General features: G+C 43.2%; 2 protein-coding genes across 2 annotated transcripts; one reads left to right on the top strand and one right to left on the bottom strand.

The window, feature by feature from the left end:
- Positions 1-1,326: 1,326 nt before the first annotated feature.
- Positions 1,327-28,315, top strand: LOC104570733 (alpha-2-macroglobulin-like protein 1). The gene is made up of 36 exons (XM_088531347.1): positions 1,327-1,443; positions 3,486-3,672; positions 4,016-4,178; positions 4,995-5,047; positions 5,360-5,380; positions 6,699-6,852; positions 7,270-7,354; positions 7,903-8,023; positions 8,823-8,937; positions 10,026-10,135; positions 10,475-10,645; positions 11,597-11,821; positions 11,944-12,007; positions 12,534-12,679; positions 12,830-12,979; positions 13,854-14,039; positions 14,661-14,748; positions 15,397-15,553; positions 17,824-18,052; positions 18,404-18,527; positions 18,721-18,842; positions 19,235-19,286; positions 19,701-19,784; positions 20,218-20,394; positions 20,707-20,788; positions 21,424-21,580; positions 22,244-22,318; positions 22,524-22,695; positions 23,121-23,335; positions 23,662-23,877; positions 24,269-24,384; positions 25,025-25,115; positions 25,445-25,513; positions 26,532-26,634; positions 27,259-27,300; positions 28,272-28,315. Exons 1-35 carry the CDS (start codon positions 1,373-1,375, stop codon positions 27,297-27,299), a joined length of 4,392 nt encoding a protein of 1,463 aa, XP_088387473.1. The 5' UTR covers positions 1,327-1,372; the 3' UTR covers position 27,300; positions 28,272-28,315.
- A 1,771-nt stretch (positions 28,316-30,086) lies between these two features.
- Positions 30,087-55,792, bottom strand: LOC104580210 (alpha-2-macroglobulin-like protein 1). The gene is made up of 35 exons (XM_088531333.1): positions 55,734-55,792; positions 54,321-54,504; positions 53,183-53,345; positions 52,293-52,345; positions 50,105-50,125; positions 49,521-49,680; positions 49,020-49,104; positions 47,038-47,149; positions 45,750-45,864; positions 45,275-45,384; positions 44,573-44,740; positions 44,150-44,380; positions 43,415-43,478; positions 42,891-43,036; positions 42,442-42,591; positions 42,012-42,164; positions 40,849-40,933; positions 39,907-40,021; positions 38,960-39,185; positions 38,703-38,829; positions 38,029-38,150; positions 37,009-37,063; positions 36,334-36,417; positions 35,155-35,331; positions 34,944-35,025; positions 34,025-34,181; positions 33,607-33,681; positions 33,067-33,229; positions 32,381-32,595; positions 32,026-32,241; positions 31,814-31,938; positions 31,422-31,512; positions 30,655-30,723; positions 30,266-30,368; positions 30,087-30,127 (listed from the first exon to the last, which is right to left on the bottom strand). The coding sequence occupies exons 1-35, from the start codon at positions 55,790-55,792 to the stop codon at positions 30,087-30,089; spliced, it is 4,302 nt and encodes a 1,433-aa protein (XP_088387459.1).
- Positions 55,793-59,171: the final 3,379 nt, after the last annotated feature.

Here is a 59,171-nt window from a genome sequence, read left to right as displayed (position 1 = left end):
CTGCTTCCATCTATTCAGCATCAGATTTCCCTCACTGCTCTGCTGCAAGGCATTTCCACATAAAGTAAGACATTTTAAAGTCCAAGATATCCACACATTTCAGGCAATCTTTACAATACTCACCCCACACACTCTAGGTGTCCCATCTTCTGCCAGCTTCATCCAGCCATAAGTTATTTCTATCTCACCACAACCACCAATCTTTTCCAGAATTCTTCTAGTCACTGCAACCTTGTATTTCATTTTCCTGGGTGGCAGCAACTGCAGCTCATGTCAATATGGTTTGGACATATTTGCCTTCCATTTATGACCTTGTTTGAAGGTGGGTGTCCTCACCTTGCCCTGGCTTCAGCTGTGTTTTTACAGAGCATAACCAAAGGTACACAACATAGAAGAGATTTTTTGTCTGTCCCCTTTGCTCCTAGTTGAAGCAATACTCTGAATTTACTTTGGCACAGCCTCTACATGTGCTTGACATCCACTCTTTTAATGCAGAGTGTGATGAAACAAGAATGCACTAGCCTTTCACCTGGCACTGACAAGCTGATAATATCTAAGTTTAAAGCACTACATGTCACTGATCTGTGAACATATTTGATTCTCTGAAATCATAAAGTTTTTGAGTTAAAGCCTAAGCTAGTGGGAGAAAAAGTCAACCAGACTTCTGTCTGATTTCAGAAACATTACCTAGACTTCGCATCTTTGAATGGTCAAGCAGACTGAATTTAAATGTGATCAAAAGGACAAAAAAGAAATATACTAATGCGCTCAACCTCTTTCCAAGCTGGAGTGAGAGCATGGGCAGAACTGTGTTGGGAGCCCCAGGATTATCCGGAAGGAGGCTGCAAGGCAGGAATGAAGTTTTAGTAAGAAGTAAATAATACATAAAAGAAAAATTCAACCCACTGACATCACAAAGAGTGAATTTGGCCAAGGATGTTTCTAATGAAATGCCAGTAAAGAAGCTGATGATGATGATTGAAATTTTTTTTACCATACAAAATATAATAACTCAGCACTCCTGCTGCCACCAACTATTCTGCATAAGAGAAGGCAGAGCAAATATCTCTCAGGGAAGAAGCAACAAACTTCACTAGCCCTTGAAGCAAGTGGGTCTCGTGTCTGGGCAAATAAAAATTGTCTCCACCTCTTCCCCCCGCCCACTTCCCAGCTCCAGGCATGCACAGTTTGACTTCCATGTTCTTGGTTTTGAAGCCAAAAGAGAGACAGTTCCCCTATCAAGGCAGAAACTGCATAGTCCTTCAACTCTGGAAGAGGGCGAGAGGGAAGAAAGAAAACAGCAGAAGCAAGGGTGAAGGGGGACAAAAAAGAGGCTCATCTTTCTGTGGAGGGATTTGACCTACAGTCAGCTATGTGGAGCCACACTCTCCTGTGGGGCAGCATCCTTCTCCTGCCTAGAGTGGCTGGAACACCTGCAATGCTGTAAGAACCTTGGTTGCTTCACATCCGCGTGCTGGTTTGTGGGGAATCCTCAGGGTAGAGGGTGACAGGAACAGGTCAAAAGTCCTAAGTCAAGGGAGATTTTTCTAGAGGGGCATCACTGCTTGTATGCCATAGGTTTCACTTCTTTCTCATAAGCCTCTGCCTGCCTAGCCTGCAAGGTTCCTCGGCTCTTTTTCTAATATCTTTAGCTTAGACCATGTATTTCGGCAAGGATTCAGGTCAGATAAGCCCTGCTAGATTTTGGCATGTGTTTAATTCTGACCTGCCAACACCTGCAAGAATGTCTAGTTTTAAGTCTATTTTTTTAAAAAAAAAACTTGTCTAGTCTAATCTACTCTAGTTCTGGGAGAGTACAGTCTTTTCCCCTTGGATATGCTGCATAGGCTGATACAGCTCACTCTCAGATAAGATTTTACTGCTGGCTGTTTCCTATAATTTCCTTTAACACAGCTAAAAGAAGCTTTGCTTTGTGGTAATACTGACTGCTTTGATATGGTCTGTGTGATAATGCTTTCTCTAACTTCCTCAAAAAATAACCTAGCATGGATCTTGGGAACCCTGAAAGACAGACTTGGAGAGGATGTCTCATACATCTATAGCTCATAAGACAAAAGCAAGGCTGAATTGGAAGTGGAGTGTGTAAGAGTTTTCCAGAGTAGAGAGGGCAGCAAGAGATCATTAGGAGCAAGGGAGGTCTGGGAAGTTCAAGTAGTGAGTCTTTAGTACACCTGCAATCCTTATGGCCCCATGGCAGGGAGAACGTTCTATGAGATATCCTAAGAAGAAAATTCAAAACACCATTGACATCTCTTGTTGGCTCCCTTCGTATTAGCAGCAGACAAGATGCTCAAAGCAGCTTGACAGACTCCAAATGTGACCACCCTCAAGACTCTTGCCCAAGTGGCTTTGACTCGTGCCTGCCAAGGTGTTGAGTCCCAGCAAAGAACTGCCAATAATTCATGTCCCTGTCTCCAAGTTTTCTGATCATTCTTGGTCCTGCCCTAGCCACAAAAGTTGACACTGTCTGACTCTGTCTAGCATCAGTAAGCAGGAGGAATCAGCACTAAAACTTTTTGGGGTAATCAAACCTCTGTTTTCACCCCCAAAGGCTTTCATCTGCTACTAATACTTTTTACATTGTCAAGCCTGCTGTATTGCGTGTTTTCTCCTGATGGGGGAAGAAGTGGGAACTGCCATGGACAGACCTCTGTGTGGGAAGGGTCAGTAATTCCATCAGTCTGAAGAACACAGAATCCAGTCCAAAGGACTGGATCAAGGAGAGGATCCTAAAATCTGATCTGGAAACACATTTTGATGATCTGCAGAAGCCAGCTGCTTCTTGAATGTTGGCTTCTCTTTGATCCTAGCTGTTGCAGTACTTCATAACATGATATGACAGAATACAAACAGTATCTTGGTGTTATCTGTGTTCACAGCTATGCTAGCAGGCACAGATGTGTGAGATGTGAATTGAGAGAAAAAGGAAAAGTATATCAGGAGCTGAAGAGCAGGTATTCATGAGACTTTGTGTCTAGGATGTGAAGCTATGACAGTGGGACTCATAGAATGTGTGGCATTGGCTGTGAGCTCAAGAATAGCTCGTAAGACAGAACGCAGATAACCAAGCAATAATAAGCTGCTGCTGAGACATACTGTAGTCCAGTGAAATGGCCCAAGTTTCAGGAAACTTGTAGTGTAATCCAAGCCCTGCTGCTGACCCCTTTTGTGACATGTGGAAGTCTTATCTTAGGCCAAGCTTATTTCATTTCCTCAACTTTATCTTAATTTTCAGTCTTGAGATCAGCGGCTGTGTTTTACTGTATGTGAATGCAGAACGTAGCACAGACTTAGCGGTCATGATGTAGTACTGACAGATGGGAAGAGCAGTGTAATCTGGTCTCACTGGCATGATAACACTGCAATGGAAGGACTAGAAGTCTTATTATCAAGTATCCAAATCTCATGGTCAAAATCAATCCTCCTAAAAATCAGCTTCACCTGGGATCTTTTACTTTTTGTAGGAATTATGCTGTGGCAATACCATCTCAGCTCTACTATCCCTTCTCAGAGAAAGTGTGCCTCCAGCTCAGCAGAAAAGAAGCAGTCCCAATCAGTGTGAGAGTAACCTTGCAAAGCAAAGCTGAGAATAAGACTTTGATCCTTCAGTCTATCTCTCAGCTCACCTTCTTTCATTGCACAAGCTTCCAGGTGAGCAGGAGATTCTCAAGAGCTGTCAGTAAGGTGGATACCATATGAGTTCTAACGTTGCTGGACAGGAAAAACAAGGATTGTGCCTTCCTTTGGGCAACTGAATCTTCTGCTTCAGCATGTGTAGGGCTGACAATGCCCTTCCTGATCCGGAGTTTCACTAATATTTTACTCTTCCGGATTTTTTTTAATTTTATTTTTCCTTAGAAAATGTTTGGAAAATTGTTCTCAGATCTTTCAGAGCAAGTAAGAGAGCAATGTAGAGTCTGTATCAAAATCATTATTTCAAAGACCTGTGGATCCAGGATCCTGAACGATGGCTAATTTACAACTATGCCTACAGGTCCCTGCTCCTGTTGGAAACCCACATGAAGTGGCTTTTATTGTCATCACGTTCCTAGAAGCCAACTCAGAGTTTCAGAAGAAACAGAAAGTCTTAATCAAGCATGCAGACAAGAAGACTTTTATTCAGACAGACAAACCTGTGTACAAACCTGGACAGATTGGTATGGATAGAATTCCATGTCTTATTAGAGAAAGAAAGATGGTCAGAACACAACAGATCAGGTAGACACTATCTCTTGGAGCAGACAGCTGAGTGGTGTCTGCTCTGCAAGAAAGACAGGACACAGCCTTCATGTTCCTCTATCATTCCAAGTTGTACATGTTTTGAAAGATCTAGGGACATTTCTCACACATGCCAGTATGTCACATGTTTTCTGCAGTATTACAGTATGTCACATGTTTTCTGCAGTACTATTCATGCTCAGACTGCATGCCAGTGTGAACAGAGCTTGTATGTTTTGGCTGATCTATGAGAAAAGACTCACAAAATAATATGTTGCATTCCTGAGTGCTCTTGCAGATAAAGAGTGTGCCGCTGCCCTAAATCCTTCTGTCTCGCAGACTGTCTGCCTCAGAGGATCATAGACTTCATCACCACTCTAATGCAGTTCAGAATGCCACAGGGCACAAATATTTTCCCTATGTCTCGCCATCATCTCTGCTGGCATGACTTTCACTGCAGGCAAGCCTGACCGCCCTATTTCAAGGAACAAAGTCTGAAAAATGTGCTGTTTCTCACCAGCACGGTCAGCCTTCCCAGAAACCCCACATTACCACTCCATCCCCTCTTTTCTAGAAGGGCTGAGATCTCATAGCAGGTCTTTGAATATATGGCCAAGAATGTCTGGCTCTGAATTCTGTCCACACCTTCTGAATGAAGCACACTGGCACATGTTTCTTAGGAATCCATCCATCCCTATTATTATTAATGGGCTTGATTTAATTTCAACCAGTCCTGTTTTTCTTTTGCTCTGTAGTTAAGTTGCGAACTGTAAAATTGGATCAGAACTTTATTGCCAGCAGTGAACCGGTAAGTCAAGAAAATAAAAATCTTGGTAAGTCTGAAAATGGTATGGTCTGGCTCCAGGATTTCTGAATTAATTCTTGACGCAGTCAGGAGGCCTTCTGTGGACACCTAAACTCAGTTTTATTTGGGGTGCTTGCAGATAGCATTGGGCATGACCTGCTGCAGAGATACTGCTCACAATCCTGGGACAGCACCTGTGAATTTTTTAGGGAAGGTTCATGGGTGTCTGGGAGACAAAAAAAAAGTGTGTGGGGGGGGAGGTGAATGGTAATATGAAATCATCCTACCAACAATTCTGTTATTTCCTTCCCACAGCACCTCCTGGTGGAATTGAAGGTAAAACACCTACTTTTTAAGAAAGTGGTGATCTCCTTTTGCTTTGGGGAAATCAAACGGTTGGGGATAATGGTGGGGAGAAACAGATGCAGAAAGGCATTTATCTCAGAATGAATGAGAAAAGCCCTTGCCCTCTTGCCCTTCTTTCCATTAGTTTTGCAGTGCAGTGTTATGATATCTTTAAAACAGGCATTCCTATAATAAATGTTACCTCTCCACCAAGTTTTCTGAAGGGGCACAGCATTAGATCCTCCAGGCTGCAAACTAGAGGTTTGTGAATACCTTAGGTAGTTCTTTAAAAACATTCTTATATTGAATATACAGAAAATAAAAGTTTGAGCATTTATGTTGTGGCCATAAAGCTAGGGAAACTTCCCCAAACAGCTCTGGTTAATTCTTCCCCTCATAATCTCTTGGTTTACTTTTAATACTATAGGTAAAATATAGATTTCAATCATCTGAGATGAGGAAAGATGCCCAAAAGCAGTGAAGGGTTTGTAATCTCCCACACAGGAGAGTCTCAGTTCAGACTAGTTAATGCACATTTGCACACCATACCCACCAAGCAGTCAATAGAGAAATATGTTTCTCAGACACCTACTGAAATGCTTTATGCCAGTTTACACAAATGTATGTATCCATCTTCACTATTTCAGGCAATAGCTCTCATTTATTTCAGAAGTTTATAAAGTGCTTGTTTGTTTGCAGTAAGCAGCAATAGGAGAACACTGTCCACCGAAGACTGACCATCATAATCAATAACGTCTCCAAATGCCCCTGCAGTCCCACAATCCCTGCTCAGCATCCTCAAAGCTTTATATCCTGCGTTACACAGATAGGCCTCCTGCACAAACTCCTAAACCCATTTCCACAGACCTCCTATGGATTTAAGATACCAGATAACACTGCAATCTCCTCTTAATTTCTTATGCCTTAGGAAGTATGTGCTGTCAGGATTGACCCTCTCCACATTGATTCAGGAGCTATGACTGCTCAAATGACCACAGGACATCTTTCAGAGGGACCACCTGGACTATAAGCAGTGGGTGCATCTTAGCAAGGCAGGCAAGCAGCAAACCAGAGCTTTGTAGCAATCAATGAGATGATGGTATCAGACGGAAAACAGTAACACAATAGACTGACTTTGAGGAGCACAAAGAAAGGAGAAAGCTAGAACCCACCCTGGATTATAACTGTACCGTAGACCTGGGCTTTCAGGACAAGAGGATATGGACTTAGATCATGCTGCCATAGTTGAGATATGCTACAAAAAAAATAACCACTTGGAAATAACCACTCTCCACCACTGCCCATGTAGGACCCCAAAGGAAATCAAATTGCACAATGGCTGAATGCTACCCCTGTGGGAGGCATTGTGGATCTGTCCTTCCCTTTGTCTGCAGAAGCACCAGTTGGAGAATACATCATCAAAACACCTGACCACACTCATGCCTTTAGGGTAGAGGAATATGGTAAGTATCTTAGTAAGCTACAGCAGCAAAGACACATTCCTTCCAGACTCTTCCCCATGCATACACATAGCGGTAAAGGGCCTTGCCACTGTGAACAGCTGTGCTAACTGTGCTACTGTCTGAGATGTCCAGCTACCTGCCAGTAGGTTTAATCATTAACTTCCACTCTGACCCTGGCTATCTCCTGTCATTTGTCCTGAGGAAGGATTGGAGCACTTTCTCACAGCTGTGACCTGTGAAGGAAACCCTCCTGGCTGGGCTAGCAGTGCATTTCTACTAGACTTTGTTTTGGTCATGTCAAAATGAGGGAATGAAGGAAGAGTTTTGTTTTCTGTGAATCCCCATCTGGAGAAGATGGGACAAATTAGTTCTCTCTCTCTCTCTCCACTGTGTTATATTTCTCTTACTTTCTCACAGTTCTACCGAAGTTCAGTGTCTCTATCCAGATGCCTCAAGTGGTCACCATCTTGGAGGATAAATTCCGTCTCCAAGTTTGTGGAATGTGAGTGGACTTATCTAGGCAGAAACTAGGCATTCTTACTGGTTTGGAAACTGCATAGTTATTAATAATAGAGTTCAAAATGATCTGTGCTAAGCCTCCCCCTCCTTAAAATCTGGTACCTGGTACAGTACTAAGGAGTTCTCCTGGATTCCCACCTTTCTCTCTCTTCTGTTTCTTACTTCTTTGTCCGTGAGCCTGAAAGTGTGACTGTGGACCCCCCTCAGTGAGGAACATGTCCTGCAGCACTGTACCTTCGCTGCACTAAGATCACTGGCACTGTGGAGGAAATAGGCACTCCAGCTTATGGCCAGCGCGGTGTTCCCTAGAAGCACATGGTGGAACAGGGATTGAGTTGGAAAGGACCCACTACTGCCCAGTACCTCACCTGATTAAGTTACTGTAATTTCTTGGCCTCTGCTGAGCTCATAATCCGTGAGGATACTGTAGGCTGCTGGGTGGCATGACTGCAAACCATGATCTAAGGCTGATATTGTTTACCTTTGAGTTGCTCTTTATGTGTGTTTAAGTCTCTCTACCATGTTTGACAGGTACACGTATAAGAAACCAGTCCAAGGTAGTGTGAAGGTTGTGGTGTGCCGTAAAGATATTTGGTATAATTGGAAATTTTCCAAAGCCAAGCACAATATTTGTAAGGATTACATAGGCCAGGTGAGTACATGGGACATCCACTCCTGCAAAAGAAAGGAAAAGGGCCAAAGAGAGAGAAAAACAGTGATGGAAGAAGTGGGATAGGTATAGAATCAGGATTCTCTCAACTCAGAGACAAATTACCAATATGTCCTTAGCACTCCCATGTAGCAGCCTTAGCTCAGGAATTTTGCTAAGTTTTTGCGCTCAATTACTCAAAGGTAGGAACATTAGTAGGCAAGGTAACCTCCTGAGATTTGCCAACAAAACACATATTGTGACAGTGCAATACAAATACAAACACTGTTCATGTAACTGGCTTCCACTGAATTTTTTTTTTTGCAGCAGCAGCAGCAACTTTTCATCTCATATAAACACCTGTCTGTTGATTCCCAGAAATTCTGGAGAGAAAGAAATTACTTCTTGCTCCTAAGCATACAATTTCAGCTCAACACAAACTTTAGTCATTCATCTTTGGGATTGAATAAATGCATCTATATTTGTTTGCATTTTTTTAAATAATCAACCACACAGCCTAAAGATAAATTCTGCCCTATCAGAAGGAATCACAGTCTCAGGGAGAAATAATGACTCATTTCTACTACTGGGTCATGAATAACTGTTGTAAGATGAGATACATACTTACGAAATAGCATCTTCTATCAGTGATGGCTACACAGAGAATATCTATACCGTACTGGCGTTGCTTCTTTAACTTAGGTGTCTTAGTCCTCTACTTGTAGATTTTGGGCTTGATATGCATCACAGAAGGGATTAGTGCATCCATAATTGGTTAACAGATACAATTTTACATCCCCAGACAAACAAGGATGGCTGTTTTGCCACTGAGGTGAATAATAACATCTACCACCAGCAGCATGACAGTTATGATTTCAATCTGGAGGCTGTGGCATTTATAAAAGAAAGTGGAACAGGTAATAACTTTTCTCACACTTAGTGGAAGGGTTATTTTTCTTCTTTATAGTCATACATCATATATTCCCTTGGATTTTCTACTGTAAGTCTCCCTGGGGAGCCTAGTGACCAAATTAGCAGAAAATTCTGCCCTGGCTTCCAGCGGAACAAGTGTTCAGTGTATTCCCTGGGTGACCTGTGACAGTCCAAACACTCTGATCCACCCTGCCATCAAGGTCTAACTCATATAGGCAACATGAGTTCTTCCAGTTACAGAATGGGCTTTATCGATATGCTTGCTCTTCAGCAATGCGTTCTGACTCGTCCTGCTCTGCCGGCTACCTTGCTTTGGCAGAGATGGACTAGAGCTGCTGTTTCTCACAGTAGAAACAGTGAGTGCACAGTGCACAGAGATGGGCAAGTATGAATCTTTTGTTTTTAAACCATACTTTGGGAATGTCCTTCGGAATGAAGAGATAGTGAGAGCAACCACAGAAAACCCAGACCATGGTTGTGCACCATTTAATAAATAGCACCTTGTCAGATTTATCTGCACATCCCAGACATGGAACAAGGACACTTGTCCACAGCTACTGTTAAATATCCCATCTTGTGAGGTTTCCCTTTCTCCAAGAAATTATAAGCCCTTCCTTGCAAGAAAATATTTTCCAGCTCTTTGCTGAAAGCAGTGACATACATTTACTTGGCAAACAGCCACAGTTGTTTCAGATGGGTACCACATGCAAAAATATCAGACCATAAGCTGATATGGGTAAGTGAGGAAAAGTATTGCCTTTTACTGACTTTGCAGTGAGAATGGGAGACGAATGGAAGGGGGCAATTTTGAGTGTGAACCTTTTCAATCAGCTCAGAGCATTGGGAATTGCCCGGCAGAGATCTGCTGGTAGATTTCTGTCATCCTGGCAGCTCTGAAGATAGAAAGTACTATTGCCAAATGTATAAGCTAAGTGACTCTGGAAGTTACACTGAGAAGACACATCCCGCATGAGTGATAGACCATTCTTTATCTCAGTCCATTCGATCCTGCTGCCTTTGATCAGAATATGATTCTCATTTGTGTATTGTGTCTATTCCCTTTTTTATCCAGGTGTGGAGTATAACACCACTGAAAACTGCAAGGTGACCTTTGATATCACAACTCTCCGGTTTTGGGGGGCAAGCTATTACTATCAGCAAGGAGCTCCCTACTATGGAAATGTAAGTAAACAGAAAGAAACATGAGAAGTCCAGGAACTGGGCTAAAGTAGATGGCAGGAATAGAAATACTAAGGAGTTCATTCTTTCTGCGCCACCCAAAGCTGATAGCACAGACCTCTGCCCCAACCTCTCCTTTGAGATCTCTACTACAAAAAAAAATCCAAAGAGGAAATACATGACTTGGCCAGCTGGTATGGCTGCTGCATAAATGAGGAGAGGCTGGTGGACTTAGGGGCCACCTAGAGAATCCTTTTGGAGAGAAAGGAATTGGAACTGCTATGGAGGGTAAATTTTCAATTCTGAGGCCTCCAATTCTGTTTTCTACCTTTCTACCTAAAGTTGGAACTGAAAAGTGCCAGTGGGACCCCCCTGAAGAACAAGAAGGTGATTCTCACAGTGTCCTATGGTAACAGGAAGCAGACCAAGATCTACGTTACAGATGACAGTGGGATGTCCTCTTTCACCCTGGAGACTTCTGCATGGGACAACAGCAGCAATGTTATTCTACAGGTTAAAATCAGTAAACAGTTTACATTATACCATCACCATGGCATAAGATGTAGAAGTTGCCAGGGATATAAGAAACAGAAAACTTAGGAGAGAAAGAGGAAGTCTAATAAGAAAACAGTTGTTGTAAGCCAGTGTGGAGCAAAGCAGGAACAGAATGAAACTCACTATGGATTTCACCTACAGGAAGCTGACCAAGATAAACTCTACCTCTGCTTTCGCATGTAACTATGAAAAAGGCTCACTTTCCTGCTTTTAGGAGTAGGTTTCTAATAACTACCTATCTGTCCTATTTAAAGTCCTCAAGTGCACTTGAAGTGTGCACTTCAAGACAAGCCTTTCTTTATCAAGATATATACAGTGTTTTTTGTATGATGGATTTTGATCTTGTTGTAATTCCCCAAGATGCATTATCAGACTGCTGATAATGCAGTCTCTGTGCAGATAGGTTATAAGTTAAAAATGGACAGTTACTGATCATCAGTTGACTCCTCCTACCTCTACCATGGATCAGAGAAACTGTTGAGGGAAATATAGTGTCTGAGTGGAATAGCAGTGAACAGTGAGATAAATTATCATGGTAGATCTCTGCTCAGGCTTTCATTATCTGAACCAGACAGAAGTAAAAGATCCAGGGATGAAGAACCTTATGCATACTCATGATCTGTCCTGCTTTTGTGGTAGCAGCAGCCTTGCAGAAGTGCAGAATTTAAGCCCAGGTCATAGTGGCACACAGCTCTGTCCCACTTAGGTGCTAGTTATTCTAAGGCCTGCCAGGTCTGGGTGGACAATATTAGGCTCCAAGAAAGTGTCTGAGTTTTTTCTATACTGAAATAGACACTTTATCCTGAAAGAGTTCAGAGTATGCTGTGCAGCTGTTTTCAGCTCATGGTTTCAGCCTGGGGAGAATGGCAAGACACTTTCAGATACTAAGTAACCTTTTCTGTATTACAGGCAAAGATCCATCCTGAGAATTTAAGTGGTCAAAATGTGAGGGTGTCTTATGGTACTGCATCCCTCACACTGAAGGCTTTCTACTCCTCCAGCCACAGCTCTGTGAAGATACAGTCAGTGCAGGCAATGCTGCCCTGTGGAGATGTGCAGCAGGTCACTGTGCATTATCGCATTCTGGCCACAGAGCTGGGGGATGGGGCTGTCAAAGCAGAATTCTATCACCTGGTGAGTGCAGATTGGCATGAGCAACCAGATCAGCTCTCCATCAGGTCTGTGTCAGCACAGTGCTTTTTGCTAGCAGAGACATACAGCAGTATGTATCAACCCATCACTCTGTTCCCCTTCAGGTTTTGGCCAGAGGATCTCTTGTACATCATGGCCAAACAACAGTACTTCTTGATCCGCCATTGGGTAAGAACAGCTAAATGCTAAGGAACAGATTAAAGACCTGATAGGAAAGTCCTTCAGGCATAAACACGGAAGGGGTGAACAGAGATCTCAGAATGACAGAAAACAAAGGGTTGACTCAAAAATTCAAGACAAAATGACAAACATGTCACCTTTCCTCTGTCTTTCATTTTCTCTATAACTTTTCTGATCAAATGATGGAATTGTCAGTTTATCTGACTAGTATAGATTATAAGAGACCTCCAAGGAAACACCCTGTGTCTGTTTGGAAAACTCAGAAGGGAAGTCACTTTCTCCTCCAAGGGCACACTATTATCAAAACCCCTTGTAATATAAGGTCTCTATTATCAAATGGCACTAATTCACCCTCTGGTCTAGCTGTGGCCTCCCCAGGAGCAAGGCAAAAGAGTTTTTATCCAAGTAACTGTGTAGAAGTATTGTAGAGAATGGGCATGTTCAAGGTAAAATCCTTGGAGACAGACTTCCTTGCATCTTTCTATACATTCTCTATTTTTCTTTCTCTTCCCAGCTCAATATAGTGGGACTTTCAGTGTCTCTCTGCCCATTGACACCATTTCACCGATGGCTGCCCTTTTTGTTTATATCTCCTTCCCTGAGGGCCAAGTGGCAGCCGACAGCTTCAGATTGAAAGTCTCCAAGTGCTTCGGGAACCATGTAAGTAGTGCACAAAATGTAAGGGGTAGATGGAGTGGAGCATAGCTCATTAACTGTAATTGCCAATGAGTGTCCAGCGAATCTAATAGCCATAGTTCCCCATCTCCTTCATTTCTCAATGTCTTGAGACCCTCCTTTTTGTGCTTTCAGGTCAAGCTTGGTTTCTCAGACAAAGTGGCTCTCCCAGGAACACCTGTCCATCTCCATGTACAAGCTGCACCAGGCTCCCTGTGTAGCATCCGTGCTGTAGACCAGAGTGTCCTTCTCCTGAGGCCAGCAGCTGAGTTATCCAGGGACAGTGTGAGTCACTCCAGTGCTGAGCCCTGCTAGCATTACATTTAAGTTTTTTGAGTATCTAATTGCAGGCTCTGGATAAGCAGGCACAGTGGACATATTAATAAATAAAATTGCATGGGAGCAGAATATGGCTTAATAAGAAAGAAATGAAGGACATCAACCCTCAGCCCAAATTCTCAAGCTATACTGAGACACCTAATAAAATAACTCTCTATTACCCCAAATACAGCCCAAAGACCTTCCTTGTTAAACTTAGAGCACTTTGCCACAATGGCAACCAAATGGCAAGAAACTTCCATCTCCTGAATCAATCCATTACAGTATTCTGAAATTAAAATTATGTTACAAGAAATACCCAGTGTGTGACTGATAGGTTTCATTTCTCATCTCAACTCACATGAATCAGCCAGTTCTTCCAATCGCAGGCTGAACAAGAAAAGCAGCCTTGGCAGTTCAAGGCCACCTATGCTCTCAATCTGTGATTGATTTGGTGTGAGGACTCTTGAAACATCTCTTGGTAGTCACTTGGTGGATCTGGGATATGCTTTCAGTCAGACAAGATGCTCCCATAAGGACTCTTACAGGGAGGGTCTCCTCTCAGTTTGTGTTAAATGTTTAGGTTAAGCCTGTGAACTTAATATGGCCACAGCTGGGTACCTGTTTCTTAAAGGGATTTGTGTTCATCTCTAGTTCATCTAGTGCTGTGCAGCTGAAGACTGTGGAGGCTCTCCATGAAGCTCAAAAAAATTCAGAACTGTGTTTTCATTGCAGGCAGGATCTGAGCTATACTTCTGCAATCATAGAAAATCTCTGGATAGAAATTTAAAACTTTCTCCCTTACACACTAATATGTATTGTGTTGATTCTCTGCCTACAGGTGCACAGTATGTTTAGCTATCCTCAAGAATACCCCAGTGTCATCACAGACTCTTACAGTGACTACTGTACTATCCACAAGATTTCAGAAACCAACACTTCCCCTCAAACTACTCTTCCATCAGGAGCAGTGTACAACAGCTATTCTTACGCAGTTTCCCAACCAGATGTTTATGAACTCCTGAAGGTAAACCTAATTTCTATAAACCTTGAAATATCAGAGCTAAGTGCTTTACTACCCCAGAGCAACTTCACAAATCCTTTTTTTTTTTTTTTTTTTTTTTTTTACATCATGCTAAATTCCCATTGATCAGGCAGATCCCGAAATTACGGCTTCCCACTTTTGCCAATCTCCACAGGTCTAGACTTTCTAGGAGTTGGAAGGAAAGTGTCAGTATGAGTTAGAAAAGATTGGAAGCTGAAAAAGCACCGGAGAAAGGGAGAGGGATGAGAGAAAGGAGGGGGGGAACAGGGATGAGTAAAGAGGTCAAAGAGGATGGAAATAAGAACAAATCTATACTGGAGCTGGGAGCAAACTATGATAACAGAGTAATGACCTTGTGTTTGTTCATGCACACGTGCTTGCACCTGTGTCCCCACAACCCTGGCAGTTGAGATTCACCTTTGATCTGAGGGACCAAAGCCTGGGCTCTGGGAGTGATTCTTCATAATCTCCCTATGAAGCTATTAACTGAGTCAGAGGTGCAAAAACATGCTGATATGCTGGAAGGCTGGGGCAGATACACCCTGAGGGATGCTGCACCTTTCACTGAGCTCTGCCTTCTTTTCTTCCTTTTCCTTCCACCAGAATTCAGGTCTAACATTCTTAACCAACCTCAAAATCAAGTCTCCGATTGAGTGCCATACCCAGTCCACCTTCTACAACGACTACATGTGTACATCTTGATTTATCCTGTTTCCTTGAAAATCGTGGGTAACATACAGACTGCACAAGGGCAGCTACACATGCAGCATACTGAGGAACTGGGGATGACTTTCAGAGATGCAGGAAGGTTGCACCTGAGTTGTGCACAGGAAGAGGGGAAAGGCCCTGGCAGCGTGAATGCATGGTTCAGTGGAGGGGTGGAGGGATGACTGCATAGAAAGAACATACTTGGAACCTTCTGCTGGCAAATAGGAAGATAATTTGGTCCAGGCAGGGTGGTAGAAATAAGACAGCCGTCACAAAAAAAGAGGATCTGTTTGCAAGACTGAGAAAGGTTTTGCTGAAAACAAAAGAATCAGACAATATTGACACGTATGGTTATCTTGGTGTTTCTGTAGGGTCTGAAAGAACAAGAAATGTCTGTGAATAGGTTGAGTTCCTCCTGGAGGAGCACATGCATGTGATTGGGATCCACTTGCTCACCTGGGGTATCTTACTGTGGGAGACTAATGTTGGAGGCTTCTTGAAGAGGACAACAACAATTGTGCATAGGATCAAAGCAGCAGTGGGAGAGATGGGCAGTTGAGCTTTTCTGTCTGATATCTATCCTGATCTCAGAGATACTCTGTATTTGAATGAATGCCTATATTCCCAATAGCTTATGAAGAACTGGCAAACTCAGACAACCTGGATACAGAGACAGATGTTGCTGTTGAAGCTGCTGTTGAGTCAGAGCATGTTGAGCTGGGCAGCAAGGCAGGGCGAGTACGTACCTGGTTTCCAGAGACATTCATCTGGAGTCTGGTCTCCATCAAGTGAGTAATAAGAGGTTATGACCCCACATGGATCCCAACCTTCTGCCATCCGGATCTGAGTGGGAATAGGCAGGAGCAGAGCCAGGGCATTTTGTTTCTGTGCCAAAGGAGAGAAGAAAGTTGTGAAGAAATGGTTAAGGACAATGGAGGTTTAGTTCAGTTCCTGGCTCTATCTGAGATTTTTCAAATGGTCTTGGACAGCTCAAAATCACAAAATGCTGTAAGATGGAAGCAACCTCCAGAGGTCTCTAGCTTAACATCCTGCATTAAGATGGTTAGATCACACTGCAGTCAAATTCTGAATATCCCCCACAATGGATATTTTACAGACTCTCTGGTCACCTATTCCAGTGTTCTTATCCTGAGTAAGAATTTCTCATGTTTAAAAATGTGTCTGTTACCTCTCACCCTATCACTATGCACCTCTGACTTTATTATCTATACACCCTCCTGTAAGGTAGCTTTAGAGAACTATAAGGTCTACCCTTAGCTTTCACTCTTACAGCTGGGGAAAAAAGAGAAAATAGAAAAGAAAGGAAAAGAAAAAGTTATTTCTGCTACCATCTCAGTAGCCCTCCACTCAGTAGCCCTCCATGAATCATTCCAGCATGCCAGTGTCTTTCTTGTACCGAGGGGCACAGTCATCCAGATGTAGTCCCACAAGTGAGAAAGAGAAGGGAAAGTCACTTCCCTTTAACCTGCTGGCTGCAAAGGGCACACAGCTGATTCATACTTAGCTTGTCATCCACCAGGACCCTTTTCCTGCGAAGTTGCTTTCTAGGCATTTGGCACCTAGCCTGTATTGTTGTTTGTTGTATCAGCCACTTCTGTCCCCGTCAGTTAGGTATAATCTGATAACTTGGTGAGGATGCCCTCGAACACTTCTTCCAAATAACCAATAAAGCTGTTAAAATGTATCAGATCGATTATCAGTCCCTGAGAGATGCCACAGTTAAGCAGCTACCAATTGGACTTTGTTTCACTGAGCACCACCCTCTGAGCTTGATGGTCTCACCAGTTTACCATTCTCCTTATCATCCACTTATCCAGCCCATATTTCACTACCTTGTGTGAAGTATGGGGATACTTCAGACACTGTCAAAGATGTTGTTACAGTCAAGTTATGTAACATCCATAGCTTTCCCCTTATTTACACAGCAAATCATCTCAGCTTTCTTTGTTCTCCTATATATCAATTTTCTTCATCTGTAAAGTGGGATATCTATCACTTCCTCTTATCTGGCTAGATTGTACATATTTCAGGGCATGAGACATCTCCATTCCTCCTCCTTCTGTTGAATGCATACAGATCAATAACTAAGTCCGAGGTGTGGTTCAGGGTTTTGTAGAAATGTGTCACAGTAGTCAATGGCTTAGACTGGGTGTATAACATGGTTTCCTGGGGGCACAGTATGACCACACAAAACAGGAATTTGATAACATGATGACATGATTTGATAACATGTGTAACATCATCCAGAAATAAATTTTGATTTGCAAGGGTTTCTCAGATATTCCTTGCTATCACTCACTTGCTAACTTTTCCATTCATCTGTCCCACTGCCTAAGATTCCTTCATACACATTCCCAACTCACACTCCTTCATTTTTTCCATTTCCATTCCTCTGCTTGTAACTTCACCTCTGGCTTATCCCAGACAAAGCAGTAGCACTATCATAAAACTTTGCACAGTTCAGAGTTTCTGAACACAGTGTTTCTGAACAAGACCAAGAAAAATCGCTTTTGAAGTAATACAGTTAGGTCCAGTCACGCAGTTCAGGCCTGGCAGTCCTAGGAAAACAGGGATGGCACTCTCCCAACCAGGGAGTCCATTCTTCCTGGGTCATTTCTCTATATCCCTGCTCAGATTAATGTCTCTAACTCTAGAATATATCTGAAATGTATTTGTAATTCTGACTTTTCTCTCAACCACCTTCATCTGACACCAACTATAAGTATTTTTTATTTCTATAATTTCCTCTCCAAATTACCTGACAGTCCAACCAATATTAAAATGTACCTGCTTTTAATATGGTATGAGGTGGGGGCAACTGTAGGCTTGCTTTTTTTTTTTTTAATGGAGAGAACACTAAAAGTTAAGTAATTCAAAATCAGCAACAATAATCCTTTTTTTGGAGTAATACTGTCACTTTAAAATGCAATTCTCCAGCATTTCTCTTCCAATGAATTACCAAGACATCCTCCCCAAAAACTCAAGAGAAATCTTCACAGGATTGGGGATTACCCCTTCCTCTCTGTTTTCTCCTCAGTGATTCAGGATCTGCTAAGATAGCTGTCACAGTACCTGACACTATCACAGACTGGAAGGCCATGACTTTCTGCACCTCAGACAGCAGTGGTTTGGGAATCTCAGAGACCGTCAGCTTGCAGAGCTTCAAGCCCTTCTTTGTGGAACTCACCTTGCCATACTCCGTCTTCCGGGGAGAGTCATTCCCCCTCAAAACCAAACTCTTCAGTTACATGGAGCAGTGCATGGTGGTAAGTAGCTCCCTCCAGGGTGGGTGTTGGGCAAAGAGGTATACGATAACATTACTTACTTCACTGACGGAGACCCAGACAAGTGCCTGTCCTCTCAGAAACTGGGTAAAAGACACCAAGGAAGCTCTTTACAAAAGCTCCATGCAGAGCCATCTCTCTCCAGATTATCTTTTCTTATAGGCTCAACCATGCTGTGGCAGAACCTCACAGGATTGTGAGGACCATGGTATATTGGTGGCCCACTGCTATAGCATCAGTGCCATTGTCTTGCTTACCATAGGACTCTGAGCTTGAATGACCTCAATTTCCTTTTTTTTTTTTTTTTTTTTTTTTTTTTTTTCTCATCTCTAGCTCCAGCTTAGCCTAATGGACTCTGGAGATTTTGAATTTGTGCACACAAATAACAGTTTCACTACCTGTCTCTGCCCTGATTCAGCAAAAACATTTTTCTGGGATGTGAAGGCAACAAAACTAGGTAAGAGGGACAAAGGGGGAATAGGGTCTAAAACGGGAGTAGGAAACAGTGGCAGAACTGTTTGAGGTGTCCAGATTTGAGATGAAAGGGAAGGTGCCCTAATATGCAAAGTATGAACGAGTGGCCTTAAGATGAGCAAACTGAAATGTTGGCAGAAGTGTGCAATCTGGTCTTTCTATGTTTTGTTCTTTAGGGGAGATGAATTTCACTGTCACTGCTGAGGTGATTCAGCGGGAAGATATTTGCACTGAGAATGCAGCTTTTGTACCAGAGACCGGAGGGAAGGATACAGTGGTTAAACATCTGCTGGTGAAGGTCAGAGTCTGTTCCAGGTTTCTAGAGGGATCTGTACTTTCTCAGTCTCAAAGAAACCAAATGAAGTATCTCTTACAGGGTGCACCAGTAGGGTAAACATTTCTCAAGGAAGCTAGAGAAGTGATTCTACAAGTGAGGTTGAACTGGGGCATGTGCTGAGGACAGCAGCTCAGGCCATGCTCTGTGAGTCAGAGCTATCAGAATTGCTTGCTATCAGGGCCTTGGAGATGGTGTCAGTGTAGAAATTTAGAAGCTTGTTTCCCAGCAATAATTTACCTGTAACACATATCCATGCTGTCTGTGTGAGGTCCTTTGCAGGATGTCCTATGTCAGAGGTGGTGGGGTACCAGCTGACTTCTCCATTCTGAGCTGACTAGACTTCTTCCCACCAGGCAGAGGGGCTGTTGGAAGAAAAGACTCACACATCCTTTCTGTGCCCAAAAGGTAAGTGTGGGTCCCTGAGTCTGTACATGTGTATGGATCAAGACGACCAAAAAGAAGCAGTGTCATCTTTGACCGTCTCCAGTTTGGAGGGGCATGGAAACATGTCATGTGTGGAGGGGCATGGAAAAGGGAAAACTGGGGACTTAGGATCATTCTTAGGAAGTTTATTAGGAGGCAAAGCCATTCAACTCCCTCCAGTATCACAGCCTCCCGGCAGCACAAAGCCACTGTGTAACCACATCACAAAGTCACACATTTGTGGATGGCCTGATCACTGCCTCATCCTGTCATAGGAATTCTGACTTCAGTTCCATGACCAGGTGATCCCAACCCTGTTTATGTTTCACCATAGAATGTCTCTGTGCCTTCCATCTCCCTCGCCTGTTTTTGCACTGATGCTTTTGCCATTTGCAGGAACTTCTGTTTCACAGACAATCACCTTCGCTGTGCCAGAGAACATTGTCCCTGGATCAGAAAGAGCTCACATCCTTTTCTTAGGTGAGCTCTAGGGGGTATTGGAAATTAAGATTTTTCCCTGCAGGAGGCTTTTCTTCTATTGCCACCGGTTGCTTCTGTAGTAAAGTGAGTAACAAAAAGAATTGTATATAGCAAGATGTAATGCAGGGCCCCTAGGTCTTCCAGGAAAGCATACCATTCTAGTCTCTTTTATGCAAGTGATGCTGGGACATATGGATTTGTAACTTCATCCAGCCAAGGGCAAGATAGGAGGAGTACCATGTCAGTGTTTCTACCAGCCTGTTCATTTAGCCATTTAGTTCTACAGTGCCACAAGGCTGTTGATATTAACGTCTCTCCAGTGTGAGGTGAACTGAACCCCATGTTAGTGTGTTATTTAGAGGATCAGTGGGCACAGAAGTATTTTGCATGATAGAATATGTAAAGCTCTCTAAGCTGTGATTCTGTCACACAGGAGACATTTTGGGAACAGCACTTAACAACATAGACAAACTCCTCCAAATGTCCAGTGGCTGTGGAGAACAGAACATGGTTCATTTTGCTCCTAATGTCTTCATTACAAGATACCTGGAAGAGACAGGACAACTGACTCCAGAAATCAAACAGAAAGCAGTTGGCTACCTGGAAAGTGGTAAGCTGATTTCTGTTCATACTGGGTTATTAAATGGTGATGTTCACTAAGCTGGGTTGTTATATGGACATCTCAACAGAGAACTTGGTGCTGAGCAGTATTTATCCAGTAAAATTGCCTGATATTTTGAGAATTACAATGGTGTAATCAGGCTCTTGTGTCTCCACTAAACAATGGCAAAATAAATCCCTCTGAAAAGCCCTTGTTGAGTTTCCCAGAGACAATGCTCTTTATAACCATCACATACTTATTGGAGGGAAGGGTTGTCACTTCAAGAATGTAGCCAATACAGAACATCACTTCTTTCCACAGGATATCAGCAGCAACTCTTGTATAAGCACACAGATGGTTCATACAGTGCCTTTGGGGAAGGAAGTGAGCCAGGGAACACATGGTAAGCAGAGATCTCCAGAAACAGTTGCAGGAAACATCTGGATCTGGTTGTGCTCCAGCAGACCTAGATTTTGGCAACTGGGGAACGTGAGTGAGTCTGGAGATATGAAATTATTTCAAATAGAAACCATTCCTAAGCATTTCAGAAGAGATCCACATCAGTGAACTGATTTGGGGTACCCCTGTTTGAATATTTGTGCTTGGAAACCTCAACTGAGCATTTACCTCTGAAGACTTAGCTTCAAATCTTTATTCTTCCCAAGATTTGCAGCACGCATTGTTTACAGAGAGGCGTATGAGAAGGGTTGAGAGAGCAAACTGATCATCAAATATCAGGCCCTTCTGGCTTTACATCATACATGGGCATCATGTTGGGACCAACATAGATCTGGGAGGAGTTTTCTCTCTCTCTTAAATATTCTCTTGTTGCAAATGGAAAAATCTGAGCTTCAGCTACAGACTTCAAGACCATCTATGTCGTGGCTATTGCTTCCAGTTCACCCCATTTCTAAAGGTCCTGGCCTGCTGGTATTTCTGCAGGGATGAGATAGCAGAAGATTTAGACTTCTGTCCCCCTTTAGAGATGACTATCAGTGCTCATTCAGTCTGGTTTTCTTCTTTCCTCCTCGGCTCTAGGCTGACTGCCCTGGTTCTCAAGACATTCAGCCAAGCCCAGGACTTCATCCACATAGATAAGCAAAATATAAAGGATGCTGCCTTTGCCCTGATAAAAAGTCAGACAACTTCTGGCTGCTTCAAGAGTGTGGGGAAGCTCTTCAACAATGGCCTAATGGTATGATATGTTTTGGCTGCTTCTTAGGCACAAAGTCTCCCTTGGATGATGCTCAGAGTTGGGCTTAGTGATGGTGGTTTTTCTTCAGGTTGTGGATGATAGAGATTTGCATTTGATGATACCTACATGCAAACTACACCAATGCTCTCAAATCCAAACACACTCCCTAAAACCAAAAATGTTTTCAAGCTCTCCATTATTCTTTGATTAGTAGCTTTCGTTTCATTTCCTATTAATGAGTTGCCTCTTTTTCCTTCACTCTGAGCCCACATTGCATACAGAATGAATGAGATGACTGATGGCAGCCACGTACAAGATTCACCTTTCCAGGGTATGACATATACACTCAGAAACAGAACACGTGTACATGTGCAGACCAACAAAGCAGAACCACTAACAGTTCACCACACAGACACGTCCTGACTCTTCAAGTGTAAACAATAATATTTTTTACTTTACCCCACAAAAGCTATATATTTTTTTGCTCCTCCACACCTTGCCACTATCCCAGCTGTCAAGTGAGAGGGCTTTCTTCTTCCTTAGAAGAAGAAAAGGATAAGCACTGTTGTCTACGCAGACTTGGAATGGACTTAGAAAGCAGAGGCACTGGAAAACTCTCTCCTCATGGCAGCTCTCCTCTTCTCTGTTTTCTGATGACTACAGGGTGCAGTGGAGGAAGGACTCGGGCTGAGCTCAGTGATCATCACAGCTCTCATACATTCAGGGATGCCACGCTCTGTGAGTAACAACAGCAGGGACATGCTGTATGCATAACCTCTTGACAAACAAGTACATTCAAGATCTGCTTATGTTCATATATCTAGTTGTCATTTTTTTCCATGTGTGTCTTGTCTCTGTCCCCACCTTTTCAGTACATATTAAAGCTACAATTCTTCCCTCAGACCCCTTACCAGCAATTGGTGTGCTTTCATTTGTATCCTAGGACCCAGTTTTGCGGAAAGCTCTGAAATGTATAAAAGACTTGGTCAATGCGGATACTGGCAGTTCAAACCTCTACAGCCTAGCACTAGCTGCAAATGCTTTTGCAGTAGCAGGTGATAAGGCACTGATGCAGAAAATCCTCAAAAGACTGGATAAGGCAGCCATAAAATCAGGTACCAGAGTCTGTGAGGTGGGAGCGAGGGACATCATTGGCAGAATTGTGTGGAGACCACATAACTGCAGGGCAGGAATGGGGAACACTATCAATCAGAGCTGTGTGGGGAGCCCAGTGCTACAATACTCTGTTTGCCAAGCTGACACAGGCTGTATCCATAACATGAGACAGACTTGCTCTATGGATGACCTCTCAATTCTAGTCTCGCAGTCATCCAAACCTGGGGCACTTCATATATGTTCCTTCCCAGCCTGCAGTTGTTTTGCTCTTAGCAAAAGCAGGGTGTGGAGCATAAGGAGGAAGACCAGCATCTTATTTTGTCCCAATGCCCTTGTTCACTCAATATCTAAGCACCGGGGCTGAGGATTCCAGGGACTTAAGATAAAGCTACATACTCCATAAGTTTTCCCACTCTACCCCTAGATGACCAAATGTTCTGGAGTCAACAGCCTAAAAAGGAAGGGGAGTCTTTATACTGGTATCAGGCACCATCTGTTGATGTGGAATTGACATCTAGTATCCTCATGGCTCACCTTTCGAAGTCAAGTTTGTCTTCAGATGACATCAGAAAAGCATCCCAGATTGTGTCTTGGCTCACCAAGCAGCAAAATCCCTATGGAGGCTTTGCTTCGACTCAGGTAATCCACTGGAGCCATCAGCAGCAGAGAACCTGCTGTTAGCTGGAACTTGTAAGAACAGGTTCTAGCACAATCTGTAGGAAAAAAAAAAGAAAAGAAAACAATACAAAAAAAAAAGAAAAAAAAAAAAAGAAGAGAGGGTGTGTTTTTGCAGGGGTTAAAAGGGTAAATCCCAGTACTTGCGTTCTTCTGAGCTAGTTCCATGCTAGAGAACCCATGGGGAATGTTCACCCCTGGCTTTGGGCTATAACTGTAATACAAGGGAGGGAAAGGCTAAGGAGTAGACAATCAGAAACAATGTTGTTTGTTTTTGTCTTTTCCCTCAGGACACAGTGGTGGCCTTAGAAGCCCTAGCCCTGTATGCAACCAAGACTTTTAGCAAAGAGGGCCCTAATCTTCACGCTTCTCTCTCCTCTGAAGGCTTCAGCCAAAACATCCGAATAGACAACACCAATCGGCTCCTTCTACAGACAGTGGAGCTGGCAGCCATTCACAGAGAGTACCATGTGCATGTGCAGGGCCATGGGTGTCTTTTCCTACAGGTAAGCCCAGCCAGGTAAGTAAGATCTGTCTGGGATAAAGCCTTGCAAAGTCAGGGAAGCTCTCACTTTGTTGTTTAGTCAGGACTGAAAACAGACTGCAGTGACTTGCAGAAATGTAGGGCCTCAGGGCTGGTAGGAGTAGCTGGGATTCAATGGAAAAGGAATATAAAGTTTGGATTGTCTTTACCTAGTCAGAGCTGTACTTCTCTTCTAAGAACCCAGATAACAACTATCAGGAACAGTTCACTAGCACAACCTCTGCTTACAAAACATCATTTTATTTTATGACATTTCAAGGCAGCAAACAACAGCTGAATTCTAGGTAAGGATATTTGTCAGCAAAAAAGCTGCTATTTTTTGCCAACTAGCTTCTTTCTGTCTCTCCTAACAGGCCATTCTGAGGTACCACATTCCTCCTCAGAGAAGCAACCTCACTTTTGCTGTGTCTGTGCAGACAGAATGCACTTTGCCCGATGCCACCCAGTTTCCTGTCACTGTCCATGCACGGTAGGAGATAGGAAACTGTCTTTTTCTTCCCTTGTACTGAGAGGTTTCTGGCCTGAAGCAGCTTCTAGGTGGCCAAGATTCCCCTTTCCTCATGAAGTCCAAGTGCTAAGACTTCCTTGTTCTTTTAATTAGGCTCTCCTCAGCTGGGCGAAAGGAACTAGGCCCTACGGGGATAGTTTAGGCCTATTTATTGCACAAGTTCTCCCAGGGTCTAGGGGTCTCCCTTACATAATGAGGCCTCAAAACACTAACATTGTGAGGGTCTGGTAGAACTGGTTGCTGACCTTATGTCAAAGTCTTCCCTTATCTGCTCCTGTCTGATTGTCCCATCCTCTGCTTTACCTCTGCCTCATTTGGGCCAGAACTGCCAAGATAACAAGAGGGGAATATGATATTTCCAGCCCTGTCTAGAGAAAGAAACTTCAGAAACCTTCTAAGGGATTTGTTCTTCTTGGCTTAGAACAGCTGAGAGAGATCAGGGAAGCACAAGAAGTTATTACAGTGCAGAAACAGGTATGCTTACAGGAGGAGCACTGAAAGGCAGATGCCTTCACCTTAGTGGCAAAGATGAGCTTAAGTATCTGTGGAGATCATGACTTAGAAAGTAATATTAGTGCTGTTCCTTGCATTCCTGCTGCAGCTATACAGGAAATCGTGTGTCCACCAACATGGTCCTGATTCAAATGGAACTGCTTTCTGGATACAGTCCCATGGCAAGTTCACTGGAAGAGGTGAGATGATTGTGAATTTGCAACCAGCTGAGGTGGAAATGGTGACAGATGTCCATGATGCAGCATTGTAAGCAATCATGCAGGATTGTAGGGATGATTGTGAACATTCCTGTTGGTAGGTAAACACAGTTTTCTTCCCAAGAGGTCTTTATGTTTGACTCTTCAGGGCCACAAAGAGATCTTCACTTTGCCTTGCTCAACCTTAAGCACTTGTTCGGTCCCATGAAAATTTTGGCCATGCTCTCGCAAGGGCAAGTTCCCCTGAATATTTCTGCTTCCTGACAGACTGTTTCTGACAGGGTGTTTCTTTTTGTTTTATCTATTTTCAGCTAAAGAAAATGCCTTTAGTGAAGAAAGTTGAAAGTGAAGCTGACCGAGTTATTCTCTATCTGGATGAAGTGAGTGAATTTAGTTTAATAATGATCATTATGAGGACTGAGAGTTTGCAGATATTTTTAGGGTACTCATTTATATCTTGTTCCATGTGTATTTTAAGTACCGAGTGCTATTGTTGTCTGCTTGTAAGCTGTCTAAATGTAGTAGGAAGCATCCAAGATTGCTCATGGAGTTTGCTAGGATTACTCAGCATTAAACCAGATGGTTTTATGAGCAGGAATACTCACACAGCCTCATTAGTCAATAGATTAGCAACTGCTTTGTCTTTCACTGTCCACACTTAGAGCTCAACAGTACTAGAAAGAAGAGCTTTCATGAATTTGAAAAATCTCTGAATTTTCAAGGAGAACTTCACATTTTTCTGGGATGTGGCTCTTCATCCCCACTTGCGTATAAACTGAGCTAAATTAACTTCATAGTGAACTAGTTATTTTAGTGTGACTGTGTTACACTTGCAGAAAAGCTCTTTTTTCTATCTACCATATCTACAGCACATAGCAGAAGGCAGTGTGCAGAACTATTTCAGACTAGGCTGCCCAATAGCACAAAATGGACCCCACTGATAGCTGCTCATGTAATTACCATCCAGCCGATGTTCATCCACCTTGTATTTGTCAGGTTGTGTGAAATTACAGAATAAGAGCTAAATCTAATGTGACTTTACAGGAACAAATAGCAACAGAGACCTGATGTGGGAAAAGAAGCCCTGCATGAAGGAGTTCAGAGCAGAAATGAATGGGAATGTGGGATGTGTTTGGAATGCTAGTACTACATTTAGATATTTAATGCACATTGATTCTATGGCTTTGATATCTCTTATGAACTAAATTCAATTTGTTGCCCCCAAGTGAGATATGACCACAGAGTTTGAAGTAAAAGGTATCTCTGAGATGGAACGAAAGGCAGAACAGATTTGCCACAGTGACGAAGCCTTCACAGAAGTCCGTGTGAAAGCAAGTTGAAGGGATTGTCTTAAAAGATTTTGGTTCTGGCATTAATCTTTACATCTCTTTGCCTTAGCTGACTCGCCAGCCTCAGATCTACACCTTGTTGGTGCAGCAGAACACAAAGGTGAAGGATCTTAAGCCCGCTAATATCAAGGTCTATGATTACTACATGCCAGGTGAGCTCAGAAATCCCAAATATGTAACACAGGAAGGAATTTTCTGAAATTGTCAGGTCCATCTCTCACATATTCATCTAACCTCCCTTTAAAAACTGTCTAGTGATACACTTACATTCTTGCCTTTAAAATGGCGAATCCTCTTTCCCCCAAAACTTGCAAGCTTGAAGCTGGTGTGTAGCTCCACTTAGTGTCTAACTCTTCCGATGGGAGGGGAGCCAGAAGTTCCAAGCTGTGATTTTGGATATTCATTTTGTGAGGGGCTAGCTTAGAATAATGACAGTGACAATAATTTGGCCTGTGTTCTCTGTGGTCCCTAATGGGAGGAAAAGCTAAAAATGTGTCAGAGATTTTTATTTTTTCAGAAAGTGAGGAATACCATAACAGTGCTTGTTAGGGCATATGGCTTCCAAAGTTTGCAGACTGTATGACTTTTGTGAATCCAGGCTAACTGCACAGCAGAAACTTTGACACGTACAAGTGATTTCAGTTGTCACATTGGCAGTAGTCTTGGCATGGAAACAGAAGGCACACCTCTCCTAGAAGCACAGGCACAATGTTGGGTTGCTTTAGTGATTTTTTGGTGAGTGTATTTCAATGGCACTTTTTTCTCTCCTCTTACAGAAGAAACTACAGTGATGAGCTACAATGCCCCTTGCAACTAAGGTGAGGGTTCAGCATGACTTTTGCCATCATGGGCATGGTCCTAAAGTTTATGGAGAGGAAGGGAGATGTGGGCTAGGGTCCTTGGTCAAGAAACTTGTCACATGGCATGTTGAGAGTGATTGAGAGTGAATGAAGTGATTAGTGGAACTAAGAGTGATTTCCTGTATCCCAGTGGTTAAAACAAGGGAAAGAGAGAACTGCACTTGAAGGTCTGAGGTGCCCAGCTCATGATAGAGTTGAAGGTATGCTACAGAAAACAAAGGCTGCCTCTCCTAAGTTGTGCCAGCAGTCCTACCGTTGTGGATTGAATATACTTTCCTTGAGTCAATACAGTTCTTATGCCTGCCATTTCCCCTGCTGTTCCAGAGCCTTCCAGCCCTGTGCATGTAATAATTCATGTACACCTTCATTGCAAGGTCCTGACTCCTTTTCATTCCTAGGCCTCTTGGAGTCCCAGCCTGTTTTGTGGTCCTCGCCAGGAAATTAGCACGTCTCATTCTGTTTCCAAGCTAGGCAAAGTCACAGCTTGATTTCTGCATGTCTTGTCTTGTCCTAAGGCCTGATATATCCACATTCTTCATTGTTTGCAGTCCATGAGCTGCAGAAAAGCACCTGGTTCATGAGTTATCTAGTATATGGAACAATCTCTCAATTTCTTAGATGAAAGACATTGTTGGGGATACCTAGTGGTTGTGGGCAGTAAGCATATATGCAACACTTAAGCATGTAAGTAACACTGATGCCTTCAATGGGATATGCACAATCCTGCTCTAAGAAGGATGCCTGCCATCTATATTAGTGGAGATTCTGCTTTAGACTTTGCACATGGGGCAGAAACATATGCTAAGGGGGCAGTTAGAAAGAACCCTATCCTTGATGACTTGACAGTTCTGACTGATCATGAGGCACACAAAGGTCCTAGTGATTAGTTGTAATTCTTCAAGACTTCTTGTCCATTGTTGTCTCCACAGGAACAGGGACAGACCCATCCTCTGGAAGCTTTATACTGCAGTCCTTTGCCATCTATGTTCCAGCCACCTTGTGGAGATGAGAAGCGAAGAGAGGAAATGCTTGAAATTGCCTCCTTATCAGTTAGTTTCCCAAAGGCTCAGATGGTGCCTGGCATCTTATTAAAAGTCAGGAGACTCAGATTATCTGGTTGAATCTAGACATAATGATTTTCTCCAAAATCAGGAAAATCATGTTTAAGAGTACTCAGGAAAAATAACTCCATCAGCTCAGTTCTGTCTGCATATACAAGAGTAAAACTCTGCCCTTCCAACAGACTTGCACAGGAGGAGATGGAGCATCAAAGAAGATTTGGTACTGGGAGAAGGTGGTCATCAAACAGCCTGAGCTGAGGCAAGGGAATCCTGTCAACAGCTCCTTTGGCCAACTGCATTTTAGAGATATCTACTAAGTGCAATTGGCAAGTAGCTATTGCTGAGGTGTGAAGACTTACAGTCTCAATGGGGTTGTATTACTGTTTGCAGACAGTCTCAAAGCAGGGTTAAAGGCAAGGGAGTTGCACAAAGAGTGTGGGAGATGCATTTATCACAGCATATTCAATTGCATCTTGTTCCCAAAGCTGCAGAGGTCCTACTGCAGGGAATGCTAGGAAAAAAACATATGAAGTCTGTGGAAAAGCAGTAGAGTAGCTTCACAGTTTGTACATTAGTAATTGTAGAAATGTTATCCCCATAGACTGACTCCGTAGCTCATCAACAACCGACACAATGATAGCAGGGTCGGGGTGATGCTTATTTTAATTCTTCTTCTCAGGCATATCTCACATATATAACCTTTCCCCTCTTCTATCCACCCACCCCAAGGCTTCCACAGTGCAGACACAGCACTGATCCCAAAGTCCCTCCACTGAGGCACAAGATAACATACGTTCAAGTTTAATGTGGGCAGCATCCCAGCTGGGGCATCCCCTTCCATTCAGTGCCCAACCTGAAAAGTAAGGCAAAGGCAAGAGTCATTGGGTTGCAGTTTCTCTCCTGTTCTTGATCACAACTGTGGGACCTTGGGCTCTCCTTTCTGATTCATGTGGGACTGTGGAGGACACAAAAAAGGACAAACAAGAAGGGAAAGACTCATTTCCGCCCACGGCTATCACTGTGAAGCAAACTTAGTGTTTGCTGATAGCGGGGCTGGCTATCTAGGCAGATCCCCAGACAGTACTCTCTGAAGGATGTGACAGGATGCAGCACTTGCTGTGTCAAGATTCTGTTTTATCCTTTCAGAAAGGACTTGCCCAGATTTGTCCTGGCTTCAGGCTAGTAATAACAGATCACCCCCTTTCTGACAGCTGGGCATGTCACCCAACAAGACAAAACCTTACATCTTCTCAGATGCAGCTTTCTCCTTTGGCTTCCTGAAACACCAGTCTCCTATCTTGCAATGAATGTACAGGTGGAAAGAAGTGGGGTACCATCTAGGTCTGAGGCATAGGCTCTGCATTCTCATTCCATATAAGATGATTACTAGGTTCAGCCATTCCTTCTTCTCTCTCATTTAGACACTATCTCTTTTACCCACTAGAGCCTTTCAGCTTCCTCCCTGACTATAAAAGAGATCCAAGATTAGCTCCACACATACAGCCACAGGTAACTGACAGTTACTCATTCTTGCAGGATATATGCTTCCTAATAATAATAATTCTTTTTCTTGCCCTTGACTGCCTACATGGCTGAAAGGCATTCCTTCTCTCCCACTCAAGACCCATAATTTCCCAATACCACTGTTTTACCACAGTTTGTCACAGGTACCTGCTGCTTATTTCAACTGCAGACAGCAGTGTAATCAGCCAAGGCTCGCTCCTCTGTAAAATGAAATAAGGAAGACAGTTACACACATATATATATGTGCACAGAGAAGAATGCACAACGTAATTTCTCAGCCAAAGGTTTAAGAACCCAGTTCTTAGCTTCAGAGCTCTTCAGAGAAATCTGCAACCAACCTGGCTGGTAGTAATCGTAGACTTTGATGCTGGCTGGTTTCAGGTTCTTCATCTCAATTATTTGTTCCAGTTGCAGAACGAAAGTCTGAGATTCATCACTGAGCTTGTGCAGGGGGATATAAATTAGCAAGGTAAATTACATGTGCATCTTCATCTTTCCTGCGCTAAATCTTTCTAATCCATTATAAATTCTAAATTTTAGAAATTGATATATGTTAGCAATAGAAAATGCTAATCAAATAACAATTAATTTAGGCAAGGGCCCTCTACATACATTTTTAACAGTGTTCTTGCCCATTGCTATCCCAGCCTCAGGCTTCCCACACAGCTCTGGTCCTCTGGCCTCTTCTTCTCACCATGCCCAACCTAATGCTCTTATTCCCATTTACCTTTTCCAGATAAATGTAGACCACATCAGCTTTTACTTCTATTTTCTTAATGATGGTTTTGCGCTGCAGCTGGAACAGAAAACAATAACATAAAGAAATTTGTAAGCTCTTTCCTTAGGGCTTCCTGTTGGATTGAAGGGGAAGTGCGCCTTTCTTGTGCACAAAGGCTTTAGTGGTCATAACTTTGGTAGTTCCTCCTCAAATATCCCTCATGAACCTCATCTCAAGGATGAAATATGCTGTCCCTGCTCTGTTTTAGAAGAGTGCCTCAGTCTGGGAACAGAAGGCCGTATGGATAAAATACCGAGTGATATACTGGTCAGCAGACAGGTATAGGCACCAGTAAAAACTGTCATTATCATATAGCATTGTCTGACAGACTGCTATTAAAGACCTGGCTGGAGGTTGTGCAAATAATTCAATTTTCATTTTCAGCACTGAATTGAAAAAAAAAATCTTGGCTTGAATTAAAATTATTCATCTCTTAGAATTGCTAAAAACAAATCCTGGAGTTTAGCACACCAAAATGCACATCTTAACTGTCCCAAGGCATAACAGTGATGGTGGGAAAACCCAAACCAACCCTCAACCCGCATACTCTACCCTGGTGGGCCCTGCAGAGAAATGAGACTTTGGTTCAATGTCAGCAATAAAAGGGTTCATGTTAATAGCCCTGCCTCACACCCTGAAATGGGCAGTTCCCAACAGCAGTAAGCGGTGTGACCCATCTATTACAGTTCCTCCTTTTCTGATTCAAGGTTTCTTACCAGCATCCTTGATCCTGATGTCAGGATGAAGCCAGACAGCAGGGAGACTTCCACAATCACCATGTTAGAAGTGACTCTGCTCCCAACATAGCTGAAGAAGATCAAAATGTCAGAGGGTCCTTTCCAGTTTCCACTTCCCACCACCATCATATGTCGTGTGCAGAACCCTGAGCCATGTAGCCCAACCAGGACCAGGGCTAAGACAGGACTGTTCACTCTCACAGGAGGCAGCCAGAATCTTTCTTCACCACCCCTTCCACCTGCCAAATTTATCCTCCAGCCTGTCTACTCCAAGCGCATGGTCCCTTCACTGCAGCCTTTAGGTTTTCCCAAGTGTCTTGCCCTGTTAGAGCTGTGTGCTTGCTGGAGAAGTGTATGATCCTTGGAGTCACCTGACAAGGATACGGACGGTGAGGACACGCATATTGGCCTGGCTACAGTTGGTCAGCTGTGTGTTGATACGCAGAGTGAAGGTTGTGGTTGTCCTTGGGGGAGGCTCATGGTACCTCAGCACTGTCTGCAGGGTGAGCATCAAAAGTGGAAACAACAGGCTGTATATGAGATATGAGAAGAGGAGTAATCCTCTCTCATCCCATCACCTTACCTGAGCAAAGACACAACTGCTGCCATGGGCCTGCACGAAGAAATCCCCCGGTATTTCCGTCAGTTCTGCCTGCTGCAACAGTAGCCGTTTCTGGCGGGTGACTTGGAATGTCTTCCCAAGGCCCCTTTTGGACTTCACCCTCACAAGTGCTTGGCCTGATGTGCTGAATGTTCTTGCTGCATACTTGGCCAAGGCTTGCAAGGCAACAACTGTGTCCTAGAGATTAGAGAGACAGTCACCTCTCTGTGAGGATCAGCTATGTGAAGCCAAATCTAAAAGGGAATTCTCTTAAGAGAATTCATTCTGCCAACTTCAGGTGCAAGAGGATATAAATACAGCTGGAGTTATTTGTTACCTGTGTGGAAGCAAAGCCCCCGTAGGCATTTTGCTGCTGAATCAGCCATGCCACAATACTGCTTGCAATTGTCATGTCACCTGCATGCACTCGTGGTTTTGAGAGGTAGGCCAGGAGCACATAGGCTGTTAATTCTATGTCCACTGACTGAGTCCTAGGCCAGAAGTCTGTGGAAGATGGGGAGCTTGGTTTGGGACTCCAATGAATTTGTCCTCCTGGGGGAAAAAAAAAAAAAAAGAGCATGCAGACCATGTGGAGAAAATGAAAATTTGAATTCTAGAAATAAGAAAGAAGAAATACAAGGTTTTCATGGTTCCTTCAAGTTATATCCTTGACTCAGGCCAGGACTGCTTTCTTCAGTTTGTTCTCCAGGGCTTCACCCAGTCCTAGCTCACAGGTTTCTAAATCCTCCCTCAGGAGGATCCTGAAATCTTCCAAGATGAGGAAAATTACTTGTAAGTCACTTTTACATCATGCTCAATAATATACTGTATCTGCAATCACACAATGCAGTTACTCCACAAATAAAAGGCATCAAATGCAATATTTTCCTCTCAAGCATTTTGCATAGGTTAACATATTCCAGGTTTGGTCATCTTAGGTGCAGTTGGGATATCTTGCTTGGATACATTACTCCAGATCCCAGCTGGTGAAGGAGAGGCCCTACTCAAACAAGCAGTCAGGACCTGATTTGATGGCCTGCTCCTCCAACTTGTACAGCAACTCCTGGGTTGTCTCATAGTCTCCAGACAAGGCAAAGGCATAGGCCAGGACAGCTTCTGTGTAGATGTTGGTGATGTTGTGAACTGCTTTCTGGAGACAGCTGAAGGTATTCTGCATCAGTTTGCCCTGCATCGGAAGACACATATTCCAAGCTCATGCAGCAGCAAAGTGTGGTGCAGGCTCTCTAATTTCATGAGGCTTAATCCAGGGAACCAGACTACATCTTGTTGATGTAGCTCCCACTAAACCCACTAAACTAAACTCTTTCCCTTGATAAAACAAGGAGTGCAGCATGGTGAAAAAAACCCACAACTGTTCCTTAACCAGTCTCCATCATAACACTGTTGTATCATTTTGAGGAGTTAAGTCACAGTTTGGCTAAACATTTACTCTCTCACAGAAATGACCTACCTAGACCTGAGGAATGCCACCACTACGAGCTTCTTCCCTGTAAAGTGTCCAAGTGCAGAAAAGGAGAACAGGAGATAAGGAAGTGTGCTCACCTTAAGTGGCTGATCCAATTCCAGCAGTGCTGCAGCAACATATGCTGCTAAGGAAATTTCATCATTCTCACCACTCTGTGAAGAGAATCAGTCACCTGTGGAATTCCAGCCTAATACAGACAAACCAGAGCATCTGGAGACTCTTAGAAGGAGGTCTGTAAGGCTGTTAGGTGCACTCTTCCAGACCAATCTGGGATCTAAAGCACATTTTACTATCTAAGTGGTGTTTCAAGCACTCTTAAGTGGCTCCTTGTAACAACTGCTCCCCCAGCCTCCCCACCCTGCCCTGTTTTCTGTAGGTTTGGTTACATGGATTGCAGGACTTTCCAGGATCCTTTGTTTTCCCCATAATCCTTTTTTGCCATAACATCCAGCCTGCCAATTCCCAGGTCTGCTACCTGGCTTGACTCTCATTTACCTTCAGAGAGGAATGAAAAAACCTCCCTTTGGTGGCAAAGCAGCCACTGGGAAGCTGGTTTTGCTCTAGCCAATGCAAGGCATCCTGGACATTCTTGTCATCTATGTAGACGTATTTCCTGGCTTGGCCAAAACTCTTGACCACAAAAGCTGTCAGCCTAGGAAGAAGATGAGTTGTGAGAGAAAGAGAAACATGCAAGGACAAAGTCAAATGCTTCTCCCACGCTTGTTCCTGAAGTTAACATTGGCCTAGGGATGCTAAGTGGGGTGCTCAGAAAGAGTAAATTTCAGACAGAAAGGCAATCTAAATGTGGAAATAGACCCTGGGAGCCATGTGGCTCTTCTCTGTCAGCCATGCTCCACTAGTACTTCATGCACTAGTACTTCATCCAATCATTTCATCATCTTTCTCAAATACGTACAGACAATTTTAAATTAATTCAGGATTTCCAATTGTCTTCCTTCCTTTCTTTTCTTTATTACTCCCAGCACAGATATCACAGGGCCAAGCCAGCTAATACAAATATTTCAGACTCTCCCAAACAACTCCCTCCCTTAGTAAATGAATTCTATTGTTCTTCCCTGATCTTTCCCCTGTCAATACAAACATCTCTTGGCTAACAGAATACCAATAGCTGAATCCAGTGTTCTGCGTGGGGCAGCAACATGGCCAGAGAGAGAAATAAAAAGACCTCTCATCTCAATGAAATCACATCTATATATTCCACTTTCCCAGATTCTGTGCTAACCTGCCTCACTCATAGTCTAAGTGGCTCTTCCTTAATCTCTCCCCATGACAGAGTTCCTGAGGGGCTCCGTTCAAAAGAAAGAACACATATCCTACGAGCTATTCCCAGACACTTCAGCAGGTCTGGCCCAGACAGAATGAATCAGAAGTAAAGGATGTCCCCAGTGCTTACCAAGTGTTCCCTTCCCTATCCTGATGCCCAAAAACGCTGTAAGATCCATCTCTGTGCCTATAAAGAAGCTGTGTCTGGTACCCTGGGGAGATGGAAACAGTGATTAATGTAGCACAGTAAAATGAAGGGGGCCAATACTGTGAGAGAGACTGTAAGGGTAGACATTATTAGTAGGAAAGGCAGAGGAGCAAGGTAGGTCTGTTGTACTTGCCATTGTGCAGGAAACCCACTGCCCTCTCCCTGATCTCTGGGGTCAGCTGCCTTGTCTTCTCCAGGTACTGCAGCACATAGACAATGGGGGAAAACAGCACCATGTTCTGCTCTCCACAGCCATAGGGCATTTGCACCAGGTGGTCCAGGTTCTGCAATGCTATCCCCATCAGGTCACCTATGCAAGGGTGTAAGAAACATAGCAAGTCTTAGCATGATTTAAATTGCTCCTCAGCTACACACTGGACATTAGTGCTTTATTTCTGCATACAAAGAATATAATGGAAAGCAGAAGAAAGGAGAAAACAACAAAGAACAGACTGTTCTCCCTCTTTCCGGCTTAGGGGAAGTGACACAGGATGGTCATAGTATGGAGTTCCTGGGGAAATTTCCTTTATTAGCATTTGTCTTCCAAATGGTTCCTACCATAACAAGTAATATTTGTAAATGACTCTGAGTCGAGGCTGCAGTTCAGCTGAACGTAGAAGCACTTAGGAGAAGTTTGAGCATGAAATGCTGTGAAGCTTGTTCAGCATGGCCATTTGTCAAGCATCGAAATGTCTGTAAGACAATGGTGGTGCTAATCATGTGGTGTGAAGCTGGCCTCACCCAGCCAGAAAAGCCTTGTCATCTCATCCCTCCTTTGGGCCCTGTTACACAACATCCATGGATATTTATGCCAGGCCTAGCTTCATATCATTTCTGGCCTGGGGACAAATGGACACAGTACAAACAAGTGGATTGCATGGTAAGTATGTGTGTTCCCAGCAGCTTCTCCAAAGAATCCCTTTGCAACTTAGTAATGCTGAGGAGGATTTATTCTCTCCAAGAGTTTCTATTATAGCAGTGAATTTTACAGACAGAGAGATAGTTATGATCTTTGTTGATTGCATGCACACAGAACTAGCCAACTCCTGAAGTCCCAGTTAAACCTTGGCTTAGAATCTCTATTCCAAAGTCCTAGGCAGAAATCGAGGATTCATCTTCCCTTGCAGATTTCTTTCCCTTTAAAGCCTAATTTCTAATCCAAAATTCCGCTGTTGGCAAAACTTGCCTGAGACAGAAACTGGTATCTTCTTTTTTGACCAGCAGCATGGCAAATAGTTCCTGACATCATCACCAAGTCAAGACATCTTCATCTTTAACAGAAGTTAGTGAGTCCACAACAGAAATTACTTACCTAAGATGGAAATGGAAGCCTTTGCAGATCCCTTTACTACATTAGCAGGGAGATGAAGGGACACAGGGTCTTCAGCTATGTTTCCTGATAACCATAGAAGAGAGGAGTTGGATGAAAAAACAAGCCAAATACATCTAACCTGAGGGATAATGCTAATGCAGGCAAATAGGATTCTGTCTACATCCTGCTTCCTTACAGGCCACCCCCTAAAGTTTGCCCCTGGCATCGTATCAAATTTCATTGCTTGAGAACTTTTCAAATTAGAAATGACATGAGAGATAGTGGCCAGACTGAGGGCTCACCAAACCACTAGGTCATATTCGATCTTCACTCTGTAGGGGGACCTCCTAGAGAGAACTGCAACATTGCAGGACAGGGTGATATGGTAGGAGGTGCTCTTCTTGGTGACTGCCAAGGCCCAGGGTAGTACCAGGGATTGCAGTATGGAAAGGAGACTACAGAGCAGGAGATCTCAACCTATACTCAGTGGCAAATTCAATAGAACATCAAGTAGAGAAGTAATATTTTTTCTCCTTTTGGTGTGAGATTTTCTTTGTGAAAGCACATTTGAAAGGCATTCACTCATGAGCCCTTCCCACCCTTTCTCCTCCATTCATCCCTGCTCTCATGTCTTGTGATTTCAGACTGCAGCACCCATCCAAGCCGCCTACAAACCTCCTCTTGGGCACAGCAGGGAGCTGTAGGTTTTCTCCACTAGCACGCCTCCTGGCTGCATAGGAACATGAACATGGGACAGGAGAAACAAGATTACACACACATTTTCCAAGAAGAAGCAAAATTTCAGAGCAGTTTCAGGTCTAAATTCACTGGTTACTGCCCAAGCTATCAGAGATTCCATCCTTATCGCCTTTGGAGGGACTACACTGAAGCTGTCTTCTGTACTATTCAAGAAAAGCAAGTCCAAGGAAGGTGGCCTTCCTGTTGGTTTACACATGCTCATGCACACAGTTGACTGGGCAAGGAAAAGTAAAGGGAGTGGTGCAAATATGACATATAAGTGCAGCTCAAGAAACAGTACTGCAAGAAGGGAAAAGGCTTGGCTAGATCCTGGAGAGAACACAGCAAACTGAGTCAAAACCTTGATCACAGAATTATCGAGGTTGGATGGGACCTTTGGAGATCATCTAGTCCAATTTCTCCTCACAAGCAAGATCACCTATAGCACACTGCGCGAGATCGTCTCCAGGTAGGCTTTGAATATCTCCAAAGAAGGAATCTCTACGCAACCTGTTTCAGTGCTCTGTCACTCTCAGAGTCAAGGTTCTTTTTCAAATTCAGACCAAACTTCCTGTGTTTCAGTTTGTAGCCATTGCCTCTTGTCCTATCATTGGTCACCACAGATAACAGTCTGGCCTCATCCTCTTGACACCCTCCCTTAATATTTGTATACACTAAGATCCCCTCCCAGCCTTCTCTAGGCTAAACAGGCCCAGTTCTCTCTCTCAGAGGGAAAGAGATCATCTCTCTCTTCACCATATTCATAGCCAAACACCAGACTCTCTCCAATAGAGCCTAGTCCCTCTTATACTAGGGAGCCTAATGATATGCTAAAAAAGTGGCCAAAAAGTGAAGAGAGAAAAGCAACTGGCTCAGCTCAGCCTCTCTTCGTGGAGGATTAGGGATCACATGGCCATTCATATTCAGGGGGAGAAGCGAGTTTGCTCTCATACTGACCTGGACCAGCAAACGTTTGACCACAGTGTGCTTTCGTCTCATGGTTGATGGGAAAGGCTTCTTGTCGCCACAGCGTGAAGTGGCATCAAGTACCTCAATCCTGACTGTGACATTCAGAGTTCCTGACAAATAAATTAACACAGCTTGTTTCTTATGCTTCTGACCAAATGGAGTACATTTGCTTTAGCTGACAGTGATCTGATATGCTTCAGCAAGCAGGTCTTCATAGCCTCAGTGGTTTGACAGGTGAACCAGCCAGTGCTGATGGCTTATCCAGACACCCTAGCATGAGGAAATTTAGTAATGCTTCAGCATTACCAGTGACTCTGGTTACATGTGATGGTAACAACAGAAGGGGCAGCATTCCCTTGGCCCCTGATGTACCCTTCCCATCTCACTTGCTGCACGGCATCAGACATACACACTCGCATGGTCCTTTCCTAACTAGGTCTCACAGCTCCCTCCCTCCCAGGATTTAATTCCTGCCCTCTCTGATGAGCCTGTCCAAGGTGGGAGAAAGAAAGCAATTCTGGTGGCCCAGGGTCTGGAACCACTATCAGCATACTGGGATATACAGAGAAGACAAGGTCCTGTAAGTTCCAGTGGACCTTTCACTCCCTCTCTCACTTCAGTTTTAGGACTTTCCATGACCACATCCATTTTTGCTGCCATACCAAGCTGGATTGCTGTCACATTCCACATGAAGATCTTGGACTCCTCCACACAAATGCATTCTCTGTCTCTGCAGGTTCTGCACTGCTCCACCTGGAAGTCGAGGGATTTAGCAAGGCCCACATGGATCTGAGGGAGTGACAGATGCAGGTGAGGAAATGGGTAATCCAGGAGAGCGAACTTGCCACATGTGTTTGCAAAATTGGAGGGCATCGAGGTCTGTACCATACACTGTTTCCTGTATATCACCATTACACACCTGTATGCACTGCTGCAGATAGTTGAACACAGTAGCCTTTAGCGTGAAGGTCTCTCCCTGGATCACAGAATATGGCAATGTCACATCCACAAAGAAGGGCTGGACAGTCCTGAGGCTTGTGACTGGGGCAAGGCCAAAGCCTCTCCCAGCCAAACAGAACATCCTGGCTTTCCACTCAGCAACAGTATCGGGTACTGTGACTAGGACACCCCTGCTGCCATTGGAGCTGAGAGAAAGAAAGTACCAGCATGAAGCAATTCAGTCCACCTCACTGCAATAGGAAGGGCTCATGGCTCCAGGTATGGGGAGGTAGGTAGGTCCTTAGATTAGGATCAGCCTCTGGTCTATCATCAATGGCCTGTCTCCATTAATTAGGTGTGGAGGAGGGAAGAACAGCTACTGTATCAGACTTGCCTTCCAATGAGTCAGAGCAAGGCAGCTCTTAACAATCTGTTCCCTAAAGCCATATATCCTCCTTAAATGCTTTCAGTTGCAGTGTTTCCATGAGCAAGACACTGCCCCGGGGCTCCAGCTCTACACTCAGTCAACAAAAGTACGTCCTGGAAATCAGCAGGACATTTTCCCAGAGTTTCATTGGTACCAATCCAAGCACTGTGGCAACAGAGGCTACGTTAGCTGATATTCTTGCCAATTTGGGAAGCTAGTAGAGTGTATTCCAGTGTGATAAAAGAGGGTATTTGATGGCTTGATGCTGAACCAAAGGAGCATTGCTCTCTTCTAAGCGTGTGGAAACTTGAGCCCCACTCCTCAGTGTTTACCAGTCCTTTATTCTGATCCATGATAAATGTGGGGAAGAATCTGCACTTAAATACAGAGTTCTCTTTACACCTATGGGTGACTTTCATTCTAATACTACTATTTACTATTACTATTCTAATACATTCATTCTAGTCTTTCTGTACACCTTACAGTCTGGCATCACTCACCCAATAGAAAACAGACTCCAGAGCCAAGTTTCAGGGAAATACGCTTGAAGTCTACCTGGGGTTGTGGATTGAGGTTGTTCCATAGAGTCTCTTTGCTCTTCTGTAGAAGGCCCCCCTGAAAGAAAGAGTAACGATTCTCATGAGGGTAGGACAGATGAAACCTGTGAATAATAGATAGCCTAGTAACAGGGCAGGTGGAAGAGCAAACAATGATTAGAGACCTGGGAAGAGTCTGATATGGGAATACACAAATGATTGGGCTGAGTTCATGGAAGAAGGGAAATAGGAAAGAAACAAAGAGCTGTAGTAGGAGAACAAGCTTGCAGTGAACTGGCCATTGATAGGTGTCCAAAACCTGGCTAGGCAAAGCCCCCACTGATCTGATCCAGGGTTAGCACTAGAAAGAGCAGAGACCTCCAGAGGACCCTTATAACCAACATTTCTGTGATTTTGGAAATAATAATACTTCCAATTGTTTTTTAGGAAAAAAAAATCTGTCTGTGAACAACAGTGACTTAAAAAACAGTAGTCACATGAGCCATTTTGGTATAATCATCTGACTGAGATGCAAGTAAGGTACTGAGACACAAAGAAAGAAAGGGGCATGGGAAGAACCAGAAGTCAGGCCTCAGCCCAGCCTGTGTAATAATCACTAAGAAACATTCCCCTCAAGATCTTGGCCAATGCTTGGGTTTGTCTCGGTCAGGAAAGGGAAAACCATCCTTTAACATGAGGGACCATCTAAGTAGTGACATGCTGCACAGTCTTTTTATGGGGACTCAGTCATTTGTGTGGAGGGCTGCTGGACCTAGCAGCTATGTTTTGGCAGCAGCATTCATTATTGTTGAGAGTGCCAACAACCACCACTGACAAAGCACAGAGATCAGAGTAACCAAGTAACCTCAGGTTCCAGAAGCTGGACAGACTGAAAGTGTGGCGTACCCATGGTGGGCTTTCTATCTGCTCGGTGAAAGCACTTAGTTGGTTTCTTGATTTCAAGGTTTGAGAAGATTTTCAGACCCATGTTCTGTTAGAAAAAGAAGGAGGGAAGAAGGAATGCAGTTGTGAGTGAGGAAGAGCGGCCACTGCTCTTCAAAATGCCTTTGAAGATGACTACTGTTAGCATATCCAGGTGCCTTGGCAATCCAGAACAACATTGGCCCCAAACAGACACAGCGTTCAGGGAGGCATAGCACACCCTCTCTGATCCTCTCTTTCTTAGGAAGGCACCAAACTACTTCCTCTCTTCTGGGGGACTGATGAATATCCTTGCTCTTCTCAAGCAAGGGCACAGAAGACAGGTGTCAGTGCCCTTTCCTCACCCATCTCTCATGCAGAATGCAGGGAAGAGGTAAATGAAATCTGTCCTTTGGAGTCATACAAAGGAGCAATGGAAAGCACATCCCTCCATCCTGCTACTGAGAATGGGGTATGGGTCATATACAAGGTGTGGTCCTTGTGCTCCTGGCATGGAGAGTGCAGGCAGATAAGAATCCTGATTTACTCCCACAGCAATGCACTATGTGCTCTCTCCAGCCCCACCAGATAGCAGAGCCCCTTGGATGTGTCTCCACTGCAAAATAATAGAGGACTAAGTCAGATTCTCAAGCCTAATGCTAAATGGTATTGACAGGCTTGTGTCTGCATAGTTTAAAGCTTGCCCTTTCTAAAGGAGATCTGTCCTCAAGACATGTACCTGAAAGAGTCCAATACAGCATGCCAGAAAGCATGCTAACAACTAATTGATACAATCAGTGGCTTATTGCTTGGAATTACTTCCTGCATCTTTTTTTTTTTTTTCTTTAACAGTGTAAACACACACATCAGGAATAAGTGCTTGGGACTTCATTCCCTGACCTAAAATGTTGGGTTCTGCTGGTCCAGAATTTCATTGTCTTGCTTTCTGCTTCACTGGAGTGGTGAATGTCCACACATATTCTCATACCCGTAATGAGATTATACGTCTCTTGAGACAGCACAGCTAGGTAAGGACAAAGAGCAGGGATTGCTTGGGGAAGGCAATGTTTTCTCACACTGTTTAGGGAGAAAAATGTCTCAAGTGTTCATAATTTCCAGAGCTCTGGGAAAAAGTCAGAGATAATTACCCAGAAAAGATTAAAAATGTCAGGCTGAATGGAAAGCTGTGATTTTCCTTGCAGGAGAGGTGACATGGATTGAGACCGAATGCAGTGATTTGAATACTCTTCTACTTGGGTAGGATATCCATGCCGGTAGGTATCAGGGAACAAACCATATATCTAGGGAAACTCACAGACAAGGAAGAATTAGGCCGGTGAACATATACCTCCAGATGCTTCACTTGATCACTTCCCCACAGGTATATACATATTTCCATCTATTCCTCTAGGCAGTCTCCCCTTCTACACCCACCCATACACCCACAAATCCACCCCTCATCCATTAGCCTCAAAATCCCCTTGCCATAGCCACTGCTCCTCTCTCCAGCTCATAACATCAGTCCTGTTTTTTTTTGGGGGGGGTTTCTTTTTTTTGCCTGGTTGCAGAAACACTCACCATTTGGCTTGTCAACTCTCTCTCTGGCCTTGTGAGAAACTTTCTTTCATTCACTGCCTGTACTGCACAGATGGAGCCAGGAGCTGCCTGCAGTTGGAGTTGCACTGTTGATCCAGGGTGGATTTCTTTAGCTGTGAAACTCACCTTCACCTTAATCAACACATCAAGAAAGCAAATGAGAGAAATGGGGTGAAATGGCATGAGAGACATGCAGCACAGATGTGGCAAAGCAGAAAGAGGGAGACTAGGGTTAATTCTTCCCTGCTCAACCATTTCTAGAAATAGAAGACACTGCTGAATGAAAATTCTTCCTATTCCTGGGTACTATGCTGTAGACAACCTCATCTCTTCTCTCCACTCATTTCTTTAAATTATTTGAGACTCTCCTTTCCACAGGCCTGCTGACTCCTCCTTGGCAGCTCTTCCCCAGCCACAGGTGTGAGTCTTACCTGGTTTTCAAAGCACAAATCAACATCAAATTGGATGCTGTCAGCTGTCACCCCTCCATTGGGGAAGATGGCATACACCACTAAGGAAGGTGATGGGGTGAAGTCAGCAGTGAAGGTCAGAGGGATGGAGAATGAACCTTTCAACACTGAGGAGGGAAAGACAAAGTGTTTTCATCACTGCCTCACTAAGATTTCCGTCTGGCCTTCTTTTTTTTTTTTTTCTGTTTTATAATCCCATACTATCAAATAAACACCTTCTATTGCTGTGTTTGCTCTTCCCTCCACTCTTTAAGCCCACATGCTCCATCACTTCATAATTCTTCCCCAGTCTCGCTTTCTTTATTGTTTCCCTCACTCCATCTTTCCACCCTCCCAACGGACACAATTGCGCCCCTGATCTCTTTCCATCCTATTCTCTAACTGCCCAGGGTCTATAACTTGAGAGAATTCAAGAGAAACTCGAGTAACTTTCATTCAATTGTTTTCTTTTAGTCATCCACAAAAACAGGTCACTGCAGACTTACTGTTCAGCTTCCCAATCTGGACACTCCTTTGTCCCCTGACAACAATTCCAGCCTTGCCAGTGACCTGAGGAAGGAGGAACACTGGATGAGCAAGCTGTTACTGTCACCAGAGTGCAGTAAGGATCACCCTATGAGCAAGTTGCAATCTTAAGCAACCAAATAAATAAACTATGGATCCAATCTAACTCCACACATAGAGTCTGGCTGACTTGCAGACTTTACAGTTTGGGAGAAGATGTAATACATCTGGTTCTGATGCGTCCAGTCAGGACAACAGGTAGGTAACAATCTCCCTAGAGAAAAGGGAAAGAGAGATATAAGGCATTTCACCCCTATTAGGCAGGTTTTAAGAGCTCAGAAGCCTTTTCAATTGATCAGTGTTTGATAGTCAGCATGAAAAGCAGTCCTGCCAGTAGCAAAAGCAGGACCCTTTTCCAGAGAGAGAAAGAGTCTGACAACATACAGTATGTTCCCGGTTCCCACTGCCACAGAGACACTGGGGACAATGGACTGCAGAGACAAAATGATCCTCCCACACATGAAGTTGACTCAGGCTCCCTCAGTACGAGCATCAAGCTGGCTGAAGTGTCCATTTAGACTTCACCAAGTTCTCCAAGCACAGACTTCTCTTGTATATCTCCCCATGGATGATCTAAATTGCACCCTCAACATTTCATTAGAAGCTTGTCCCCTCTATGCTGCATTTTCCCCATGTTTTCAATGACCATCACTCACATAATATGCAAAGCCAATACGGCTGGTATCTTCTCCCAGGTCATCTCGATTGAGTGTGAATGTCACCTGGACACTCTGTTTCACCCCACAGGGCAGTGTTCCTGTGAGCGGCTGTATGTCCAGGAAGCTCTTTGTGGTGACGTGGAAGGGTTGCAGCTGATGGTAAGCATTTGTGTAATTGATGCCAGTTCTTCGAGGTGCATGCATAAGATCCTCTGGTTTGAACCTTCCCTGGGAGTGCACGAGAGACAAAAGTCAAGAAAGAAGAGTTTTCTGCTTCATGGCTTTGTTAGATCCTGACAATGCTGTGTAGGCAATCCAGGGCTAAACTGTCAGGAGGAATACAGGATAGGAGTAGGGGGCACTGGCAGAGCTTCAGGGTTCTAAAACCTTCACTTTCATGTATGTGGAGGTGGGATTTACCTCCAAAGAGACTGAGGAGCTGTTCCAGGCAGATGTATCCAGGTTGAATGCTGCTCTTCCACTGCCATCCGTGATATACACTTTGATGAACCGGCGCCTCATGAACCTTATCACAAGATAAACTTTTTTGTTTTTCATACCATTTCCATGGTGATCCTGAAGCTTAATCTGGTGACAGCAAGGAAGGGCAAAAAAGCCAAAGTCAGATGTTCTTTCCACTATCCTGACTAAAACCTTCCCCCCGCTGACAAACACAGACCTCATGTTTAGGCTACCTTAGCTTCAGTTTTGTCCCCAGGAAGGCAGAGGCCTATAAAGCTCTCTCACCTCCAAAACTAAACTGAGAGGCTGAATACTGTCTCCTCTCAAAGGTGTATGTAGCTAACCATGTGAATTCAGGTCCTAGCAACAGCAAAAAGATTCCCACAAAATCACTTATTGCTCTCAGCAAAAGCCTTAGTTGAAATTAAAGCAGGAAATCTGAAGTGCTGCAACTGGAGCCGTACTGCTCCACTGTGCTGTCAAGCAATGTGAAACATGGTAAGGAAAGTTCAGCAACAAAGTCTTGGAATGGGGAAACATACCCCCTTTTTCTGACTGTCTGATGGTTTCCATCAGAAATGGTGTGGGTCAACAAAATTTACTAGACACTAAATCCATGTGCAAATTAAGGACTAGCAAGGAAGCAAATGGAAAAATCACCTTCCCTCTGTAGGGTACTCCAGGGATGTAGTAAGCATTCGGTGTCTCAAACACAGCCCTTGCAGTTGTCCTGGAGATAGGGATTTGCCTGGAGGCGTTGATTTGCACCCCTGTTGGAATGTGGAGTATAAGGTAAGCAAGGTCAGACTACTCCATCTTAGTTTAATTTCACTTTGTTATTCTCACACCCTCTAACTGGAGAGCCTCAAACTTCTTTCCTGATGTCAGCACCCTTTAAATGTTTAGAGGCTGTTCCTGTGGCAGCTCTTCCTTCAGGCAGAGCTGCCATGTTTTCAAGCCCTCTTGTGGCCTCGTGCACCAGTCCCAGACACATTTCATCCGCCTGCTGCTGGTGGTTATTCTCTATGGGCACAGCAAGTTCCCTGCACAAGAGCATTTGCCGTGTCCTGTGATGGTCCCTCTCATCCTTGCACTTTCTCTGCATGATATAATTGTAAGCTGACCTGCCCAGTACCTGTGGCAGCCTCCAGAAGAGAGGCCTCTGCATAGAGCTTGCTGTCCTCCTCACTGTGTGCCAGGTTAAAGACTGTCATGCTTACAGAAGTGGTGAAACAGCCCTTGCTCACTGTCTGCAAGAGAAAGTAGTAGATGTTATTTGAAGCTGTTGAAAAGAGATTGTGTTACACGTACATCATCTTAGTCATGCTGTCATAACTGTTGATTTCAACAAGCTATAATGCAGCCCCAGAGTCTAGTCTTAGCCTGATTTAGGAGGCTGTAATTAGCAATAGAATTATTCTTTTCCCATGCGTTAAAGACTCATTGTCTCTCTTCCCTCCCAAATACATATAAACTGATACTATATGTGTGCATGTATACACACACACATACAGAGACATGTGTGTATGTACACAAACACATATATTCAACACACACACATTTTTCAATACATATATACTGAAAAATGCATTATCCTCTTTTATATATGCAAACATATATAAAAATATAATTCATATTGCATAAGTATAAAACAAATCATGTATCACACAATGTTGTTAACTTTCCAGCTTCTGTAAAAAAAAAATCTCACTAACTGGATCACAGAGCAAATATTTTAAGAATACAGGTGTATTTTAAGAATTCTGGGAATGAGAACTGCAGAAGCAAATGAATATTCAAAGCAACTAATCAGCTCCAGAAGTAGAAGATTATAATCACTATAAGAAGTCATAATGACAAATCATAAAGGATAAAAAGTTTCTGATCATACTGTAGAATTGAAGAGCTCAGCTATGAAACACTTTTTTTATGGATAGAGAGACAGAAACAAGATATAAAAATGAATTTTGTACAATTAATCATGTCTCTACCATACATTAGAATTCTTGTGCAGTTACACCTTAACAGGGTATTTTTGCACCTGTGAAAGGTCATTAGTTATTGCTTCTTACACTGTATCAATTCCTGGCTAATTTTCTTCTTTCCAGAGAAAACAATTTCAGGGGTTTTTTTTTTTTTTTTTTTCCCTGTGGAATTCCTCTTTTCCAGTCTCTCTCATTTTAAACAAAGTTTAAAAAAGAACTTTTAGGGTAAAGGTTTGTCAGATGGTCTGGGCAACATAAATTGCCTTAATTGAATCAATCAATTAATTATTAATCTACAGATATACTATGGAGGTTGGCAAACCTCAGCTAAATATCCCAGAATGAATAACTGTGTTGCAGTCTATTTCATTTCTCTAATCCCTTGACACATTCTTTGTGGTTCTCCTCCACTTTTCACATATCTTCCAGACCACTTACCAGACCACTATACTCCCTACAGATATCTTTGCTGGCATTTTGAAGACGCCTCCTCACTTTCTGGCACACTGTGACATGCATGGTCCCTTGCACTGCTTTCCCGTAGTGGTACCTGCAAGGAGAACACCAAAGGAGCAACCAAGCAGAGCCAAACTGAGAAATATATTTTCATATATATATATAATTATTGTGCTGTGTCTATTGCTACTCACAGGTGGTCTTCCTGATAAAAACATCAATGCAGTTAGTAAGCAGTCACAAATGAATTAAAACACTGTAATTGGGGAGTTCAATATCACAGTCCTGCATCCAGCAGATGGAGATACAAAGCACCACGTTTTGCATGTCTGCCCACCAGACACCCAAATTCACCAGACAGAAGCACAGACCTGACCTGAATTGATGTGTCCACATAGCACATAGCAGCATCCAGTGGAGATAATAGCTCTGGTGTGAAAGCAGAGGAAAACAGTCTCTACAGATATCAATAGCAAGTGCATGGCATTGATACAGCTTCATTATTCGCCCTGATGGCGAATTAGCAGAACCTACTCAGGGCCTCTGCCCTCACAGTGGAGACACTCCGTCCATCCCTCAAACAAGAAGCCATATTTCACTCTTGCACTGAGTCCTTGGTCACTGTTATTCAGGAGACAGCAAGGCTGGCAGAGCTGGGATGGAATTAATGCTGTAAGCTCTGAGGAACTGTGGCTTATTGCAACACCAGTTTTCCATGACAGTTAACAGCCCTTTTAATTGCAGAAGTTTATGTACCACTGCAGAAGAAACTACTGGTACACCAACCAAATCTGCAGCTTCTTTCCCCTATTTGTAGGGGATTGGCTACCTGTGTTAAAAGCCAGCTCTGAGGTGCTGGAGCTATATAACCTTGCAGCAAGATCTCTGAGGCCCCCTCACCAGGGCCTCTCACACTTCACTATATTTAAGGTCCAGACTTTCAGCTATGTTGTAGATAAACTTTTGCCAGTCCACATACTTCACTGATGCTCACACTGACTCACTGACTTGACTTCCTAGATTAACTCAGGCCTTCCTCATCATTAAGGACTCATCTGGTGATCTTGACTCTTCTCTAAGCCTAGTTTTCACCGTCAGGCCTGCTCCACTTTCCTTGCCCAGGTAGTATAAGAATGCAGCATTGTCAGTGAGAACATTTCTCTTGCCTGCCTTGCTGTCACGCTTGGCTCCTGTTTGGCCTTCTCTTAAGGAGTAATGTGTATTTACTGCTCCCTAATAGTATCAGTGGCAGGAAGATACCAATGGCCCACCCAGAGCATGAGGAGTCCCACATTGTTTTCTACTAAAGCTTCAAAAAATATGTTTTTAAATCTCCCAGTTAGTGAGAAATTTTGTCAGTACAGCAGCAAAGAGGCAGCAAAAGTTTCCAGACAATGCAGCTCCAAACAAGGCTCGGTTTAGACTATTTTCTGTCCAGAAAATGCGTCCCAGATCTTTCACCTTTGCTTTCTAGCGCTTTTACCTTCTGAGATCATCTTCCTTCATACCCTCATCTACTCAGTTTTTGCTTATGGTTACAAAACTAAAGAAACCCACCCTAAGAAGGTAACAAATTCAGCAGCATGTGAGGAAGAAGGAACATCTTAACCTTCCAAAGAAAGCACGAGTTCCCATTCCTTTACTTCAGCAGATCAATCTAGTATCAGACATGCATTTTACTAAACCCAAGGTTATTCAAGGCCAACACATAGCTTCCAGAGCAAGGTTATCTCTTACCAAGGATGTCTCCCTGTAGCTAGGTAGTATCTATCAAGGGCAGCTCATATAACTCTTCCCCAAGGAAGAATATAATAGTGTGACCACAGCTGTGATTCTTCAAAAGAACTGTTTGTATTTGGCTCTCCTTGAGTGAATTCTACTTCTTCATGTGTTCATGAGAGGTGATGTGAAAAGACACGCAAGGTTTGATGAGTTGTTCCTTTGCCACTGAATATCCTCCTCACCTGCCACAAACACGCAGCAGGAAAGTTTTATCTGAAGCATAAATCTGAGCTGGTCTCTCGAAGAAAACATCAAATTTTGGCAACTCTGGAAACAAAAATTACAACGTTACTCCATCAAAGGCACTAGTATACCTAGACATGAAATCAAGAAAGTATTCACTCAATACTGTAGTCCCATGCATGAACATGCTAATGAGATAAAAGCTAGGACTAATTAAAAACAGGGACACCAAAGAGAAAATACTTTTTGTTCACTGCCATATGAGCAATGTCACAGAAGTTCTTAGAAATTCTCACTTCGCAACAGTCTAGTTGTTACTAGATACCTTCTTCAGGACTCTCCAGTACAATTTCCCCTGTCTGTATTTTTGATATTGTCCATTAGTGAACTGCTCATTCCTAGCTGTCAGAGAGTAATATTGCAGTTATTAACCTTTTCTGTTATATAGACAAAACAATTTTTTTTCCACCCAATTCTTTGTTCTCCATACTCCCTCTTACCATACTCCTCCACTTGAAATGTACTGGACACCTTTGGGTTCATGACATTAATGGTGTAAGTCCCCAAGGAGAGTTCAGCAGCTAACTGGAAAGAGAGATCTGCAATGCCCTGTCTTGGTCTCACATCCAGCCATTGGCCAATTTGGTTTTGGTTTGGATCCTGCATTCAGAGGGAAGGAAATAAAAGACAGTCATTAGCGACATCTGCTAATCTGAATCCAGAGCTCACAGGATTCAATGAGTTTCAGAGATTTCAAAATTTCAGACTCCTACTGATTTTTCTCTTAAGATTCTGAAGAGGTTTGAATCACTGTGTAAACATACAGAGGTGAACCAAGCAGATTCCTTTTCACATCAAGGATTACTCTGCTTTATACTATCATCTAAAAAGAAACTATGAAAGCTCCTGAATTATAAGTGCTCTAGTCTTATTTAAGGATAAAGCTTTGTTTCCAGAAATATTGGATAGATGCTTGTATCTATGTGTATGCATAGATCCTAAGAAAATTACTTATATTTAGTAAGAAAACCACATATGTACCAATCATGCTCCTTATATCAGTTGAAGATTTTGATACACCCACCTGTATTTCCACCACCGAATACTGCAATGCAAACAGAATGGAATGTTAGAAGCTGTCATGATATAGCAATCCTACATACAAACTTATCATACATAACCCATGTACTATGACAATACTGCCTGTCCCCAAAACTACAAACAAAGGGCTTGATTCTACAGAAACCAGGAGGATGGCCTTGAAATAATAATAATAATAATAATAATAATAATAATAATAATAATAATAATAATAATAATAATAATAATAATAATAGGTGCTATTATTTGTTTTTTTCTTTTTGTGCCCTGAATTTTTAGCATGCACTTTAGTTGCCTTTTTCAAGCTTTACTCTGTGATCATAAAAGTTAGGATACATTTTTTTTAAAGCAAAAAAGTATAGAGCTTCATAAATACCATCATTCCAAAACAACAGATACTGAGGCATTGGTTTTGTAATACAGATCCCAGTAGTTAGCACCACTGCCTTATCTGCAAGGAGGCTACACTTATGGTTTTCTCTGAATTCCCTGGCCTGGAAAATAAGGTTTAGAGATATGAATTACTGCTGTCTATGGTTAACAGTAATGGAGGCAGAAAGCAAAACATACTTCATCAGCCTTTCTAGGCTTATTAATTTTGTTTTTGCACTCTTGTCAGTGCAACTATCAGCTAGGAGGCAAGAGTGGCTAAGGGCTTGGCATTTGGGAGAGTTAGGCACACATAGGCAGGGAAGGGGAAAATGTTACTGGTCTGTAAGCATAAGGCCATTTTTAAATCACATTATTCATCATTCTAAGCTTTCATACAAGTTATTATAGGCAGCTCTATATTGAAACAAACAAACAAAAAAGGCAGATTAACTTTTTTCCTAACTGCAATACCACATCAGTTCTAAGAATAAAACGAGCAAGTGAATAGCACCATTCTTATCTCCAAGCAATCTAATTAGCAAATTATATATTATGGTTCTAATGCTGCAATATTGTTTAATAAAACTTTATTATTATTATTATTATTTATTACCATATTTCATTATTACATATCATTAACATTTATAATGCTAATTTTCTTGCACTCACAAACAGATGTAAAATATTTATGGTCAAATATAATAAACCATCTTAGCAATTGTGGGCATGGAAGCAAATATATTGTTTAAGTTAAACGCATTAATACCCTAGCAAATAGCAAGATTATTACCGTGATATCCAACTAACATAAGGCAGATACCTTCTCTGTCAGGGGAAGAAAGAGAATGCATAATCCTAGACCCTGATCAGGAACTCCAAAGAGAGAAAATTAGTTTAATTCAATCTAGGAGGATTTGATTTAATTCTCTGTCCTTTCAGGGGACAGGGAGTCCCTGTGTGTGCCTTTCAGTGTTTAGTCATGGCATGAATTCCTGTTGGCACTAGTTTAATTGCCTCAGGACACGGGAATTTGAAATATCTATAGTTATTGACTGCATGTATAATTGCTTACCTTTGAAGAATGCTACTCTTGGAGTCTCCTGGCTAACATATATGCAAACCTTTCTCAACTAAAACCATTTCTTACTTCTCTGGCATGGGAAAAATCAGAGGCTGCTGACAAGAGGCCAGTATAATTTGAGTATATTGCTTTCTAGCTATTATCTTTTTACTAATAAATTGCATGAATAGTCTTTCCCATATCAATTTTTAATTGAAATTTTGTGGGTACCTCATAGATCACTTCAGGATATCCTGTCACCCTTAGATACAATACACTGCACAAAAAGCTGGGCTTTTCAGAGCTGCAGGAAAAGAGTTGTGGTCCTGGCTAAGTCTCCATTTTTGGAGAGTTTGTTTTTTTAGTTTGTATAGTATTTATGTCTACACCCTGTAGATTCCTCCAAAAGCTCTGCTTTTTCTGGCAGTGGAGACAGCTTCACACAGCTTCTGGATTGCCCTTAACTAACTCAGTTAGCAGCAAGTGTTGGCACACTCTCCAAATACAAGCACCAATTTCAAGCCTCCCACCAGCCTCCTGTGAGAATGACGATACGGCTAGTCTTTTACACTCCTGGTGCTGTTGTTTCATTTTAATTCAGTAAGAGGTGAGGGTCTACTACCTTGCATATTACAAAGACTCAGACTGTCTCAATGTACACAGCTTGGAATTGGCAGAGGAGAGAGAATTGACGGAGGAAATCAGGAAAATTCCTCATATCCACTCAGATGGGCTTTACCTTGCTGTTTACAGGAACAAAATCTTCAGTCAATGTCACTACTCGAAATTTCACTGAAGGAGAAAAGTGAAGAAAAGAGCACATTCTAAAAATGAATTACATTCAGAAATGGGCCTCCTCTGTACTTACCTCACCCTGCAATACAGAGCTGCCCATCAGCTCTGCTAGCACCCCCCCAGTCCTATCCTGTAGAACCCATCTTATCATTTGTTTAGCCTTGCACACAGCTCTCTTTTCTCCCTATATGCAGAAAATCATAATGTTCTTGTCTCTCTTTTAGATTGTCTCTTCCCACCTAAAACTGGTGCCGCCTATGAGCAACTTAAGCAGTTGTTTAGAGCCATAGACAAAAAAAAAGGTGGACAAAAGAGTTCTACTTGCTTCCTCACCTGTGTCTCCTGTGTCTGGAAATCTGGAGAGGGTGCTGCCAGAAGAAAGATGGGAGTGTGCAGTGTTTTTTTCATTCTGGCTTTCCTGATAGCGGAAGCTATCTTGGCTTTTGAGACCTCCTACAGCAGCACAGCAGCAGACCTAACATTCGCAATCTTACAGGCTAAACCCTGAGTTGCCCTTATGTTTCCTTCATCGCAGGCTAGTCTCACCCAGCCCTGACAAGTTCAGGGGCAGCTCTGTTCCTACAGCTTTTGAGGCTGAGATTCAGCCAATCTCCTCCTTCACGTAAAACATGATGAAAGGTTGAACATCTGTTCATCATCCCAGGAGGGATCAGGAGGTAGTATGGGCCTCAGTCATGCATAGATTCCCTCTCCATCCCCACAGATATAGTGTAGCACAAACACTCAGCACTTTCCTCAAGGAAAAGACTGGAACAAATTCCAGACAGGTCAAAGTAGGCAAACTGTCAAGCATGCTCCATGTAGAGCTCTCACCTGTCTGTCCTGGTTTATAAGTGTGTTTATCCAACTGGATGAATGTGCTTATGCCAGCCCTGCGGATCAGGACTTTCTTCTCTTCTTTAGCACTGAAATAGTGGCCATTGGAGATGTGCAGCTGTACAGTGACCACCTCTTGTGAACCTGCAGGTTGGGGGACCTAGAACAGGAAAGAGAAGTTATGCGGTTAGCAGGAAATAGCTCTTCTCATCACTCCTCCTGCACTGTGAAGCCATCTCATTCCCTGTCCTACTCTAAAGGCTATCTCCTGTCAGCACAGTGTATTTCCTCAATGACTAAAGGGCTGTGTGTATGAAAGGGGGCATTAATTACAGGGGCAGAGTTACGGGGGCATCAGTTTGTACGCAGGGGCAGGCCTCAGAGAAGTGGAAAAGGGAGCCTGTTCTATTGCGCTTGCCCCCTTCACATAGCCCCTGTTGTAGTCTGCATGGAGTGAACTGAGGAAAACTTTGACCAAGGGAAGAAGAGGTCAATGCTCATAAGAAATCTGTTTTCTGGCCAGTTTCAGGACTGCATGTGTCATGGAGACTAAAATGCACTTTTATTCATTATGGCAAGCCAAGGTAAAAGTGTTCAGGAGGTTGACATTTAAGAGCCCTGTGCTCAGCCTCTGTGGACACACTTCCATGCCCTTCCTAGGCCTCCAGCACGTTTGAAAGCAATTAAAGAGAGTCTTGGAGAGAATCATGTTGAGGGGAGGCTATCTGAATTGTGAGGCCTGGTTCTTCTCCAAGTGAAGCATTTAAGCTGTTTGATACACAGATGCACCCTGTGACAGTGCTTTCTTTTCAGGGGAGAGAATAAACTACACAGCTTACAAGTGGACGCTTCTAAGCTCCTCCATCTTTTCCAGTCCCTGGGTGCCTGGCCAGGCTGCCCTTCCCTCACTGAACTGTGTCAGCAGGGTGGATTGTGAGAGGCCCAGGAGGAACAGTATCATATAGATAAAGGTAGGGAGCAGGTTGCCACTAAACACACTGAATTTGTATTCACTCTTTTCCCTTTCTCCTCCTATCATCCTTGTTTACTTTATTTCTCTAGTGAGAGGAGTCACAAGTTAAAAGAGCATGGTGGGAGCTGCCAGCTGCAGCTGCTTGCCAGAAATGACCCTGACCTGAAATCTGGAGCACTCAAAAATCCAGTTGTTCCGGACAACCTTGCGGAAGAGGCTGAGGCTGATAGATGGCTGCACAAGAGTTAAGGACACACGAATAGGCTTTTCCACTCCACGGAGGTCCAAACACACCCTCTGGGAAGAGGGGAAGGGAAGTTCAGCTGGGAGGGTGATCAGGTACTTCCTGCAGTGGGGAAACAAGACATCACATCCTAGGAGTAGTATCGCTCTTTTTTAGGACAAATTCGCTGATGATGGGGAATGAGGAAGCAGAGGGGCTTACCATTTCTTTGTGGTCAAGCACAATTGCTCTGCTGGGGTAAGAGGAATAGATTAACAATGAGTGTGAACTAATCATAGAGGCAGTGGAAGGAATATGATAAATTTGGGAGAATCTCTTGGGACAAACATGAGAAACACTTACAGTGGAGGCCTGTAGTGCATTTGGTTCTTGGGTGGTTCTACAGCCCATGCTGAGCTTCCTGCCCAAGTTAATGCCAGCTATGGACCTATGGTTTCAGCAGTGACTGAGATCAAGACATGTCATCACACAGACTATGCTGGGATGACACACTTTCTCCATGGCAAATTACATTGTAGAAATAATTTCTCTGGGGGAAAGAAATTACCTCCTAGCTGAAGGAAAGGGTGAGAGGGGAATTGCATGAATACTTCTGACCTCTCACAAGTCAAGTTACACTTAGGCAGGTGCTTTCTGCATTATCCTTAGTTTGTTACCATTGTCTCGTCAAAGCTCTGGGAATGAAGAGGGTTTCTGGAAACCCATTTTCCTACAAGGCTAGCACTTAGGTCCCTCCTGTATTTTGATGGCAGACTCACTGAAGTGTAAGGCCTGATCAGCAGCCAATGAAAATCCTCAGAGACAGAACATGAAGAAAATGCTTATCCCTTCTACTCCCTCTGCCCCTTCTGTTCTGTGGGGACAGGAACCACTGTTCCAGTGTTCTAGGGCATTACTGCAGACCAGCACCCTGGAAAAGTCAGGAAAGGACATGCTTCTTCACACTGAGACCTGACTCAGCATTGGTGTCCCATGAAGAGGTCTCATTGACCCAAACATCAACCTTTGACAGAGGTCCTTGGCAGCAGACTGGTGCCTGCTTAATCACCCCCAGCCCTGCATCCCTTTTCATTTACCCTTGTCTTTATCCTACACCTTTCCCTTCAGCTTGCCTTAGACAGGAGACCCTCACTCTTCTTGTTCCCACTGTCAATCCTTACCCAGTTCTTGTACTGCAGAGATGTTCACGGGACAGGTTACCTCCTTCAGGATGTAAGCTGTAAGCCATCCCATGTCTGTCCCTTCTAGCAGGGTTGCATATCTCTTCCTGCCACCTGGCCCCTCCCTCAGCATCAGAACTATGAATCACCAGATCTTGAAATGTCACTTACGGTTGTGCCACTATCTCCATGGTATAAAGCAGGCAGCTCAGGAGAAAAGGAGTCCACATTTTCATGGGAGAACCCCTGGAAGGCTGATGTTTCCTAAAGGCAAATCAGGAGAGAAAAAGGTGGGGTGATTGCTTCTTCCAAGGTCACCAGGCTACCTGCTGTCGCGGCCCAGGGAACAAACAAGGAGAAGTCCAAAAGTTTACTTTCTTCTGCCTTGTTCCTGTGTTTATATTGCTCAAGGCACAGGGCTGTACCATTAGCGATGTTCTGCAACCAATCCAAGCATTTTTGGACTCCAGTCTCTCTGCTCTCCTGAGCCCTCCTCCTCGCCATGGTTTAACTAGCATCATTCAGACAAATTAGCTTTTAATTTTGCTAAGCCTGTTTCCTGTTCAGTGTACTGACCCTTCTCCTTATCCCACTTGCAGCCTCCATCCCATTGTTTTGCTTTGAAATGGAGTGTCTCATGGTCTATTGACAGGTGAACTCAATTGCATCTCACAATGAAGTCTGGTGGTCACACTGTCACCTAGTTTTTGAGCCTGTAACTCCACAGGCAGATTTCATTCTTCAGTGATAGACTTATCTTTGTACAAAATAAGTATATATAGAGAGAAGGTGCCTCCCAAAATAGCCCAAAACTCATTTTTTGATTATTCTGGAAGACAGGTAAAGAAAGGCAAAATGCTCTTTATGCAAAAGGTTTTTATGCTTTTTATCTCCCTCATCCAGAAGGAGAACACAGAAAGCAGGAAGAGCTGTAATCCTAATCTTATCTCTTCTCTACATACATTTTCATTTGAATAGGAAATCTAACAACTACAATTAACTCCAGTCATATAAGACATACCTGTGTATTCTACTGTAGGGGCAAATTACTGAGGGGAAGTGGAGATTGACCACTGGTCAGGCAGGTCAACAACTGGAAGGCTTAAGTTCTGAGGTGTCTTCTTCATTTAGAAAGAGGGTATGGTTCTATCCCTAGATAACTGCAGCACACTCTATCTATCTAATTTGGGAGTTACTTTCCACATGATTTTTTAAACCTGTTACTCTTGAGATTGCACCGAGCATTTCCCTGATTTATGTTAGCATACTTGACAAGAAAATCTGTTCCTTGAAACTCTTCCTCAAGCAAGAAAACTCTTCCATTTTAGTATAACATCCATTTCATACCAAAATACATCTCTGATTTATCCTCGGGTACCAAACAGAGTCCTGAACTAATTGGATCCTCAGATTATTTTCTTTCTCTTTTGGAAAGACTGATGCCTGGTAAACAAATTGGCTTTCTGGGGGGCTTTTTTCATGTAGTGGGCAGACATAAGTTATATGCCTTTTCTTTTTTTTTTTCCTGGGCTTTGTTCAGCTCTGAAATTCTGGTGTCAATGGCTTTTTCCCTAAAGGTGAAAGCACACCTGGATAAACAAATGAGCAGGAATGGGAGCATGAACATGAATCATTCTCTGTGGCCCTGTGCTGCCTTTAATTTCTTTCCAGCGTTCTTAAAAAGTACAGGTAGTGCCTGCCGAACAGGCCTTGCTGACATTTGTTTGTCCGCAGTAGATCCAAAACAGTCCCATGGTACAGGCTGGATCATTTATAACAATACATGGGCTCACAATGGCAAAGGCATTTAGAATCCTGACTCCTTCTCCATTGCAGTCATGAAATCATGATAGCCAGCTGCTCAAATATGAAAATATGAAAACTAGAATAGGACCAGAAAGTAAGTGCCTTTTGGCAGGCTTCTTCACTCACTAAAACCTGCAGAAAGGTACATTCTGCCTGGCCACTGTCTTGTGCTGCAATCTTTCCACAACCTGTGGAGCCACTGTCACTAGTTCAGAGAATAGGCAAGAAGTCTGCAGGTAATTGACACTGGATTTGTCTCTCTGCAGGCGCAGAGTCCTTGAGACTGAGGTAGAGGAGCTGACCTCAAGCTAAATGGAAGCGTACACATTACAGAGTCTGCAGGATGAATCACTTTTATTTCCAAGCTTTATGAGGGATAAAAATGCAAGTTTGGTGTTCAGCATCAACTTACTCCTGCTTTAGCTGGGGAGGAGGATGTTTAGGCCAGAGAGAAATCAGAGAGTTTTTCACCAAATTGTTATTTCTGTCTATAAATTCTTCCCTCTGGAACACATCCACATCCCTCCAAATATTCTTTAGTAGCCAGACACCACAGGTACTACAGTTTAAGGCATAGAAAGGACATTTTGAAAGAACCAGAAGAGTTATTTTAAAAGTTGGCATATAAATTGCAATGGATACTAAGTCAAAATTGTCACTACATTCAATTTTTACACGCTGGGTGTACACATATATTAGTGGGGTTCTTTTCGTGTGAACTCTCACTGAAATAATGAACTTACTTAGGTATCAGCTAGCCCCTCTTGGGTTCAACAAGGAATAGGTGGAACGCATGTGTGCACATGACCACTGCAGCAATTGCTTTCTCAGTAAACATCTATTTCAGAACATAAGGAGTTTTATCAGATCTCTTGCCTTTGCTTTGCTAAATTCTGCAAAACAGACAATCGGAATGTTACGACATTGTCAATGCTAAGTGACATCATCCTCTCCATAAAAGCCCAAGGTTTACTAGTGATGCTCTCTAAGCATAAATATAAGTAGTAGGTGCACATCTGTTTGGCTGCATTCTGGTGGTTTTTTTGGATGTCAGCAAGGGCACAGACATGGATAGAGTCAATGTCTGGGAGAGAGAGGGCATTTGCAAAGAAAGCTGCAGAACTTGCAAAGCAGTTTTTAAAATGTTTCAGAGAAAATGTAATCTTCAGGAAAATCCTGTTCTGCTGTTGAACTCTCCATTGTTTATGCACTGCTGAGGAAACAAAAACACCTCGCTAAACGAAGGCACAGAAACACAGAGAAAGTGACACTTGGAGTCAAGTCAACCTCACTGCAGCTACTTATGACACAATACAGGGCACAAGTAACACCTAGATGCTGAGCTCAATCTATGCAGTCATTCTGGTCCTACTAACCTGCATTCGAAACATGGAGTTTCAGCAGGCTGCCTTGTGAGCAGATCTCCTCAGTGTGTATGGAGATTGTTCACTCTTAACAACAAAAACTTGCAATGCTTCTAGCTTTACCTCACAGTGCAGAGTTGCCGAGACTTTGGGATTACTCTGGAACCTTGTACTTGAAATTCAATTCCACCGTCCAAATTCCCTATGCCAAAACCTCTACAGATCCCAGCCACACCTTGAAGCCTTACCCAAAGAACTTTCAGGACTGTAGCCAAATCCAGACCTCTCACTCTCGCCCCCCATCTTTCCTCCATCCCAGACTTTCTACCCCTAAGTTTTCACACACAGCTTTCACACTCTCACAGTCAGCTATTGCAAGGTTTTGTGGAGGCTTGTCTATTCCCCAACCTGCTAGTCTTAAAAGATCCTAGATAAAAAG

This window comes from Tinamus guttatus, unplaced genomic scaffold (assembly GCF_059628265.1).
Source record: "Tinamus guttatus ecotype Peru unplaced genomic scaffold, ASM5962826v1 Tinamus_guttatus_pri_ptg000408l, whole genome shotgun sequence".
In the NCBI taxonomy this organism is placed as follows: Eukaryota; Metazoa; Chordata; class Aves; order Tinamiformes; family Tinamidae; genus Tinamus; species Tinamus guttatus.
This window is presented reverse-complemented; position numbering and strand designations above follow the sequence as displayed.

Excerpts from the sequence above, each read along its gene's own strand:
- LOC104570733 (XM_088531347.1), top strand. The coding sequence starts at position 1,373 with ATGTGGAGCCACACTCTCCTGTGGGGCAGCATCCTTCTCCTGCCTAGA. Across the intron at positions 14,749-15,396 it reads CTTCTACAACGACTACATGT|CTTATGAAGAACTGGCAAAC; the intron begins GTACATCTTGAT and ends TATTCCCAATAG. Across the intron at positions 19,785-20,217 it reads AGCTCACATCCTTTTCTTAG|GAGACATTTTGGGAACAGCA; the intron begins GTGAGCTCTAGG and ends TCTGTCACACAG.
- LOC104580210 (XM_088531333.1), bottom strand. The coding sequence starts at position 55,792 with ATGTGGACTCCTTTTCTCCTGAGCTGCCTGCTTTATACCATGGAGATA. Across the intron at positions 43,479-44,149 it reads GTATTGGCTTTGCATATTAT|GTCACTGGCAAGGCTGGAAT; the intron begins GTGAGTGATGGT and ends CTCCTTCCTCAG. Across the intron at positions 39,186-39,906 it reads TGGAGTCTGTTTTCTATTGG|CTCCAATGGCAGCAGGGGTG; the intron begins GTGAGTGATGCC and ends TCTTTCTCTCAG.